This window comes from Acanthochromis polyacanthus, chromosome 3, assembly GCF_021347895.1.
Source record: "Acanthochromis polyacanthus isolate Apoly-LR-REF ecotype Palm Island chromosome 3, KAUST_Apoly_ChrSc, whole genome shotgun sequence".
Taxonomy (NCBI): Eukaryota; Metazoa; Chordata; class Actinopteri; family Pomacentridae; genus Acanthochromis; species Acanthochromis polyacanthus.
Genome location: NC_067115.1, coordinates 10188691 through 10260779, shown reverse-complemented (window position 1 = coordinate 10260779; position 72089 = coordinate 10188691).

Sequence of the window (72089 nt, the reverse complement as noted above, 5' to 3'; positions counted from 1 at the left end):
ACGTGTGTGTTTAATACAAACAGACAAACACACACACATGCGGGATGGGCAGGCAGCTCCTTCGGCTGGCGTGGATCCTGGGAAAATAACGGCATGTGAGGAAGTTACACAGGGAAGTGCCAAGCAAAACACAGCAAATACATGTTATAACAAGAGGGGAGGCTGATTTAAAGCCGCATAGTCTGAAAATGAAGGTCGGGCTGGAAGAGGAGCTGCAAATATCGACTGTTTTCCACGTCTTTTGTGCCAGTGGGTCTCAAAGTGAGGAGGCAATGGTGGTGGTTGCATGCATGAATATGATTCATGATGCAACATTAATAGTGAAGAACGATGACATTTGCATGGCTTTCTTCTGTTTTTTGGCTTCTGAACAGAAAACGTCTTTAGCTTTTTTCACATGTTTTTGTAAAAGTTGCAGCGGCAATCACACCAGGCCAGACAGAGCAACATTTTGGTATCACTAGTCCAAATTACAGGCAGTCACGTCGACAAATCAGCACATATTAGTGATGACAGTTCAAGCTGTGCTGCTTTGAGGAAGTATTTCTCCCCACTTTAGAGCACCAATATTGATGCAAAAACATCTCAGAGAGCAAATGACAAAGTCTGCGGCCAAATCTCAGCTTCACCCTTCTGTTTCACTTTGCTTGACATTTTTACATCTGTTAAACACAAAAATATCCAATAAAAAAATAAAACTTCCAGTCAGAACAGATCAGATTAATGAGATCCATCAGTAATAAATATGATTCTTATTTTGACCAAATTTTAATAGGAGCTGAAGTTTAGTTTGTTGCTTCCAGCTGCTTAGGACTATTTCCTGTGAGTTCATTAAAAACCTGTGCATCAGACAGAGGCAGGATCCATGAGTATCTTCAAAGAGTGATACTTGTATGTCTGAACAGCTGTAACTTCTTTAATTATGCATAATTATAGATTATTCCCAGGATTGATCAGAATCTAACAAAAAGTCATATTGTGAACTTGCTCATTCGGCTAAACCATGAGTTACGCAGCGGTTGCTCTCAGACTGAATCCTGAACTCCTTTGTAGACGTCAAGAAATTTTAGTTTTACTGTAGGTAGAATTGATTTTTATCACACACAGACAGAATTTTCAGCATTCAGGAAATCATGAATAGTTTAATCTATTAGTTATTTGGAGAGTTCAACAAGCTTATTCTTAGTTTACATTCAGACTTTTGTGTATTAGTACATGATTATGTTTTATGTCACTTGATGAACTGTCTAATCTCTCATGTACGACAACTATTATGTGTGTACTGTGTGTCTCTCCGTCACTGTGGTGGGATTGTCTGAACGAAGCCGAGAGAAAGATTAAAAGTGACCTCTGTCTGAATGACTCATCTCATGTCTGAAAAGGACTTTTGTAGCATGTACTGGCAGAATCTTTACACTGATGCCTTGTCTTGTATCATTAAGATTCTGTAAATCACCATATAATGGTCTTCACAGCTGCTTTAGAACCATTATTCAAATCCACATATGCTTTCAATTGTAGTTCACTGAACAGTTCAGTGAACACATTTCATTATATTTCATTTTTCTCTTGTTAGTTTTTTTTTTTTTTTTTTTTTAAGTTTGCAGCTAACAGGTGTGGTTTACTCCTGGTTTGCTTAGAATTCACACTGACATTTTTAACACTGAACCGAATAAAGACACAGAACGTGAAGTAAGCCTGATGGAGAGCATTTATGATGTATATTTTGAGACAGATTTCATCAAACTTCAAGAACAACACTTTGTCCTGGGCTAAATGTGCTCACTGGACTTCTGTATCTATGATGCTGTTTTTCTTTGCACCTGAAAATCCAATAAAATATACAAAAATAAAGCACCAGAAAATCCTCTGCCGCACATAAAAAAAAGGAGATATTGCTATAAGGAGTTAGCAATTGAGACACCTGTACTAAACTGGTAAGGCCAGTGAACAGAAAAAAAAACATAAACATACTCTTCATTATTCTGACCTGTTTTTGGTTCATTGAGATGTCTTTGATCCACACTTTGTTCATTTTTCAGTTAATTTATGACAGAGTTTGTTTGAAAACTTGTTTGTGAGTAGCAAAGTTTGGTGGCAGTATTTACATTTGCTCGACTGAACTGCACAAACAGAACCAGACAGACTTCTTTATAATTGAACCAAACCTACCAAATGTAAATACATGCTAAGTAATGTAAATACAGAGGTAATATACGGTATATATACATATATATATATATATATATATATATATTCTAAAAATTGCTAGTTTATAGACACAACAAAAATGCAGATTTGAGCTGTGTGGGTGTATTGGATCTTGTATTTTTTGAGTGTCCTGTTAAAATGAAAAAAAGGCCCTCACTTTCCATTATCCGTTAATATAATTATTCCTGCTCTGGACTGTTGTAACGCCATGAAGGACTTAACCACACAAGTGAAGCAACTGAATGTATTCAGAGGAAAAAAGCAAGAGAACAGAAATACTGAAGGCCAAACACGGCAACTTCACAAGACACGAGAGAAGGAAAAACAGATCTCCACCCTTCAGCAAAATGATCTGGCAGTTTGAACCGCAAACAGTATCAGAGTTTGAGAAGCAGCTGTAGACAAACAAAGAAGCGAATAACAGCACGGAAGAACAGTTCATCTCACTGAGTGAGGACAGCAGCCACACAGCCACAGAAGATAGATGACAGGTTTGAGGATCAGGTGAGCCGGCTTCAGGATGAGCTCAAAGTAAAGACAAATGACTTGAGCGGTCGGAAAAATGTGGATGTGAGCTCAACTCTGAACCTGAGTGAGGACACATGGAAACCTGGACTGTGCAGATTATTTTTTGAATGCAGATGAAAGACTAATGCTTAACTTTTCTGGCTTGTAGCTTCAGAAGTAGAGATGATCAACCTGTTCAGCCTAATGTGATGATTAACAGTACATAAACTGACAGACATAATACAGGCATAATAATAAATGAGCTTGTTATGCATGCTTCATACTCCCCATCTGTGACACATGCTTTCTATCAATTGTTTTTACATTCACGAAAAGAAGACATTAATTTATTTGTCGGGGCTATGCTCTGGTGTTCAGACAGCTGAGGTTTTTACTTTCTCTATGCTCCTATGTGAAATTATCACAGCAATAACGCATAACATCTGCATAATTTTCAATGTATTTGAGATAAATACTTCATTTTAGAAGCTAAAAATGCATCAGAGGGACTGTAGGTGCATTATTGATATTAAACTCAAAACTAACAGATTAGAAATTGTGAATCAATGAATGCCTTATCTGCCGCAGAATTACTAGCAGCACAATGAAACCTTTGCCCTCACTGCACTGGTGTGTTTGAAAATCAAAGATAATGACATCCTTGAACACAACAACTGCCTGAAGTCGTGAATAACGTCTAGTGCATCTGTGCTACATGGAGCTTTTCAGATGCATGTTGTTTGTGGAACAACTGGAAATGCAGGCTACTCTTGTGTTGTTTTTACTTCTGTGCAAAATTCACACTAGACAAATCTCAGTACAATTAAACCAAGTCCTGCTGCAGCACCAGCCACAAGCAGGGCTTTTAAACACTTGCATTGTTCTTCACACCAAAAGAAAATTTGCCTTTTCCAGTTCAAACCAACATTTTAACCCATCGCAGAGCATCATCGCCAAGTAGCAACTGGCTCGATGGACGGCTGGAAAGTCTACAAAGTCTCTGCGTTGGTTAAATTCTCATATCGCTTCACTCTGCATATGCACAGAGCTACAAACAAACAGACAAGAATAAAAGGCAGGAAAGTGTTGCACTAAGCCTGGGGCCATCATTGGCCCACAGCTTTAGTAACACTAACTAACCAAACAAGCCATTTCTGAGACTACACACAGAACACGCTCATGTTTGGAGGACAGAGGGCCGACTGCTAAATAATGTGACAGTCCTGATGTCCACATTTATCAAGAGTGTCAATTTCTATCCGAGGAGAAAAAAAACAGGACCCTCTGGTGATCAGGACGCTCTATGCACATGCATTGTAGGGCTTTAATAAACAGTACAGATATTCAGGAGGGTGTTATCTTTCAATTAAATTTTTGTTTTAGCAATCTGATAGATAAACACCTGTGCTTGTGAAGCAAATCCAAGTGAAGGAATCAGTTTCTCTGCTTCTGGCTTTGTCCTCAAATGAATGTAGTTCTGCACATAAACCTAATTTTTCCTGTACAAAACTGTGCAATCACATTCGATTACAGTTACACTGGAATTATCCTGTATCACACTGGTTATGTTTTACCTGCTAACAAGACAAACACTGTTAAAATAAAATGGTGAGAACCAAATAAAATCTGCTCTTCTGAGACTCTTGAAATGAATGCCAACCACTCTGTGCATTTCGATGTAGATTCGACTGAAAAGCTTGCCTGAGAGGAACCTTGAAGTCGGCCGCATGAGAAGATGCTGATACCAGAGTGGCCTCCCTCCCAGCTCCTCTGGCAGCCTTCTAGCCTTGTTGGAGCTCCTGGTGAGACAGCTGGAAGCCAGAGCTGCTACACAGAGGCTGATGAGACTCCAGCTTGGAGATAACGGCAGGACGAAGGAAGAAGAGGAGGAGGACCATCTCCCTCTGCCCTCAGGATGTAGCCACATCCCAGTGAATCCATCCAAGGTGACAGCGAGGGAAGTGGTGGGCCATGGGCAGAGGAGGAGGAGGGAGCTGGTACCTGAAGGATGGGGGGAGAAGAGGGGAGGAGGGTAGATTTTCTCACTTATTGGCTTGTGTTTATTGTGTGCGCTCTGCGATCGTGTGGTGTAAATGTTAAGAGCGGCCTGCAGCCACGCTGACAGTGCACTGCAGGGGGTGATTAGGGCTGTGCCATCCATCTCACAGGCAGAATACAGCAGTAGTGCGGCAGCAGCATCGGAGGCTGGCGGAGGGAAAGGAAGAGGCCTGTTTGGAAGATGAGACGGAAAAAAAGAGGGGGAGGATTACGAGCTAACGCTGATTAGCTGGCAGCTTAACGACATGCTGTGTTTTCCATCTCATCGTCAGCACATGACCTGGGGCTGATTGGGGGAAATGAAATGGTATTTTTGATTATTTGTAGAGAGGAAGGGAAAGTGGAGTAGGGCTGGTAGCTGGGACATGAATATTCAATTCAGGCAATTACAAGATGTCCTACTTGGACAAGGATAAGTAATGTGACACTTTACCGTCATGAATTTAGTATTTAGCATTTTTTTGGCATTTCAAACAGAACGATTGAGGTTAAATAATTTACTTTAATAATGTTTGGATGCTAATATTTAAAAATCACAATAAAAATGTTGATTTACTTTGTTATCAATGTCAAGTTGTCTTTAAAGGGAACAGTTTGGCAAAACTAGCTAATGCCATCTGTCATGTACACTGGGGCTGCATAATTTTTCATTTTACTTGAACTGTTTTATGCAATATGCACACAACTGGGATATTATTCTTCATCATAATATTGTACCCACCCATCAATATCAATAGGGACTGCGGATGTGAATTAGCGTTGTGCTATAATTCGGCATTTTTACGCCCGTTTCTGAACAAATGGGCATTCATTAATGTGCACTGTCCCTACCAAATAAAGAAATAAAAAAGCACCTTAAATTTAATGCTACAATGAAACTGTACAAAGAATTGTGGGTAACAACAGCCAGAAAAGCATGCTGTACTGCAAACTACAAAACCTGAATGGATATAGCAGGACATTCAGGTGTTTTTGACATATGTATTAGGACATACACATTCGGAAGTATGAATTGGAACGCAGCCTGGATCTTGTAAAATATCATCTTTTTGAATAAGTGATGCCAATTATTTTTACACGTGTCGGGTACTTCAACTAACAATCCTATATTTAATTAGATTTCTTATCTTTAGATTAAATCATGGTTGTAGTAAAAAAAAAAAAAAAACAGTTATAAGTCAAGCATTGGAAAGAGCGCTGCACAGATGTGGACTACCTCCACAACCTTGATTCCCTTTTCTATTATTTTTCATGAAAGTGAGTCAGTGCATTCAAACGGTCTGTTTTTATAATACGAATGTTCTGCAGTACATTTTATTAAGCTATTCTCTGGGAGATGAATGTGATTGTGGCGTGGTGGTGACTGAGTGGCATGCTTAGCAGGATGAATGGCAGCGGCGGCTCTGCGTTTTCTGGCTCATTGCTCCGAAATGACTCTCCCAGTGTCATTGTCAATGGGTGCTGGGAGAGGGAGGATCTTTATCTTTTTTTCCTTCCTTGCTCTTCGTCTTTCTTTCTGTGCTGTGTGGCGGCTTGGTTTTTTTCCCCCCTCTTACCTCGCTGCCAGGCTTTCTTTCCACGCCTCCCCTCCTCTCAGAGCAGCGAGCCCCCACGTCACCGCCACCCTGGAGCTGGTGGAGTGGGGGATGGGAGGCAGGACGGAGGATGGGAGGGAGCGGGGGAAGGAGGGAGGGTGAAGCAATAGTGTGCCATGCTCGTGAGGAGGCGGTGGAATTCTGCAGGTTGCCACGGTGCGCCAGTCGATAGCACATTGAGCCACTTTGCTGCCGCATGCATGAACCTATTCTCTGCCCTTCACCTGCTGCACAGAGGAGGCAGACAGCAGAGAGAGTTGTGTATCTGTGATGTTTACTGGGCCCTGCCTCCCTTAGTTACTGTTGCTATGCATGTCAAGCTTCCCTGTCTAGATGACACGCATGCAGCTCACAGTGATAAATTCACTGTGAAGCCGATTTATGTCTCCAAATCAACTTTTGAAACAAAGGATCCGTGATTGAAGACAAAGGGAAATTATTCATTTATAGACAAAAAAAAAATATTTTGCTGACTGAAATGTCAACTATTGTTAGCAGGTTTTATCAACTGTAGCTAGATTGCAAAAGATTGCCAGTCCATTCTGTAAAACATTATGGTCTGGGACATCACACTATCGTTCTGCTATAGGGGAAACGATACTGTGGTTGGTTTGTATTAAAAAAAAATCCCAGTTGTCGTAAAGTCAAAATATTGATGAGTGGATTTATTTTGGTGGAAAATTTGCAAACTGGGAGTCGAGCACTGTGAATAAAATGAACAATCCACTTATTGCACTATCCAAATCTTCTGCAAAAGCTGACATTTTCAGTAGGCTGCTTCTCAGAGGTTGTTGTTTTCTGTAGCACAGAAACCCGTAACACAAACAGAAGGACAAAGCTGCCTGAACTGAGGGGCCAATGGCAGGCTTTGACCCGCATCCTACATCTCTTGAGTTGGGTTAACTAATTATTCCCCAAGATATATTTTTTCTCCTGTATAACCTCATTTCAAAGACATACAAATTAGAAGTAAGATTAAATTTAAGCATCTTTGTTATTAAGAACAACCCAGTTCTTCACCACGGAGGAAAAGAAAAGCTTTCGAGGATGAAGATTACCCAGTTAATTTTAGCAAATGCCTCTTGGATGAAGAACGCAAATCCAATTACATGTTGGACTAAAGGTCAACATTCTCTTGCACTACACGCTGTATATGAAGATGGACAAACCCTCAGTTATGAGACCCGCACACTTCCTGAAGAGTGACTTTGAAGCACAATGTGGTGGTTTTGGATGCAGTCTTAATATTCCCTGACTTTGCTTTAAGGCCAGTTCATACTTTTGTGTGCAAAGACACACACAACAGAAATGAATCCACCCAAGTCTACAAGGGTCTGTATGCGACCCAAAATTTGTGACCATGTGTACTGCCTGCAACTTTGATTCATGCATGCGTTCCATAAACAAAGCCCAGATGCAGTAAGAAGTCTTAATTTCTCCATAAATCTGGCCACTATTCTTGACACGCCTCAGGAATAATCACTGACACAATGCTACAGCCCAATCTGTAACTAGCTGCTGTTTCCCTGTGTGTTTTTCAGTGGTAGATGTGACACGAAATGCAACTGTCCTTCTCGCAGATTGGTGCAATTCTACTGAAGTATGTACTGAGCCACAAAAAAGCATGAATTGGCCATTAGTCCTGGCTAACCCAAAAATTAACAAAGTGGTGGAGCTCTTGTCCTGTGATGATACCCCCGTGAAACTCAAAGCTGCAGCACTTGAACAGGAAAGTTAAACAAAAATTCACTGTCATACAGTTGGCATGAATGAAGAAATTAGATACAGACCAAAATACTTCTTTGGTCTCCGTATATTTCTGTTGTAATGATGGACATTTTAACATGGGGATCTATGAGGATCGACTTGCTTTTGGAGGCAGACTCAAGTGGCCGTTTGAAGAACTGCAGATCTTCCACAATTTTTCAGACAACTTTTCCTGCATCCATTGTTTTGCATATAAGCCCACACACTGCTAACCTCTTCGTATGAGTCATCACAGATTGACTTTATATCTGGGTATGCCATTGTTTTATTTCCCTTTGCCATCACTCATGAACATAAAAAAAGGAAGCGATTTTGCTAAATCAGTTCCCTCAAAGGCATTATGACAATTGTATCTTGTGACATCTGTTGTGTTTACAGGCATCAGGTACCACACTGAAATGATGCTCCACCATTATAAAACTGTTAAAGGTCGTATTAAAGGGGAACTTTGGTTTTTTTCAACCTGGGGTCTGTTTACATTTAATGTATTACATATTGGAAGTATCTGTAATTCAATTAGTCCTTGCCACAAAGAACATTTCACATATCCAAATCATCACTCTTCCAAAGGATAATAGCTATTAATGTGCATGGAATTTTCCTTTTCAGATTTACAGTTGCCAATTACCACAATGTGAAATGTTGATATCTGCAACTGAACTGTGACAAGCTATGAATCCGATTTTAGATATCTACAGTTTAATTCTGTGTAGTTGTGATTTTAATACAAGACATTTTTAATTCCTTTCAGTTCAAGACATTTACATTATCCCTCTTTGGATATTTTTAATTAAGTTCTAGCTTTTATAGAATGAGACTGTAGATGTCATGAACTGGAATAATGACTAGTCAAAGTGTAATTACAGATATCCTGAATTAGAGTTTTGACTCTGTGAAATGACATTGCAGATATCTGTAATTATATCAGAAACTACAGCAAGCAGGAGGCCGCTCGGTTTTCAAAACATACTATGGCACTGCAGCCATACCAGCGTATGGCAGCTGTTTCACTGCCGTGTCAGAGAAGCCTGAGGCTGAAAATCGAGTAAATTTCAATCATGAGTCTTCCATCGCAGCTCTCCAACTCCTTTCTGATGAGCTCTCCCTATTTCATAACATTTTCTAGCGATCTAATCCACCACAGCAGCTCCCATGACTTCAGCCAGCACTGTTCAAATGCTTCACTGATCAACATCCAATGGGAAGCCTCTCTAATGCACAACTACTCAGACTAATGGTAACGATGATTAGGAGATCAGTGCTTTATATTCTGCCTAATCAAAACCAAACTACAGAGTTAAATGTCTGTTGTTTTGAGTGGTCATTATGTTTCTGGAGTAAATATTCCGACTAGTCACTGTGAAACTACAACTAACCAAAATGACACTGATGGCGTCTTAATTTCAAATGGTCAAGCACAGCTATTTCAATGTGAAAACAACTTGCCACATTTCACCCCACAAACTAATTAGATTCTGCCCCTGAGTATTATAAGTCATAATCGGCTGCAACTGTCATTAACCAGCTAGTTAGCTAGACATGCTAACATGAGGCGCTTACACCGATCAGCCACAACATTTAAAACCAATCAATGACTTTGATCATCGCTTTACAGTGAAATGTTCTGATGGGAAACCTTTGATCCTGGCATTCATGTGGATGTTTCTTTGACACGTAGCACTCACTGAGCACAAACCAAGTACTACTCCTCATGGCAGCACAACACCCAGACCACTAGAGCCTCCCCTGGTAGGACGATGCTTTCTACCACACAACAACTGGCCAGGTTGTCCACAGTGTTCATCTGACCTCCAAATTCCCCTGATCCTCACCTGATCAAACATCTGTCGGATGCCACATAAGTCCGATCCACAGAGGGCCCAACCTGCAACCTGATTCACTGCCAACATCCCCATGCCAGAGGTGGTTGGTAGTTTGGCAACTAAATGATGTTAGGCAGATTATTTTAATCATGTTCATTTTCTACACACTGCTTTATCCTGTAGGGTGTCATGGCGGGTGCTGAAGCCTATCCCAGCTGACTTAGGGTGAAAGCAAGGAATCCATCACAGGGTCAGCACAACTAGACAACCACACATGCTCACATCTACTGCCAGTTTTGAACCACCAATTAACTCAAGCATAGACTGCATGAGGAAACCTTAACGTGCAAACTCCACACTGAAAGAACGCACCCAAGATTCAAATGCAGAACATGTTAGGTATGAGGTGAGCCACTGCATGCCCACTTCACAGCTTTATGTTAAAGCAAATACTGTACATTTGGACAGGTGAATGGAGTGGAACAATGACATTTTCAGCTCCCTGCTCTCGTACCTGGCCGCTGTCATTGGTTTTACAATCATAGCTCTCCAATTAGTGCATCGCTCAGCGCTCAACTTGGATTTCCTCCCAACTCCACAGAAATCGCTCACCACTTGATCCAGTAACACAAAAAAATTGCACCTGTGCTGTATTTTCATTTTAGCTGAACATTTACCCAGCACAAACGGAGAGAATCGCCGGGTTCCTTCCTAGATAATACTTTGAGTTTGTGATGTGAACAATATCACATTGAAACTGAAGCAGCATGAAGTTGGTGATGCTCTGACTTAAAAAAAAAAGGGCTTAGCTTTATCTAAAATTTGTCGCTCATCACTTGCTTAGCTCAGCTCATGTGCCCTGAAACGCAAAGTTTGTGATTTTGATTTTGGAAAGGCTAAATAAGACACTACCCTCCAAACTGTTTAAATATGAAATATTACTTTTCCCTCTTATATGCCAGAAACTCAAAAGTACGAGCGACCTGCTATGCCTTGAAAACTATGATTGGAGGGTTGCTGTACAGGGAGGGTTACAGTAACTCATGTAGCACTCATAAACAAACTGATCATTTGGAAAACACACACACGCATTAAACACACCATTCCAAGTTTCCATCTATTATCCACCCACCAGCAGCAGCAGACAGGAACCAGAGCACATCAGGGCTGTAGTAAGTTGGATTAATGCTTTGTGGAAACTCCACATCTGTGTCAACCTGCCTCTTTCTTTTTTTCTCTGCCTGTGTGCCGGCATTGTTCCTTTGAATACATTTATTTTCTGTCTGTTATGGAGGTCGATGAGTGTGTGATCATAATATGCAATTGTGTTTGTGCGTGTGTGGTGTGAGAGAGAGAGAGAGAGAGAGAGAGAGAGAGAGAGAGAGAGAGACTATCAGCTACCTTGTCCAATGTCATGCAAATTACGAGCTGCAGGCCTGTGTTGAGGGAACAAGGCCATTGATTGGAGTGCCTTGCAGTGTTGCCCTCAATGATGTCCTGTGGGGAAGCAAATTTACTGATAGTGATTGAATTTAAATTTTTTTTGAGGGTTCTATGTGGCGCAAGGAGGGAGAAAAAGAGCAAATGGTTGAGATGAAGAGGAGTGATGACACAAGGAATCTAAATAAAACAATGCAAATGGCTTTCACAATGACAGGGTTTGCAAGCCATTTTATAGATATTGTCATAGCAGATTTACAGACAGATTTTTTTATCTCAACACAAAAGGCTGAGTCACAAAATACTTATTTTTGTTACACAAAACCAATAAATGTATCCTGCTGTCTGTCTATCAAAAGTCTGTTATAGCTTATTCATTTGTGCCATTCAGCACCATTGTTGCCCAAAAACTATAAAAAAAATCAAATGATATCAGTGAATCACGCTGTTGCACCGTTTGTTAATTACAATTAGCAGTGGAACATAGCAATTTGATATATCATGCTGCTCTTAAAGCGCTCTTAAAGGGAAAATGAAGCACTCAGTCAAGTTAACATAATTTTACTCCGTGGTAAAGTTATGTGACGATGGGCGTATGTGTGTCTGTCTGTCTGTCTGTTGGTGACATTACTCAAAAATGTATTAACGGATTTGGATGAAATTTTCAAAGACGGTCAGAAATGACACAAAGACCAACTGATTACATTTCTGCAGTGATGTGGCTTACAGTCTGGATCCACGGATTTGTCAAAGATTTCTGTATCATTGCGAGATAGCGTTACGGCATCACCGTATCTATGGCAACAAGTGACAATCATGATTGCAAGCCTACTACAGATTGACTGCTGCGGACTTATCAGGACTTACCCGTTGGAAATGATACAAGGAACAACTGAATTAATTGTGGGGGTATTTCTGAGTCCCATCAATTTCCACTGCCGGCTACATATTTACGTCACGCAATTCAGTATCTGTGCATAACGTACACATGCATAACACACACCTGGTGGGGCGGCATGGCTCAGTGGGTAGAGCGGCCGTCTTGTAACTGGATGGTTGCCGGTTCGATCCTCGGCCCATCGAGCTCATGTCGAGGTGTCCCTGAGCAAGACACCGAACCCCTAATTGCTCCTGATGGGTTGTGGTTAGCACCTTGCATGGCAGCTCCCACCATCAGTGTGTGTGAATGGGTAAATGTGACATATCATCATGTAAAGTGCTTTGGATAAAAGCGCTATATAAATACTACCATTTACCTGTGCTCAGCACAAGGTCATTTTGTTTGTGGGTACATCTATATTAAATGGCTGCATTCTTTGTTGCCATCGTTTCTGCCACAATTTTTTTTCTTTTCAAGATTTCATCCATTGGAAATGATACAATGACTGAGCTGAGTGCTTTTCTTGGTTACTACATGCATGTCTACTCTGATCAGAAGGTATGTAACAAACATGTAAAATTTAAGCATATAAAAGCAAAAAGAAGATTATTTTGTCTTTTCTTCAAGGGATACGGACATCTTGCAGTAGGACAACTGGTGATGTCACAGGATTTAATAGCTTTGCAGATTCAGAAACAAGACAGTTAAAGACAGATAGTGAAAGGCAGATTGTGGACCACAGTGACGGTGAAAGCAGAGCCTGAGGAGCCACAGGTCACGAGAAAACAAAAAGGAGGTCACTGCTTCATTACTTCTGGATGCAATAAAATTTTATAGAGTCAAAGCCATGGACAAAACAATCCACCTTCATAACCTGCCGCTGAAACGGAGATCAGTACTGAAGTGCTGGCTCGCAGCACTGAAGAGAAAGAGCCTCCGATGGCTCTGACTCCAGGGTTTACAGTAAACACTTTCTGGAGGAAGATTACGTTGAGGAGAAGGCTGTGGAGTGGACCAACAAACTAAAGCCAGACTGATATATCGGGATTCAACTTCACCGGTATAATTGTTTGCTCTACTGATCATCCACCATACTCTGAAAACAGCAGTACAGCGACTGACATCTGTCAATGACACGTAGCTTTTTTAATATGAACATAATCACTGACAGTATGTAAGTTCAGCACAACAGTTCTCTGAATGTCTCCTACTGAACACATTTCCCTCTGAACACCTGTTTTCCTCCAGCATACAGATTTCCAACGTATTCTTGCAGCATCAGAGTTATCTGATAGGAGCTTGGCTATACAGCAGCCAAAATGACAGCTGGTCCTCCAAGTATTCCAAAGTCATGCCATTTCATATCATAGACTACATGTGATTCCTCTACCAGAGCTGCTCAGAGTTGATGCAAACAAAATAAAGTCTTATGCTGACTTCATGTTTTTCAAACCAGTCAATAGAGACTCCAAACTTTAGATAATCCTCGGTAGTGTCTACGGATACGGGTCCGTATCCGTAGCCCACAGGCTACGGGTACGGCACTTTCCATTTGCCAGACAGATACGGACCCGTACGCGAGTCTCGCGAGTCAAGAAGCTGCTAACCACTGCAAACTGTTGAAAGGTAAGCAAAGGTTAAGGTTAGGGTTAGTGTTAGGGTCAGGTTTAGGGTCCGTACCTGTAGTACCGATGCTACGGGTCCGTACAGCTAGCGTCTACCGGGAGTCACGGGACCAGATCTCACGTATCTGATTGGCAAATGGCAAGTGCCGTATCCGTAGTCCACAGGCTACGGGTACGGGTCCGTACCTCTAGCAACAACCTTTTCTAATTGCCTCATGTTTCTTCCCTTTGCAATGTGAAGCCTTTCAGCTCACTTTTCCTATTAAAAAAACAAAAGAAAAAAAACAAAACAATAACCCCCCCCCGAAACATCAAAAAACAAATTAAAGTTGCCATTGCACAGTTTCGCACAGTTCTGGTTTAAAATACATCCACCAGTGGGTTTAGAGTGGTCTCAACTGGTCTGCAACTTCATCTTCCTCCATTTTAACAGGAATATGTTCAGCATGGTTCAGAAACGCTTCACTGTGCTGACTTACTGACAGAAGCAACCGACAACGTTGCATACATACTGACATCACTTCATCATTTGCTAAATGGCTCAGTAGAAATAAGAAAAAAATTGTCATATCGGTGGTTCAAGGAACTTTTTAAAAATTAGACTTTAGACAAAGTGTTTAATGTATTTTAGCACTATCAATGCTAAAAAAAAAAAAAAATGCAGATTTCATTTCCTCTTTAAGCACCGTTTACATTGGGACTATGTTACCTGGTGACCTATGGTAAACTGTAATAACTGAGGAGGTCATCTCTAATTGCAACACTATACAATCTGCAGTATCTTTAATTGGAATTTAAAATTTCTATTGCACATCAGATCCTGAGGTAAAACCAGTCCCATCTGAACACAGCTACATGAACCAATTGTGCATTAAACCACACGTAAAATTCACTATTTCCTCTTGTTTGAATAAAGGTTGTTAAAAACCACACTACCCAACTGTTTTTTTTTAATTTAGGGCAACTTAAAAATAAAGAATAAAGAAAAGAAAAACTGCACATTTGTGAACTGTTTTCCAAAATTTATATCTTCTGTCGCACAAAATAGACATTGTAAGGAAATTCTAAAACACTGTTGCTTTCTGGTCTTTTCTTGTTTGTCAACAGTAAATCATATGCATACAGTTATACCTTATAATCTAGAGGTATTTATTCCTTCCATTTAGTAAAGAAATGTCTTGCTGTATCCTGATAGCATGTAGTGATCGTGATTAAAGCCACATTGAAGGCAGTCACACCTGATGCACTGATCTGCAGAACCTGGTTAAATTTCACTAAGGTTTATGCAGCATCCAAATTGCGGCTCCCAAAATTGCTCCCAAAGTTGATGCATCGATACACAATAGAAGAGCGGAATGAAAGGATATTTCAAAGAGGAAATAAAGGACAAAGCAGTTCGGGATTAGTTCCCGCTCGGACTGCCCTTTCAGCGCTGCCGCCTCTCTGCCGCTGGTATTAATCACCGTTCTTCACAGCCCTGCCCTCATCCCTCTCTCCTCACCCACTGTATTCAACTTGACCTTTTCCTTCTCTTGGCCGCTTCCACTCAGAACCCAGGAGCCTTTTGATATGTGGGAACATTTTCTCTGACCAGACATCTCGCACCCTGGTTACACTCTGGAGGAGAGGGGAGGAAAGTGTGAGATAAAGTGTGAGAGAGACGAAAAAAAGAGGGCATGAGATGGGAAACCAGGGAGGAGAGGAGGGATGTACAGAGAGGACAATTTGTTAAAAACAAAGCGGTGTAAAGAGGCTCGAATTAAAAGGATTTGGTCTTAAAAATGCTGAAATTAAACAAAATCACATTTAATATGTTCCAATAATTTTCCTTTCCTCAAGAGTATCTTTTGTCACATAGTACAGAAACGTCCTCCTTTTTCCATATGAGAGAGAGAGAGAGAGAGAGAGAGAGAGAGAGAGAGAGAGAGAGAGAGAGAGAGAGAGAGAGAGAGAGAGAGAGAGAGAGAGAGAGAGCGAGATCTCACCGGCAATAAAATAGAGCATTAGATCTTTTAAATACACATTAGCGTGAGAGACGGTGAGAGAAATTAGATTTGATTCAGTGGGAGATTTCAAAATTGCACTTGAGTTTCATTCTGGGTAAAAAGAGCTGCAGAGAGATAAGAGGAGGAGGAGATGGGACTGAAGCGTTAACGTTAAATTAGCAGGAGTGGACCGGAGAGAAATTAGATTTGATTCAGAGGCTGAGGGAGGAAAAATGGGAATTATCCCTCAGACCTGCAGAAAGTATTGGGTATGGAAGAGAGGAAAAAGAGGAGGTGGAGGCTGTGTGTAAGATTGAGAAGGATTTTCATAATGAGAGCTGGAGAAAGGCTGGCAGTGAACCATCCTCTTCATCCAGCCCTCTGCTCACCTCTCCAGCCCTCCTTCCCATCCCCTTGCTGTGTTAAAGACACCATAAATAACACTCAGTCCCATCCTCTCACACACAAAAGACAACAGGACGCTCTCCTGCTGCTGCTTCACTTCACCGTCCTCTAGTCTGTGCTGCTACACGGAGTCAGTTAAAGCTTGAAAGAAAAACATCATTAAAGGCCAATAGCTTCCTTTTGACTCCATCCTCCGCCTCCCGACATTGTTGTGTGTTAATCATGTTAAACAACACAGTGTTTGTCTGCAGCACGTTCCCCGTAGGAGCAGAACAGGTGGCCTTTAACGGGGGTCAGGCTCATTTAGGAGGATCAACAGCTTGTTAAATGTAGTGTGTGGAGCATAGAAAGGGAAATTAATGCAAGAAATAAAGATGCACAAACCAACATGTACATGGACACACAAGCCTAATCGTGGGCTTAGAAACTGTGGAGAGGCCAGGGAGGGAGTGCTGCCTGCAGATTCGTAACTGAGGCCTTGTGCAGAAAGAGACACACAAGAGGCCGATCTGGCAGCGAGAGACAGAAGCAGCACATTTTCGCTCAGGCGTGCACGGGTAAACACACACGGGAATGAACATTCAGAGGCAACCATAAATATGGACAGACACAGCAGAGCAGAGCGAGAGGGTGGCGTGGGACCAGGAGGTCTTGGCTGCGTCTGCTCCACGTGTCTGAGCTGTCCTTGGGTTTCCGGCCTTCTCGGAGAGCCTGCTGATTTATGAGACGGATCACTGAGAGTAAGAGCATGTGTATGTGTGCTTAAGGGAAAGAGTGCACGGTAGAAGTATGCTAAATAATGCAAACGTGTGAATAAACAGAATGATTTATATAAGCACCACTGTGCAGACATTTACGGTAGTTCAGAAGCATGGATTGATTGTGCAGGACCAGCGGAACAGGCGTCAAACAAGTCCCAAATTCATTCTGCAGCAGGATGACGAGTCATAAAAACAACCCTGAAGAACAAGCTGGCGAGTCTTTTGCGTTTTAACTCCTCCCAGTGACGATGTACGAGAAAGATGCAAGGAAGAAGTGCAAAGACGGAGGAGCTGAGGCTGCTCCGTAGCATCAGCCTTAAGCAACACCCGTTTCTGATGAGGTGCTGCACAGCTGTATCAAATGCCAAATCGATCGCTCGAAGGTGCAGTATTTAAGCATCACGCCAGCAGATAAAACACTTCTGCTTCCCTCAAAGCCTCCCCTTCTCTTGGAGGTGCATGCAAGCAACTGGAAGATCCTGTGTGATAGAAAATGGGGAGCAATTTCTGGGTCACAGGAGCCGAAAGAAGCATTAGTAAGCGTTAGGAAAAGCAGCTATGGTCCAGCACCCCACAGAGCCCTGATTTCAGCATCAAGGAGTCCATGTGGATTTACAACATGACACTCAAGCTACTAAATTCAAGGAAGAAGATGTTTTAAACAACCTAACTACAAACAAACGATTTGATTTCACCTTTTTCATTTTATGTTTTTAGAGAAAAACATTTGTACAGCTTTGCATAAAATAATCTGAAGATCGACAGAGAATCTTGACTTTTAGAACAGTCGGTAATTAAGTATAATCTTGCTTTCCGTCAGCCTTTAATAAACACAATTTCAGAGCTGGGTCTGCTCACTCGCTGTTCTCCAGCTTCAGACTGTATCACATAACATGCAGATGGATCCAAACTTTTCCACCAACATGGACACAAAGTATTTAAAGTGCACAGAAACACTATCTGCTCAACATCTGTGATTCAGTAACAAGTGGGCAACTCCATCTGCTCATGAGTGTGTGATACAAATCAGCTAATAATGGACAATGTGATTTTTTTTTAATGTCAGCAGCTGTTAACATGAACAGCAGTGAGTGGGATTCTTTTCTTTTCAACAGTTTTGGCCATCAGTACAAGTTATGATAATGTTGAGCACAATAAAGTAAATGGGAGGACAGGAAGAGAAATGTGCAGTCAGATGATCAAAGACAACGTAAATAATCCAACTTTTTAGGCGGATTTAGTGAACCAAGACTTCCAGCACCAAACTTTCAAAATCATTGATACCAGATACTACTTCCCTAAAGAACACAACAGTGTGACACCTGTAAAATCATTTTATAGTAATTAAACACAGTCGGGTACCAGAAAACAATCTAATGTCTATGTACACACTGTAGTAATAGCTAAATGTACAGCATGCAGGAGGAGCAGAATCTGATTTTTACAATTTCTAGCAATTATAGCTAAAATATGGTATTTGTAAGAGCTTTTAAATTGTATTTCTATTTCTGGAAATCAACGAGCAAACCTCAATTTCAGAGCCACTAATCTCAAACTGTTTGGAGGTAAAATCAAAAGTGAGCACAACCAAAATGACTAATTACGTCTCACCTGCTTGTGTGCAAACCGAAAATTTTCTCAGTTGATGTCATTCAGGGTAAGATGTAACAAATGTGATTATTAACAATTATTTTACTGTCAACAAATATTAAACTCAGACGTTTCTGAATCCCATTTAGCTGCCGCAGTTTTAGAGTAATGCTTTTGTTTGGCACTACGTCATGAATTAATGTGCTTTTTTCTGCCAACAAATCAAAATGTGTGTAGTGAATAAAACCAGCCTAATTTCAACAGTTGTTTATTGTGATCAGATGTTTAATCGTGAGATAATTATTCAGTAAGATATACTTTAAATTACACTGAGCTTTTCTATCATCGGCAGGGAATTCATTATTTAAAAATATACAATAAAAACAATTTAAACCAGCAAAGTGGCCTCTATCACAGAGTATAGAAAAACATATTCTGGTAAATCTCTTACTCTGAACCAGCTTTAGCATGAATTTTTCTGTATACTGAATTCCTCCCAGATGACCTGCATGCCTGGCGGGTTTGGGCTGACAAGGCTGTACTTTACATGCATTTTAATTTGTGTGCCTTAAATTTTCTCTTTGATATAACTCGTATTTCTCATGTGCAGCTTCTGTCGGTGGAAATCTTGCTTTAATTTGCATACAGTCATTAAAGTATATATATATATATATATATATATATATATATATATATTTTTTTTTTGCATACAGAATCATTAAAATGAGCAAGTATTTGCATATGAGCGTAATGTGCGCTTAGTGCATGTAAATACGCATGTTTGGGAATGTGTGCAAGTGTGTGTGAAGGCAGAAACCATATGTTTGTTAGCATTTTTCCACGAGGGGTTTGCATTTGTATTCAGGTCTCTAACACTCACACTGAGGCCTGCAGAGGGAGAAATGGTGGGAGACAAGAGAGGGAGAGGAGCGGTGAAGCGTGAATTATGGATTTTGAAGGATTTCCCATTGCTGCAGGAGTGTGGATACAGTGAGAGAGAAAGAGAGAGAGAGAGAGAGAGAGAGAGAGAGAGAGAGAGAGAGAGAGAGAGAGAGAGAGAGAGAGAGAGAGAGAGAGAGAGAGAGAGAGAGAGAGAGAGGTAGGTTAAGGCAGAGAATTAGTGGAGAGAGGAAAAAAAGAGGAGAGTAAGACAGTGAGGAAGTGGAAAGAAAGCAAATATCTGCACAGGTTGAACCAAAAGAGAAAAAAAAAACCCAAAAACCCTGCAATCCCATATATTTTCTTTTGGGAGCTGCAGGTCAGATAGAGCAGGGAGGTGAGGGCAGACACGCCTGACCAGTTCAACACCTCTTTTTTTTTTTCCTCCACAACTTGGACTTTCTCTCTCTGGCTTTCTCCCTCAGGCCTCTGTGTGAAACGAAGCAGAGTCAGGTGGTGAATGCTTAACCATGTGTGGCAGCGGATCAAAACATTTTTCTGGTGGAAGCGCTTTAACGCAGGCAGTAAAACTCTGGATAGCTGATAACCTCCACACACGTACACACACATGTACACACACACACACACACACACACACACACGTACGTACACACACACACACAGAGCTGCTGGCGTTCAGATGCTCTGGAGGCGTTATCGTTTGCAGATAAGATTTAGTGGCATATGTTAACTGCCAATCTAAACACATTCCACTCTCCTCTGTTGTTCCCATCTCCTTCACTTTTCTATATTATTCTCTACTTTTCTGCTACTGCACAGACACGCTCAGAGACAAGTCACTCCTCGGGGTCATGCTCTGGGCCTGGCAATACATCAGAGTGTCACTGCTGTAGGACGTCTGCTCCTATCGACTTACACATGAAGATCCTTTATGTTTTGGACAGCTGTTTGCAGGGCGACTGTGTGTTTCAGTAGCTGCTTAAGGTCACAGGCCTTGTCAGGTAGCTCTAGATTAAACATTTTGCTTTAATTGACGTAATAGCATCCGTTTCCAGGAAAATTGTGGCTGTGAGTCTGCCGTCATGGCATCCATCCCAAATATGGAGACTTTCTAAGAGTCTAAGTTGTACTCAAAGTGTGCAAACCATCATGTGGCAAAAGCACTTCTCATAAAACCTTACAAACAGGAAGTGAGAACGCAGTTTATTGGCTTTGCTTAAAGGGATGGTTCAATGGTTTAGGAAACGTGTTTATTTGCAGAATGGAGCTGGAGAATAAACAGGCAGAAAAGTGTTGCTTTCTTGCAGAAGAACAGCAGTGATGATAACAACCAGAAATAACCATCAAAATATATTCTGTGCATTCTTGAGGTCCGACAAATGGTTACAAAGTCTATTTTTAATCCTGCATTGTTTAGAAGTGAATACCAGCTACTTATCTTCTTCTTTTATGCCTTTGTTTGTACAGTATTACGTAGACATACATGCTTTTACTTAAATGTTTGAAATCTAGGACTTTGACTAATTAGTGAGAATTTTTAAATAAAATGTGGTATTGCAACTGAAGTGAAACATCTGAGCACTTCTTCCACCACTGCCTGTTGGTCAGGGAACTATCAGTAGAACTGTGACGTCTGTGGAAAATAAAATAAGGGCCACGACAAAAAAAAAAAAAAAAAAAAAAGTTCCATAGCGCTATGAAAGATTAGAAACTCCACAGAACATGCAGGTGGAAACAACTATGACTCCATCCAAAGACATAAATAGATACAGCATGCAACTCTTCTAAAAGCACAAACTAATTTTTTTGAAGTTTCTATTTGTGTGCAAATTAAAAAATATATATATAATGCTAGTTAGTATCCATATGGAAGCTCATAGGTGTAACAGCACCTTTCTTATAATCTCTCTTTAACCTAAAGAAAGAAAAACAACTATAAGTAAATAAATTAGCTAACAAAAAAGGTAAACAATCACTGGCTCACAATTCTCTTTACTCTTCTCTGTTTATATCTTTGCACACTGAGCAGAATTCTCATTGATGTACAGTTTTTTAGAGTTCAGAGCCTTTTCTGCTCTATATTGCTATAAATGGCCAATTCCTCAATCCAAGTGTCTCTGACTGAACTTTAGGTTTTGGACGGTTGGCCGGCAGCCCACTTTGGCTCGCTGATAATCCAGCTTTGCTATTCAAGTGCGTAAACATGAAAACATTCACATCCAGCAGCAGAAATGGTGCATAAATACATGAAATCTACACATATCTTTTGTTCTTCCGCAGCGGTTTTACTTTAATGTTGCCTGTTAGCAGTCATGAAATTGTAGCTGAGAGCTTGTAAAAATAAATTCCTTCATTCCCCGGTGAGGACAGAACAGTGTGTCACCATCAGCAGGTGTTGCGTAAGTTCTGCCATCCCAAACACACACAGGCAGACAGAAACACACAGTGTTTGTACTGTTAACAAAGCCGAACGGACAAAGTGTGTCACCATTTCCCACTAAAGATCTGATGTCACTAAGCACACAGACGTTACATGTGCACAAACACACCGAACATGTTCGTTCTCCTCAGTGACCACTTAAGTGAGGATGTGACTAACTGTTCCTCATCTTTCCACACAAGCAATCTTCTGCTGTGCAAATAAAAACACACATACGAACAAAACATAGGCACAAAAACAACTCCCACACAGTTGAACTTCCACACTTTCAGCTGCTTCCTGTTGTTAATCCGATGCTTTATGCTCTTCGATAATTCTCACTGCAGCCTGATGCACAAGTCAGATATTTAATCAGTTATTGAACAACGAAGTGCATTTGCTCCAATGGAAAATGATTATTTTGTTAACATAACAGTTGCAAAAGTGGCTGCAGAGAGAAACAAAAAAACTGGGTTCATGCTTATGTAGTATTTCATTGTCTACTTTATCTCTTACATGCTTTTATTTTTGTCTTTTTTTTTAGCTCTGATTATTCTTTAAATTTGTGTGCACTTTAACTTTATTGTGACCTAAATTTTGATTCCAAATTTTCTTTTATTTCATTTCGTTTTTTTTTTAATGAATCTGCATGTGAAGCACGCTGTGTAAGATCAGATACTATATAAACAAACTTGCTTGATTTTACAGTTAGCGATCTGTCTAGAAAACTCTAAACCCATGGGAGTTTGACAGTTTGTGTGATGCGTCTTTCTGCCACAGAGGAAATATATTTTTGTACGTTGGAAAAAAATGCCTTCCATCATCTTTGATACAGAAACCAGGGAGCAAATCATCTGTCAAAACACAGCATGATTCACTGGTAATACTGCTTTCAACATGATGAATTTTTGTCAAGCTTTAAGAAATTTGGCAAAATTCATGACAGTCTAATCTGTGGCTGATAAAGACAGAATGTGGATTCAAAGTGTGACTGAAAGGTTCAAAGACAGTGCCTAATAAAATCAAAAGCTGTACCCCACTACAATTTGGCTGCAATAACTGTCAAAATGATCTTCTTGTGCAGCAATACAAAATTTCAGTGTTCCTGCAAGGCTTGTAATGCTCCCTGGACATCACATTACGTAAACATCTCAAGCACCATCTGCATGGACTGCTGAAACACTTAAACTGTGTCAAAACAGGTACCCTTAAACTTGAACTTCGGGTTTGGGAACAGAAAGAAGAGAGTATCAGACATCGTGAAGATCATTCTTATGTGGCCAAAAACTTCTGTAATTTCTGTTCTGTGGCCAGACACAAAGGCATGTGATTGCCCCAGTTTAGGTCACTTGCGCCATATCTTCTATCTTAGAAACCTCAGGAAGTTGCAGTAGAAGTCTGCCTCAACAGGACAACTTTGGAAGACATTCACGGTGCACAACCATGTGAATGCTGAAGGTAACAACCAGCACCCTCCTGGTGCCGTTTTATAAACTATGACTTCTTCACTGTGAAAATTTCTTCTCTTGGTGGTGGCTGTAGACCCACCTCTCATCACCACTGATGATTCTCAACATGAAGGTAGAAATGTGAAGTTTTCTTCTCTACTCTAGTTTGTGGTGCAAGAGAAATTGGAAATGAGAACTGACCAGTAGTTACAAAAATCTGACAAATTTTGATGTGATGAATCTCTAAACTTAAGTAGGGACTTTGTGTTGGAGATAAAATGCAGATGATATCCTCTTTTTAAATTATATTTTTACTACATTTACAGTGGGCAAGGAAATTATTCAGACCCCTTGAAATGTTTCATTTTCCGTGTCATTGCAACCATTTGCCAAAATCAAAAAAGTTCATTTTATTTCTCATTAATGTACACTCAGCACCCCATCTTGACAGAAAAAAAAAAAACAAATGTAGAAATTTTTGCAAATTTATTAAAAAAGAAAGAAGGGGTCTGAATACTTTCCGTACCCACTGTACAATGTCCATGTATTGTATTGTATATGTACAAATATAAGTAATTTGTTCTTTCACAGTGTATGAGTGTAGGAATACACAGGCTTATTTATTTACACCAGCTGAACATATCAGTATTTTACAGATATTTTCCATTAGATAAAAAGTATTTTATGGCACTGTTGCTGCCTTTTTTTATTTGTGTGATTTATACCATACAGTCAATCACACACGTTTTATTGTCACATACCGGGCATTCAGAGAGAGCTTTTCCTTCTGAGTCTATTAAGGCGCTTATTTTGTGTGTGGGTGTGGCAGGTGGAAAAATCAGTGAAGCGGACAGAGAGTAAAGCACAGGTCCGGATCAAACCAACCCGAGGCAACGTCAAACCACACTGAGCAGAGTCATCGCCTGCAGCTTTCACATTGCATGAGTCCCCGACACAACTGAGGCTTTCCAGAGAAGCCTGTGTGGGTTGTGTATTTGTGTGCGTGTGCGCAGTGAAGAATAATAATCATAGCCCCTTAGATACACTTGAAACTCAGCCAAACGTGACATCTCTAAACCACAGAAAAAGTGTGTACATGCCTGTGTGTGCGTGGAGTCTGTGGGAGAAGCAGGCTGAGTTTGCAGCTGTGGAAAACATTGCACGGGTGTGTGTGAGAGTGAGTGTACGCCAGTGTGTTTGATTCACATGTGTCCTCCCTCCTTCCTTGCTGCTTTGTTTGCCTCCCTCTCTGGACCAACACATCATCCACTGAGTTGGAACCAGATGACTCTGCTGACTGGAAGCCCACAGCGAGGGACTGATACTGACCTCATGTGCGGCAAATTCTTATCTCAATCAATCCGCTGTGATAACGCTTTTATCACACAGCTGAGCCACACCTCGTCCCCATGTGTTTAGTGAATTTGCTGACATCCCTTTTGCTGGTAGGAGGTGTAAAGGTGAACGGCATGGTGGGAATCGGGAGACAGGATGAAAGGTTCTGGGGTCACGGCAACAGAGCAGTGCGTCAAGCTCAATGAAACCTTTGTGACATTTTTTATTGATCACAGTGGGGATTAATAAAAAAAGGATGTTTTTTTTTTTTAATCACAATCTTCTCCATTGGGAGGTCAGACAGTGAAGTGTCACCAAAGCTCACAGGGGGCCAATCTGCAAAAATATACTGTACAATATTCATTCTTTTAACCTTGATTTACACCGACTTCATTGACGTATGGAGACCTCATTGACAACATAATAAAATAAAAGACGTTGGCACACAAATGCAAACATGGTTAGCAATAAAAGTAAGTGTCATCAAGGGTTTCTAAATCACCAAAAGCAGCAGAAACATCCTCAGTGTGCAGGAATGTGCAAATTAATCACCTGAGAATGTGCAAGGTTACATGGTATGTACGACAACATCAATGTAAATAAAGAAAAACAATAATTAGAGCATTTAAATAAAAAAATAGTCGACTCAAAACAGGACAACTGGAAGTAAAATAAGACCAAATTAAAAACCAGAATAACGATGTAAATGAGACAAAGTTTGGATTGTTCTGCAGAAAATTCAACAGTGCAGGAGCAAAGTGAGTAAAACTAAATAGTCCAAGTTCAGTGAAAACTACTGCTGTAATGCTGTTCATGTTTGCTCATTCACTGCTATCCGTCTGTCTCATTCACTGGATGGAGATTGCAGGTATAACCCTCTCAAAGCTTTCCTCCTCCCCTTCCAATATATATATGTGTTGCCATGTTCAGCAACTTAGCACAAGAAATGAATGTTGAGTTTTTTTAATTGAATATTTTACTAAAAATAAAAATGAGACTCAACATGTAACAATTTTTTTTTTCCAAATGTTCCAAGGTGTTACCAAGCCTGGAACAAAACATGAGTGACTCTACATACTATAAATATTTACAAAAAAACGGAAGTTGTTTCTATATTCGTCTCCTCTCTGCTTTGTGTAAAGAGCCTGCAGTTCAGCCAAAAAGTCGTTGAATGTTTGTCACATTGAAGTCAGAAATGGCTTCACAGTTGCACCCAGAGTGCAGATATTTCTGCTGCTTATTGAAGTTAATTCGGACAAACTGTTTATTTCTGGCACATTTGTTTGCCTTTCAAGAACATTTCTGAGGGACTCATACTCTAAAACTACAATGTAAAGCTGGATACATTTTCTGATTGCCAAAGTGGGACAATCAAGTCGCTGCCAAATCAGACAAGATTGAGCCGATTTGTTTGACTGGATGCATTTTAAAGGTACATTCATTGATTTCAGCAGTTGAAAAACAACCTGACCTGTTAACATACAACATTCTGATATGTATGAATATGCTGTGAGTAAGAATATGAGGTGACAGTGCGTCACAGAGGGAAAAGCACAGGCACAATCTATAAAATTTTAAATTTCATGTAGTGGCAGGGACCTGATGTTTTATGCACTGACTCACTGGAAAAATAGTCCGCACACAATCATTAACGCACCTCATGGTGACGTTTCAGACATGAATCAGACAAAGGAACACGCAGAGACGTCACCTACAAATACAGACCAGATGACACTGCTAGGTGCTTAATGTAATGACCTCTGCATACTGATTTACAGTGTCTGCACGTATACACAATAAAACATCAAAGAAGCTTGATGGTACAACTAGAACATTAATCACCGCTCACAATACAAGAAAGAGCTAAAAAAAGTATCAAAGCTGAATAACACAACGAAAAACAATTATTTTGCAACTAATTTGTGGGAAATTACAATAAAAATGGTAAAAAAAACAAAAAACAGCAAACAAAACACTACAGCATAAGACAGTAAAATCTGCTCCCAGAAATCCAGATCATGTTAATCTCAGAAATATCCAACATATAATGGCCTACATCCGTATTTACAGATCTATAGTTGAAGCAGAAATGAATTTATGTCCATGTCAAAAAGTAATGACTTAATGGAATGCTTGAGCAGAACAAAGTCGTTATAAATACATGCTGTAAAACTAAAAAAGTTGGCTAATAAACTTGATATGTGGGAACAATTTGATTCTTATTCCTGGTGTCACATTTCGATTTGGACTCTGTTCTGAAATCTCAAATTATTCATAAATCCGGAATCCAACAAAGAAAAAAAGCAGTGAAAGTAACGTTAAAAATTGATTCTTGGGTCCTTTACCCACCAAGCTGCAAACATACTTCACAGCTCAGCTGATCTCAATGATAGTTGTTTTGTGACTCAAAAAAATAAAAAAATAAAAGAGAAACAGCAGAAAAAGCGTCGGGAGGACGGAGGCCTCTGCTGTGTTGCTGCTTCTTTTTTCTAGTTCTGGTGTGTGGGAAAACCCTAAACAAAGTTCTGTTGAAATGAAACAGACCGACTCGGGTCGAGGTGTGCAAAGTGCTGCAGTGTGTCTTGGTCTGCAGGCCTCAGCTGTGCCTGCTGGAATTCAGTGCTTTACTTCACTAACGCCGGTCTGTAATGGGGTACAAGGTACTCATAATATTTCAGTTTTGTATTGTAAAGATCATTTTTAAGTCAATAAATTCAGACTTGCTAAGTGTGCACGGGTACATGCAGCATTGTTCCCAACAGAGATCCTCAAAATGATTCAACAAAAATCATTTCCTGTATTGGAAATTACTTCAGAATTGTAGAAAAGATCACAAATCAAATTTTTTTTCCCCCCACCTTTAATGACTATGAGCCACGTCTAACATTCCTTGAAATCACTCAAAATAAAATGTAGATAATGAAAATACAGATTAACTTCAGCTTTCTATGCTCCAGGATATTCACCGTTTATAATCTCATCCCTCATCTTTGTTTTGTTTAATCTACCAACATTTTAAAAAAACAGCAACACTCGAACGCAGCTGATTTCTGGACGTTACACGTGAATGAAGTGACATCTGGCTGAAGGACAGTCGTCCCACTCGCTGCAGCTCCGCACAAACAAACACACTGCACACTCGCTGGGAAACCACACAAAACACACTGTAGCGCACATACACATGTGCACTCTCACACACTGGACTGTTTTCTAGAACAACACTGATGCTTTGAAGGGAGTCAACTGTGACTCCACTGTCCTGTCCTCGTCTAAACCACGTCTTCCTCAGTGTGACCCTCCATCGCTGTCAGTAATGACTCAGAGCAGCGGTGAGTCACTGCATCCTCCAGGTCTCACAAACACAACCTTTAACGCCATTTTCTTCCTTTTTTTTTTTTTTTACTGGAAGCAGGTTCCCCTTTTTCAGTCAGAGAAATATTTTTGTTTTCCTTCGCCGGTTCCCTTTGCTCCCCTGGACTCTCTGGGGTACTGTGTGGGTCTGTGTGTGCAGCTGCATGAGTGTGTGTGTGTGTTTGTAGTTAATTAAAGTTGGGAGGAGAGCTTTGGAGGAGAATGAGCTGCCAAAGGCTGTTGCATAAAGTAAACAGGCAGTCACATGCAGACAGCGCATGCACACACAGACACACTGCAAGTCTCCTCTACACTTTAACCCCCAGTAAGAACAGTTTGATTTACAGCAGCGAGACAGTAGAAATCAGTCATTTAAGCAAGAAAATGTGCATTTTCTCACATCTGTGAAAACTTTATAGGAGTAGTTTAATTCTTAACCCCCAAACACAGCCTTATAGAAAAAAATCTGCAATTTTTGCCTTCACATCTGTCCCAGCTTTCTCACTTGTACATAATTTTTTAAACTTAAACTTTTGCTAGATTTCAAAATTATCCACCTGTGATACAAAGCACTTTCCAGTTCAATGTACTTTATTGTCCCATACGTAGGTAGGTAGGTAAATATTCTATTCATGCCCTTTAATTCAAGGCATTCAGTAGCTTACACAGGTCACATTTAAAAAAAAAAAAAAAAAGGAAAGAATAAAAGAATGTGCAATAAAGCTGCAATTTGTGCTGGTCTAAGAAATAGGGTACAGAAATAGCTGGTATTTACAGTAAAGGTGCAAAATAAAAAAGTGTATTAAGTACAAGATAAAATAGAAACAATAATAAGCATATAGGGGTGTCTGGGTCCTGGTGGACTCAGGATATAACTGACATTTAAGCCATAGAGCCTAACAGATGCAATTTATGCCGAAATTCACATCCCATCATCTAAGCTGAATCGCTCTTTAAATATTTGTTGAAGCAAAGTGGAGCATAACTCTGCTTCCATCTCTGCAGCTGTTACTCTTGTTTGAATTACTCATTGCACAGGTCTAAATTACACATATAAAAAAAAAGAAAAAAAAAAAGAGAGGAACTGGAGCTGGACTTCCCACTTCACAATGTGTTTCCCAGGCTGTATTTAACTTTGTGTCTTCATCAGAATCATTCATTTTAAGCACTGAGGTACCAACAGGAATGTCTTCTTTTACTGAGAGCTGGTAATTCTGTTTCATGAAATATTGGATGATTGTTATTAGTATTAATAACAATAATAGAAACATTCATTGTGCCTGATCTCGGAGGTTTACGTCCATCAACTGCGGTAACTATTTTTGTTCTCAGTCATGATGATGCTTGTCACACTTGTACATTTGCCTGGTTTGTCACCTCTGCAAGCAGATTACAATATGTCAGCACTTCAGTGAAAAAATTAATGACATTTACTTCCATTAAGCACTCAATGCATAATTTTCCAAATTTCTAAGCCACAATTTCCCACCATGATGGCTCATTACAATTTCCTCCACACAATTATGAAAAGATATTAGATACATATAAACACATAACAGCTTTGTGGTGTATTTTCCCTTGATAAAACGACTAAATTTGCAAATATTGCTATGTGAAATGATAGAAGAACTGGATGGCCAAGACTGCTCTGAAAATCCTCATAAAGTCCTAATAAAGACCAAGACAAGAGCTTTAAAATGAAGGTACATTTTTTCTGTTTTAAAAATTGCAAAAAAAAAAAAACCCACATCGTTTATAAGAGGCAAAAACCAAAAAAAAAAGAAGAAAAAAACAGAAAGAATAGTCCTGAACTAATCATGTCTGACTTTTGGTTTAGTTTAAATCTGAATATTTCATTAAAATCGCTTTACTCTGCATATCTCAATGACAAAAGGTAAATATAAATTGTTTGCACTCTGTCAAAAGCTTAAAAATCTGCACTGTGGAACTGTGACCAACATGTGACAAAAATTCAGGAAATTTCCAGCTGATCTAGGTTGAACTGCAGGAAGTGTTTACACCGAGGAGAAAGGAGGAAAGTTTGGAAACGGAAATGTAATTAATAAAAACATCAAGCATATGTAAAGGAACCAAAGTTCAAGCCTCAGTAACATCTGTGAGAAAACAGTTCTACACGTCGATTACAGGTTTTCCTATTTTTTCTAGAATAATTACTCAAAAAAATTTCAACTTTTGTTTTGTCTTTTTATGAAGTATGGCAACGTTTCTTGTATGGCGGATATTACACACACATTCAGGATTTAAAGTAAAAGAAATTACCCTGAAAACAACCTTGGGCTCATAGGCATAACAGATTTTACCACATACCAGTGCACACATATACACACATTTTTAATTCATAATAGTGAAAACAAAACTAATTCAGCAGCGCTGACAGATTCAAGGTGTAGACTTAGACTTAATTTAATAGTTGTGTTGGTAGTCATATAAATGCAATGGTAAACCCTCAGCAACATTTTCCCCTTTTTTGACAGATTACTTTCTAGAAGCCTTTAGTCTTAAAAACTGCCATCTTGGAAACTATCTGGCTTTATGTTTTCAATAAGACAATGGAAAGAACATGATAGATAAAACAGACTGTTTGCCAGAGTTAAATCATTTCAACCGTGAGCACCACACAATCAGCCAACACTTCCTCGAGAGGCCATCGGTTTGACCACAGACCTCAAAAATGTTGGGGAGATCATAATGTGTAAACCATTTTAATCAAATGTACCACACCAAAAACCCATATATCACAGACACGCTGAGAGATGTTAACCTCAAAATAAATCTCACAGAAAGCAGTTATGTGCTGTGTGATCTCAATCTCGAATGCGGCACAAAAAAAAAGCTGCATTTGCATTTTTTTAAACTCGAGGGTTCACATGTTCGCACAGTGAAGCTTTACTTTGGTTTCAAGGTCTCAGAAGAGGCCTTTAGTTAAAGCAATGATACCATGTCACGCTGATAGATAAATCTGACACTGAATCTGTTTTTTTTTTTCTTACTTTCTGAATGCACGCTGAGGACAAATGCTTCTCATCCTGCAACAGAAAATCCCCCTACTCAAGTGTCTCCCCTCTTCTCGCACTCTTATTTCCATCTCGCCCTGCAGGCTCTCAGCCATTTGTTTCAATCTGGTGCTTCATGTACTTGGACTGCAGGCCCAAGAGTGCACGATTAAGCATTCAAGCCCTGTAAAGAGTGTTTGTGTGCGTGCACGGCGAGCCACTCTGCTTTCAGTGAGCAAAAAAAAAAAAAAAAGAGGGAGAGAAGGAGGCTTTAACATGCAAATCCCTCCTACTGCTTTATCTTCCTGCACTCAAATCGTCCATAGCAACACGGATATGGGCTGTAATAAGGAGGACACACAGGTTAACAGCGCTGAGTCAACTTGATGGGCTGCAGTTGACACGTCCTCCACATGCATGCGCACACGTGCACACATGGACAGACAGAGTTTTATCAGAGTGAAATCAAGGAGGTGTATGTGTTAGCTTAAAGCCATAAACAGACGGCAGCAGGACAGGATGATTCAGCTGATAAGCCTCGTTGGACTGTTGGCAGCCGGAGACTTTACACACTCATTTACAACACACACACACACTCTCTTTAATGTTGACACTGCCGGGCTGATTTCGATTTATGAGCGTATTAGCGCCATTACCCGAACACGTGTCGATGCGCCGCTTTACTAAGGAGGCGGAGAGTCACGTTTGACTGCACTTACACATGCATGAACACACAAGTGCACACACACACACACACACACACACACACACAATAACAGTTGGTGAATAAAAAAAATACAAGGGGAAAGTGTTTTTATTTAGATTGATTGTGGCTCAGCTGTAAAAAGGCCAACAGTGTGCTAAATGAGAATGGTTACTGTCGTATTTCTTAAAACTAATGTGTACATGCGCCTTCAGTCGGAGCTCAGGCCTAAAGAAGAGAGTCGTGTTTAAGTTTCTATAACCAAGCTTTGGCTTACATTGCACTGGTGTAAGGAAATCTAATGCATTTTTGGTTGACATCAGTCAGCATGTCCAGATTGTATAGAGAAAGATCAGCACTGTTTAACAGTAGACTTATGTCTGTTTCTTGCATTTTCAACAGTAATGTATCTACTTGAAACAATACATCAGTGTAAATGCTCATGTGCCACATTAAGCCAAAAGTCAGATTTTCACTTGCAGTTCCTGCACGAGAAGGGGAAAACATAAGTTCATTTCTGCCAGGCAAAAAAAAAAAAAAAAAATCACTCCTCTAAATTTTTAGCAATAACAAAAGTAATGAAAACCCTTATTCAAACTGATGAGATTGTGAGAAAAGTTTCATTTAAGCACTATTGCTTTCCTTTTATGTTCATGTATGACCTTGATCTCACATTCAGGTCAAGTGGAGGTGATGCTGGGCTGAGCTGGTTTACCCGGACCAGCAGAATTAGAGATCACGAAACGGTGATCAGGTGATAAGGGGACCTTGTTGGTGTGTCACAGAGCTGGTTTTCAGGTTTTGTTATCACCAACATGAGACCGAGGGTCATGCATGAAAGAAAATCACTGAAACTGACCTGGCGGTGACAAAGTATCCAGCTTGCCCTGGTGATTGAAACAACACATCAGGCTGAAGGTTAGTTTCTTTAAACTGTATTTTTATTGTGGTTTCTCTTCAGGTGTATCCCGGATTCTGGAGTGGAGAAAAGTTGGTGGGGTTATCTTGTAATGAGCCAGTGGGTTTATTTAATCTTTCCTTTTGGAAAGATTTACCCTCTGAACCCCAACACCCACCAGCTGTTTTAAGAGACATGCCATTTTTTAAAAAAATGCCAAAATCACTCCATTTAGTAGAGCGAGAAATTGTAAAAACAGAAAGAATCTTGCAATTATCAAATGTGACTTTTGGTTTTGTTGGGGGAAATGAACCAAATCTAAGCTTGTAGTTGTTATATTTCATTAAAATTACTTTATTCTAGATATCTCTTAAAAAATGTTAAATATAAACTGCTTGCAGTAACCAGATTCTGTAACAAACTAAAACTCTGTGCTCCTCTGAGCAACTGTGAAGCCATTAGTGTCTGAGCTGTAACCAAAAATTCAGGGCATTGACTCCAAGTTTGTTCAACTGTTGTAAAATAAATACATAAATCAAACTTCTTAAAAATGCTTCATGGCATTTGAACTTTGCTACACATTTGAGTTCTTTCTATTATTAGTGATGGTTGTTCTGTTTCCAAAGAGGTGTGGGTCTTCATATTGTAGTAAAAAATGAGCCCACGGCGAGGAAAAGTGTGGTAGGAGCAAAACAACGCCAAGAAACTGCATTTAGCAGCACCTAACAGAATCCCAGTGTGTGTGATTCATTCAGTGAAAACTACACTGAAATAAAAGAAACAAAGTAAAACTGACAATGATGATGAAGCAATATTGTGCTTGATAACGAAATATTGAATGAAGTTTTATCATAAATAAAATACGACAATAAATAATGTGTATAAGGGGACAGCAGTACCTAATAAAGTGGCAAAAAAATATAAATAAGTAAGCCGAAATAAAACTACAAAAAAAGAAACAACACTTTAGTGGCCTGTGGTGCTTCTCGTCTCACATTTTCTCAGAATGGAACAAGTAAAACTGTTAAGTACTTTTAAAAAAAAGCTACCATGTAGTTTATGTTGCTGATTGAAAACTAAAAAGTGTGTTCAATCCAAAGACAAAATGTTCACTTATATGATGCTGCCTTAACTCAGACATTAAACTATCACACATCCAGGCACTGACAGGTCCATGTATGTCTATGTGTGTGTGCGTTGAATATACACACACACGCAAACCACACACTCGGACATGCTGAAACAACAGTGGGGCAACTCGCGACCACCGTGCCGGTAGTAATGAGGGTGCAGAGCGGTGCCTCGGGCTGTCCCTCCAGCCCCGAGCTGGAGGTCTGACTGCGGCTCCCTCGGTGCGTGGGGATGCATCGCTGGAATCATTTAATTCATACCGTAAACGTGACAGGGTTAATGAGTGGCAAAGAGAGCCTGGGGACCGATGGGGGGAGGACGGGTAGATGGATGGGTATAATATTTGCATGTGTGTTTGTTGTCGCAGTGGCATGAACATGATAGGCTGAGGCCAGGGTTGCTGTAGCCTGCAGTCATAGCTAATGCTCTTTAATTCTGGATGCCACGGCTTAGACCCAGAAACTCCTGGAAAATGGCCGGATGGCAGCATTAGCGGTGTGTTTTGGTGGAGAGAGAGGTAGCAAGAGGGATAAAGGAGGAGACAGTGGTGGTAGTGGTTCAGCAGTGTCAGGTTCAGGGGGAGACAGATGGTGAAGCCTGGGTGTAGTTTTTGTTGTCGTCGGCTCTTATTACCAACTCAGAATCTGGATCCAAACAAACATGCTCCGTTTCATGGTTGTGCTGTTTCCACAGAGATGCAGGACTTTATATTGCAATGAAAATGTGCCTACAGTAAGTAAAAATGAAAGAGGAGCACCATTTGGAGTTCAGAGGGTTAATCCCTAAGACTCCTTTTGTTTGTTTGTGGAGAGTGAGGCATAGTCTTGTTTTTGTTTAGGTGCCCCCCCCCCCCCCCCTTTGTTTTGGTTTGTTTCTGTATGCACATGATTGAGTTGTGATAGGCCAATTATTGAATTTGTGTACACATGATTGTTGTCTACCACTGTTTAGGTGGTTGGGTCTTTTTCTCCCTTTGTTGTAAGTTTTTCTTTATTTTGCTGCTACCTCTTACGGCTTATTGTGATATTAGGAACCTGCAGATTGTGATGGAGGTCCACAGTTTCATAACATTATCTAACTGAATAAATTGTAATTCAGGGAGTTAAATTGAAAATAGGCACACCAGTCACACAAAATAATCTTCAGACATAATTGCCTAGAAGTCAAAACTCAGAATGTGGACACAACAAGCATGCTAATTTTCATGCGTATTCAAAACACCCAAACAACAGACTGAATGTATATGGACAGAAAGAAAAAAAACAAAACAGTAAAGACACATACAGAGCTGTCATTCAATTTCAAATTTTGTGACCGGAGAGGAGAAAGCCGGTGAAGAAGGGGAAAAAAGCAGCGAAAGGGGAGGTTAGGACGGAGGACAAAAGCTCTGTGGAGGAGAGAAAAATGAGTGAGGACTAAATTGGCTGGGTGGAGTGATGGAAGACGGAGGGGAGAGAGAGGTGATGGTGATGGATGAGCAAATGGTGGACGACTGAAGGGGGAGGGAGGGATGAAGGGGAGGAAGGGGGAGGGAGGTGATGTGATTTGTGGGTCAGAAGCACCAGAAACCCCACCCCCCCACCCCTCCCTGTTTCTCCATTAACACACTGTGCAGCCTGGTAACACTAGCACTTATTGTGTGCGAGGCGTGCAGTTTACACTCTCCTTTGCCCCTGACAATTAAATCCGGCATCAACATGCCGGACTGCTTTCATCGCTGAGGTGCACATGATGCTTCCCCCCCCCACACTTCTAAAGTAAGTGTGCACCTCTGTCAGAATGCCTTTGTTGGTGTTTGTGCAAAATTCTTTAACAAAAGACTGGAAGACGAAGAAAATGGACGTATTACAATCTGTACGGGCACCAAAACAAATAATTCCCAAGCTGAGGCTAATAAAATCTGTGGTTTGTGGTCACATGAAGGCCTCCACAACAAAAACAAAGCCCCCTTTAACTCTCCCACCAACCACACTATCCTCCGCCTCTCCCTCCATCCCCACCTGCCCCCTCTCTCTCTCTCTCTAGGGAAGCCATCAGGACATGGAAAGGTCAGGGGGTCTGAGAAGGGGTAACCACACAAACGCACACTGAATGTCACACACGTCTACCTGCTCACACAAAGCACCTGCAGACAAAAACAACAATCGCCAATCGTATCTGGTGATCGATTAAAAAGACCCTAATTCTAACTTTGGTGGTGCGGTATTCGACAAGGTTCATCAATAAGTCAGTCTGACCTTTAGCGGGGCAGGCTGTTTTCTTTCAGTGACAATTACAGACATGACTCGCATTTGTTTCTAGTCATTTATTTGCTTTGTAATTTTGCCCAACTTTTCATAACATCAAAGTGTAAATATGTAAGTCAAACTTAGACATTTGTATTTTCTGTCTGAGTCAAAGAGAACCAAACAGTGAGAACGTAAACCTCTAGCAGAGCTGGGGTTTTTTTTTTCATGCATTACCATTACATTTAAATCACACAACTAAGCCTTCATTTTTTTCACCCATTTGAGAAAACCCAAAGTCTTTTCAATCTCTTACAATGAAACAACTTTTTTGTTATCCAGGTAGCCATGAAGGACAGAATGTACTGCTATTGTTATTGTGTTTGGAAATGCAAAATAAAGAAAATCAATACTGAACAATCTTTAAATGTAATAGAAATGACAGACAAATTTTAATTAACTGACATTACTATGTAGAAATCAGCTTCACTTTGACAATAGAGAGTCTTTTTTGTTAATTATTCTTTTTTTTTTTAAAGTTAAATTACATTGACAATAATTCACTGTTGAAAAGCAGTTAAACAGAAATCCCAGAAGGCCATTCAACAACACGCGAAAATGCTTTTAAAATGCCATCAAAGACTGTTATAACAAACATCTTTTCTTATCCAGGTGCCCATGGAGGACAGAATATACTGTTATTATTGTGTTTGGAATTGTAAAATAAAGAAAAATCAATGTAGAAGAATCTACTGATAAAGCATAACTTTGCTGAATGAAACGTGAAAGAAAATGCAGCTTCTTAGTTTTTCTGACGAAGCAGGTAAAGAGTCTGAGATACTTGAAACAAGTTTAATAGATTGCCAGATATTTATTTTTAACAAAATGCGATGCTTAGTTCGATTTAAATTTAATTAGAACAAATGGCAAAAATTGGTGCAACTTTTTAATTAATTTACATTTTGCAGAAATCTGTGCTCACTTTGACATGAGTCCTTTTTTTCGTGGATTCTTGTAAAAAGGATAAAATTGGTCATGATTCAATGTTGAAAAGTAATAAAATGTGAAAATTCCAAGGGTGCTTCATAATTTTTATAGGCACTGTAAATCAGCAGTGTCTCTCTCCAAACAAGATGAACTCAAGGAGATCAATCACTGCAGTCACAAGGGTTCAGCTTCTCAACAAAAGCCCAGAAACATTCCTTCACGCTGAAAATCTCTACTTTGCCCTGGGCGGAAACAAGAATTAAAAGTGGACACTATGAACACTCTGTCTCCAGCAGCAGTTACATTCTCTGAGAACTTTCCAACACTAATTCCAAACCTATAACTTTCAGGAGTGTGGAGAGAAGCGTGGAAAGAGCTGCTCACCGTTTTTATAATTTACGACTTCCTTATAAAAAATGCACTGACAGGGGAAGTTAAATATTCTACGACTACCAGTCATATGCTTGTTTTTTGCATTCGTATAGCGTTTCTATAGTTCCATTGTATAAACATGACAAACTGTTAGAGAAATGTCTCTCTATAGAGCATTTCCTAGCTAGCAGGGAATGTTACCACAACGTTGGATTTAGATACTCTCCAGTTCTACCATTTTAAGAAAATATATTAATCAAATGTTCAAAGAAAGTTTCAAAGATATTTCAATTTCCAATAACGTTCATGTAGATTTAAGATCATGTTATAATGTCAGAGGATGTTGTAGGAACACAGATTATGTTCCAAGAAAACCAAGAAGGAGTTTTATTGAAAAAATGCTATCTGAATGTTTTTATAAAACGCTTTTAGAACTTAGAATTTAGTTCGAATTTACTGTAAAAAAAATTTCGGTGTATTTTCTTCCTGTTAATATGTCTGTGTGAGATTAATGATGATAAAAAGTCTTGTTCTGTTGTGTGTCGGCTGCAGAGAAACAGGTCCCCCCCCCCCCCGCCTGATACAGTATCTACTTAAATAACACATCTCATTAAGCCTGCTGACTAATGAGGTGATTAGCCCTGGCTACCAATAACTAGCGTTAGCCTAGCGTAGTGTTAGCGGCTCTCTCCAAGGGTTTAAGTGGAGTGATTCAGATGGAATGGCTAATATGGCTGGTGGTTCAGGCTTTTAATTGCCTGAAAGCTATTAGAACTAATGTGCAGATATGTGAAGGACAAATTACTTTAATTAGCCTCAGCTAATGTGTTTGCTTGCAGAAATATTAGCACATAACAGAAGCAGGAAGAAACAGCAAAGACAGGCTGGATGCCCTGCTTTGGATTAGGGTTTGGAGAGCCTCTGTCTGTGTGTGTTTGCAGCTCTTTGAGGGGCCGCAGCAGCACTGAAGTGTGCCACAGCTATTTATAGACCCCGTTGATTGCAGATTTATTCTCCTGGGAGGGAGGAACTGGGAACAGTGCATGTGTGTGGGAGGGTAGGTGCAGGTTATGAAGAAGACCCACAGTGGGAGGAACAGCTGTCTGTCAGGAGGAATCTGTCAGTTAATTTCCTTTGGGGAAGAGGCAGGAATTGAGAATTGAAGGCTGAGACAAGACGTTGGCAGCTGCAAAGTCTTATTTTAGTTAGATAAAATCAAATGTGTATTCCTTTAGGTTCGAAAATGTCAAGTCAGAGCCTCATTTTTAGACAGAAATTTTTGTAAAATTTTGTGCTCGACTTCTATGATATTTCTAAAAAAAATTTAAAAATGATAGTTAAAATGTAAGTTTGGGCAGCCACGAGAAACATTCTGCTAAATGAGCTCAATATCAAAAGGTGAAGGTCCCGTTTTGTACACTGTGTTCCTGCACAGATATGCGTTTGTCTGCGCTGCAGTCAGAGCTGCATGTGTACGAGGAAGAATAAAGCAGCAGAGTAAACAAGGAGGTGAGTGAGGCTAGATCTGCTCTGTTTTGACAGGGGGATGGGAAATACTGCGGCTGGCGCTGTGAATTAGATGAATTCCTGACTGCTGGCATTTATGATGCAGACAGCAGCAAGCAGGAGGGAGAGAACGGGAGGGAAAAGGGAAGCCGATGCTGCCGACATGAAATAAAAGCAATGCGTACGTGCTCACTTATTCGCGGTGACGTGACTGTGACTGCATGACTGTTTTCCCATCCTAACATCTTTCTTTGCTTCTCACTTATTTTCGAGAGAATTTCAGAAGGAAGTAAACAAAGTGCAAACAACAACTGTTTGGCTGCTGCGAGAGCAGCTGAATGACTTCAGCCCATCTTATCCTTGCAAACGGACGCTGCCAAAAAATGCAAACAATGCCAGTGAGCTGCTTTAAATGAACCATTCAGAGGACTGAGGCAGTTAAAATTAAAAGTCTGAGCCTTATTCACAGCGTGATCCCACACAATATGCTCTTTTATTGAATTTTTCTTCAGGGTGAAATTTACTGGTTTAGCTTTGATACATGTAAATGAAGGCTAAACAGAAATCCACGTGCATGATATGTAAGGTAGGCGAAATAAACACTAATTCTGAGTGCTGAGAAAGCTCTGTGAAAGTCACTGTAACACACAAAAATGTAGATGTGATCTGAAATCAGTGGAGGTTTAAGCTGCAGCAGTAATGACCACTTTCTGGCCTGTAAAAAACAGCGCTGTGGCTTGTGGGAGGACAAAGACAGTGCTGTTTACAGTGACAATGAGCTGACAAACAAACAGGGTTACAGAGTTACACTCGTGGTGATGGTCTCCCAGGCGAGCAGGCCTCGGCCCGGCTGCAGGATCATGTGTGCTGAGGCCCGCCTGGCAAGGATTCTGGTGATGGATAGCGTGAGGCTGGCAGAGGCTCCTCCGAGCGCAGCGATATGCCAGCCAACCAATGTGCTGCCAACAAAGGCAGCGTTACAAATACCTCACATTAGGGGAATTATGTCTTTATGCACCATCCAAACGGGTGCAAGGGCAGAACAATGGCGCGAGGGGAGCTGGTGTTTCCGTTACAATTAGCTGCATGCTAATCTGTTTTTCCCCATCTTTTTTCTTCCCTCTTTCTGCCTCGCGGGTCTCATGCACAAAAACAAGTACAATGTGGCGCAGTGAAACACAAGCACTGTCTTCAATGATGTGAAAAAAACAAACAGGCTCTGTAAAATAACTGTGTTACAGAATGACTTTAGGGGGGTGATGAGCTGATACAGAGTCTGTACACAGAGTATCTGAAACATCCCGTGACATTAAAGAGGTCTTGAGATGTTATCTTTCCTGAACTCAGCTTTTCATAACAGAACACACAAACACAGAGAATATTCCCAAACAAGCAAGTGTAGGTGAAGGTTTTTCACCCTTCACTTGTGTGCAACAAAGACCTCCTGCCCTTCTAAAATGCAATTTCCTGAAACAAGACACATGGACCAAATTGGGCCGAGTTTTTTTCCTCCGTTCTGCTGCCTATTACTGCTGGTGGAGCTCTGTGAAAGCCCCGGCCAGTCTTTCTTCAGGCACTTTGGCAAGCACCAGCATCCAGTCTATTTTTCTCGGATAAGAGGGGTGGGGTGTCGGAGGGGAGGCGGTGTTTTTTTTTTTTTTTTTGTCTGAGAGGGAAGAAAGGAAAAGAGAGGAGGGGTGGATGCAGAGAAAGAGGAAGGCAGGTTGAAAAAGAGGAAGCCAACGCTGCAATGTCATGATTGTGGGAGAAAGAAATGTAAACAGATAATCAATCAGCACAAAGATGAAGAGGACGGGACTCTTTTTTTCTGTTTCTGCTCGGCTGGTTGTGGTCAGCAGGACTCTGATCCACTGTCTCCCCCTTTAAAAGGACTTTCTGCCCACCTGTCTCTCCATGGTGGGTGATCCAGACAGACATGAGCTCAAACATCCTCTGTGTGGTCAGATCCCCCTTATTAACCTGCAATTTCAACTCCCAATGCTCCATTCCCATAACCTAAAGTTCTTTCATAAAGTCCATTCTTTTCTGTGATGTGTTCCTCCTTGTGAACTCATGTGGAAATGTGTCACAAGTGTGGATAAGTTTTAGTTTTTTTTGGGATTTAAAATGCTCACCACATACCAAATTCTATCCATCCATCCAAATTTTAACAATTTTCCATATGATCCCGTATATCACATGTATGACCTATAAAATATAAATTCCGATGCGTCATTGCCTTCCCATGGTGCATGAACTATACAGACATGAGTTCAAACATCCTCTATGTGGTCAGATTCCCCTCATATTAGCCTGCAGTTTCAACTCCCAATGCAATCTAATGCCTCATTTCCACATACAACTTAACCCAAAGTCCTTTCATTCCGCTAGTGCATTTGCAAAACTCCACCTTCTGTTTTTAACCTTGAGTATGTTGAATTTTTTTTTTTTAACGGTAAATTACGGAGAAACCGGACTGTGTTCAGCAGGAAGATGGAGAAGTGAAAGAGCTTTTTAGCTATTATGTAAATCTCTAATTACAAAAGACAATAGTATTGCCAGTTTAATGCGTTAGTTTGGTAACGCACCTAGACAGATCATAAGTCTTGTAAAAATATAAATAAATAGGGGCGGCATGGCTCAGTGGGTAGAGTGGCCGTCTTGTAACTGGAAGGTTGCCGGTTCGATCCTCGGCCCGTCGTGCTCATGTCGAGGTGTCCCTGAGCAAGACACCTAGCCCCTAATTGCTCCTGATGGGTCATGGTTAGCACCTTGCATGGCAGCTCCCGCCATCAGTGTGTGAATGGGTGAATGTGACGTATCCTGTAAAGTGCTTTGGATAAAAGCGCTATATAAATAGCAGAATTGATGTGTAATATTATGAGCCCATATTCGGTGTCTATGCTGTGTATATGCTGCATATATCTCATAGCATTAATACCGTTTTCACTACTTATACTGCTCATGTCACTATTAATCTCAACCTGTGAATTTAGATTATTTAGTTTTATATTGCATCCACATCTCTATATTCATATATTAATGTGTTCATAGTGCTTTGTCCTTAGTGTTCATTCTGTTTATACTGTAGCATACAGTAAATAATGTACTTTATTGCTGCTTTTTTACTTCTGGTTAGATGCTAACTCCATTTTATTGTCTTGTTCTCTTGTGCAGAGACAATAGATTTGAATCCAGTCTATGTACTATTGATGGTGTTTTAGTGGCAGTAACACTCCATGCACATATTCTATGAAACTACACAGTAAAAACTCAGGCTTCAGAAGTTTTCCATCCATCCCAGTGTTGAACACCAGGGGGTGCAGTTCGTAAATCTGGATTTACGGAAATTAGGTTAAATTATGGGAACGAGGCGTAAGCGTGGATACGTTTTTTGGGGGGGAGGATTTGGGATTAAAAACGCTCCTTACACTCCAAACTATCCATCCACACAAAATTTGAGAATTTCCCATGAAATCCACGATATCACATACATGACCTTTAAAAGATAAATTCCGATGTGTCTTTGTTTAAAGGTTTCCGTTCAGACAAGAACACATGACCTTTAACATGGCTACGTGCTCTCCTGACTGCTCTCTGAGAACGCACCGACTGAAAGCCCAGTGGACTCTCATAGCCTGAAGAGTTTCTATTTTTGCAAGCTAAATTAGGGAAGCCAAAAATGGCACGGGGGGCTGTATTATTGTCCCATTTTTCCTACGATAATGTCTGTACTTTGTCCTTCGAAACGTGAAAATTATCTTACGGTTGACGGAGTATCATCTGTTGCTGCATAATTTCATCAGCCAGGATGAAATGTTTTTACAACAGGGCAGGTTTCTGCTCTTACTGAGGACAGTTCTGGTCTGGACGAGGCCTCCTGCTGACTGTGAGATAAATCTGACAAAGTGTAACTGACACCTCACATGGCTGCACGTCCTGGTGACTCAGCAGGAAGTTTATTGCACTTTAAGTTTGACTTATGTAAATCAAAGCATTCGGAATGAACTCAGCTATGTGACAGAGCAGGCCCTCATGTTTGTCACAGTACACTCATGATTATGGCGACTGAACTACGTTTTATAGTCAGATAAAGTTGTACTACAAAGAAATTTGTGAAGATTTTAATCCTGAATATTTCTGGTAAATTCAAACTATAAATAATGCTGTGGGATCATAACTTTAATATTTACACTTTAATTCATAATGACAATCTTATTTCATTACTGGAAAACAGTCACTACACTTTGGTTCAATGACTGTATAATGTGCTTTTTAAATAACAGTGACTTCACTTTATTTTCCTAAATTTTTTAAGATCATATTCTCCAAATTTAGAGTTTTAATATTAATAGAAATGAGCATCAAATATATGTAAAAGCGGTGCTAGCTGCTGCAGACATTTTAAAGGAAACTGTCGAAAAATGTATGAAGTGTATTTAATATAATAAGATTTTCAAATTCCTTCAGTAATTACATTTGCAACTGCATTTTAAGAAGAGACTTACAGTAGTCTCAGTAAACACTCAAATCATTTTGAAGGTGCATTTAGATGTCAGGTTATGATACTGCGAATTATGCATGGGTGTCTAAAATCAAAAATAAAATATGTTATAATGTACTAATGTAACAGGCAATTAAGTTGGGCAAGTTCAAGACTAGATAGAAATTCCCCAAAGCAAAAGCAACCTGACTAAAAGGCGAGAAGTCAGGTGCTCTTTAAATACCGGATCTAAAAAATACAGCACTCAGATATGCATGAAAATAAAATTGAAATATCAATGCAAAGGCCTCATGTATAAAGCAATTTAATAATCCTTCCATCTCTTCATCTATAGACTTCAGTGTACTTGAGCCTGACTTCTATAGAGCTGCAGGTAAATTACTCCCTTTTACAAAAACGCCTACTTGGAAAAGCTTGAATATGCGCAAAGTCATGGACAGGAACCCTGTGCTTTGTCCAACGAATGAAGTGGGAGTTTGAGCGAGCGTGAATGGCCAAAAGCTTTGAGTGCCCAAGTCCGAATATCAAACAGACAAAGATACTGTGAATAAATTCAGCTTAGACATACTGAAATATGGCTCATTTATTCTGAGCGTGAGGTTGGAGAATGTCTGTTATTTGGTTCTTCTTCCCATTGGAGGCCTTCTGAGACCAATGCAGACTCATTGAAATAACTTCATTTCAGGTTCCAAGGACGTGGATATACATAAGCACCAAAGTATACTGAACTCCCTGTTGTCCATGCAGCTGGAGTTTTGGTTGGACGTGGCTTTAAGACTGGAGGTCACGGTTTACCCACCTCTCTATCTGCCACTGTATCGCTGCAGCCAAGCAGATTTACAACAGGCGGAGTGGCTCATCTTGGCAGGACGCCTGGTCAGGTTGACGACACGTGACAAACCGGAGCGTGTCTGCGTCTCGGTCACGTTTCAGCTTGTGCACTTGGTGAAAAACAAACATTCAGCACAGCTTCTTCACGTCTGCTCATTACTTGTTGGATGGTGTTGCTGTAATATGCGCCTATGAAAATGTGCCATTATACTTCTGCCCCGTGGCTGATATAGCCTTCTTTCTAATTCAGTAATTTACTTGTACGCCGGTGCAGAGGCCACGCTTATTTCTGTTTATTTTTCACATTTCCCCTCCAGGAGACAGTTAATGTGTATCATCTCCTAAAAGGGAAAAATAAGATGTGATTGCCGGGTGCAGTTTTACGAGTATCTCTCATCTGTCATGTGGTGAAAGGACAAAAGGGAAGCCCCTGACTGTCTGTCCCGTTGAGCTTTCTGCTCTGCCGCTATGATGGCATTTACATGTCAGCCACATAAAACAGGCTATTTACATGCGAGCGCCGCTGACATAATGCCATGTGGCATCTCTTTTTAGGCGCAGTAGGCAGGCATCATGATTAAGAGGCAGCGTTTTACGATGTTTATTTCATGTAGGGTAATCCCAACAATTTTATTTTTATCAACTGCGAGAACAAAAAACCCAAAAAAACTCCAAATTCAGCTGAATCTTTTTCATGAACAAAAATATTTCTTTTGAGGAGGAATACTGTGAAGTTAACCTCTCACCGCTGCTATTCTTTCAGATTACAATGGCTCCGTCACTCATTATAAATGAGCCTTGATCATCCTGGAGCGAAAGCGTTATAGCTCTGACTGGCTTTGGTCCCCTTTTTCTCTGAAATTTCCAGTGTGTCCACCTGAATAATGCACCTAACAAAACCAACAGGCAAGCAGCAAATAAACTGAGATCACTGGATTTTAAGGGCATTCCTGTGTTATAATAGTGAAAATATGGCCATTAAAGAACAAACACAGCAGTAAGAAAAGAATATTCCATCAGGGTATGCTATGAAAGAACGGATGCAGTTTCTAATGGATTAGCTGACAGCTTCAAAGATGACCCCCTCAGTAAATACAGACGCCGTTTGTGAGGCTGCAGTCCCTTGTGACTGTGTTTTAATGTGCGAGTTGTGTCTACAGCGGTGGCGGCAAACGTACACATCTGAAACATGGGATGCAAAGTGAGCAAGAAAATACATAAGAGATGCCGGAAAAAAAAGATGAGAGGATCGAGATGGGATGGAGAGAAAGGGAGACAGAAGAGCAGAGGGAGGGATGGTGGCTTTTCTTTTGTCTTGAGCTGCAGCCCGTTTCATTAGCACACCAGCCAGCCCACCCTCCTCCCCCTCCTCCTCCTCACTGGCTCCCCAGCCCCAGACGGAGAGCCTGGTTACTGTCCTAATGGCAGCTCTGTATTCATTATCACCTCCGCATACGCCTCCAGCCCCCAACTCTGCCCGGGATGGGGGGCTGCCGTAATTGATAATTAAAGAGCAATAACACAGCGGTCAATGCAATCTCACCACAGGAGCGCCTGAGACCCCCACCTCTCTATCACACACACACCGAACAGGAGTGTGTTGATCACTGTAGTTAACCCACCGACGACCTGCATTCACCGAAACATGTCGTCTCCTGGAACAAACGCTGGAAAAGCAGCAAATCGCATGCACAAGTTTGTATGTAAATGCAAACGCACGCCTACGCACACACATCCGCTGGTACTCATATCCATACACACACAAAGAGGAGGAACAAGAGAAACAACAGTGAAGAGCAGAGGCTGAGGAGAAAAAAACAAAGACACAAACATGCTAATTTAGCAGTGCAGGCAGATCAATCCACAGACACGGAAGCGAGGCCACAGCTCCATTGATTATGAATGGAGACTATTCTCAAGCATTGGCGGTGCGAGTGCAGAACTTAACGACAGATGCTGCTAATAGTAGCAACGCTCGTGTTCATTTAAAACTACTCTCTGTTTTTGTCAAAGTTCATAAAAGCAACACTGAGAAAACACCATGTCTGGTGTTGAGGCTGCAATTGTCAGTTTGTGTGTTTGTTTGATCAAGTCTTCACCTAAGAACCTCATTCTGTCGAAGACCCACAGTGATGGAGAGACGAGAGCGATGAGAGACAAGCAGAATTCATTACGAAGGCTGAGATCTCTCCTCAGTCTCTCCTCTTGAAACTCGTTTAGCACGGTGATGAGGATTCAATCTGCCGCTAGATGCGCTACGTGGGATGTAATTACAGAAGGAAAAGAATGAAGCAAAGCCTCCACTGATTACAGAGAGAACTAATGATTGTGTGTGTGTGTGTGTGTGTGTGTGTGTGTGTGTGTGTGTGTGTGTGTGTGTGTGTGTGTGTGTGTGTGTGTGTGTGTGTGTGTGTGTGTGTGAGAGACACAGGTGATAGTTCTCTGCAATATGAACATTTGGACGTTCTGTCTAATATAAAAATGAAGCTTATTTTGGATCAGCTTGTATATTCTGATTTTGTTTTTTTATAGGCTTGTTTTTTAGGAATCTGTCTCCCTTCTTTACAACACACTGTTTGCATTTTTGAATCAACAAATTACACAACTGCACTGTTGTTCATTAGAATTAGCAAAAATAAAGCTATCAGATTTAAGAGAAATTGCAAGGAAAAGAAAGATTGATATCTTCCAGTCCGCATGTTTGTATTGTGACAGTTGCACATTTTTCTTCTTCAGGCTCTGTGCTTCAGTACATTCAGTTTCAAACACAATAATGGATGCTGCGTTAAAGTGGCGCATCTCTGCTTTAATTCTAATATCTTTGCGTCAATATAAAAGTAACTCCGAGTGAGAACTGTTATCAAATAGTGCCCAAATTGCAAAGGTTCAAAAGTACATGGACAGATATGTATGAATGCACATTTTTATCCACTGCAATATTAAGTCCAACAAATCTATGGAAACCACACAACTGTCACTAGAAGGAGAGAGAACTCCAATGTCTCTTCTGTGCAATGTGGCAATGTTATAATGCCATAATTGATTAAAAAAGCTACTTTTAAAACGTTTTAATTCAAAAACCTCGAATTAACATTTAACATTTCTCCACAGCTGTTACTAATATTGGAAAAAAAAAAAAGGTGGCTCCACGTACTATAGATATTTTCCTATTTACTGTTTTAATTTGTCTCCATTTCCTATTTTCTTTGTGTAAACACAACCTGCAGTTCAGCCTCTATTCAGGCCCTGAATTTTGGTCACATACCTGTCAAAACTCCAACAGTCAGTTGCAAAGGAGTCACTCATGGATGTTTGCTGTTCAGAGGAGCACAGAATTTTAGTTTTTAAAGAATCGACATGTGGAATGTAGCCTAGAAATTTTGATATATTTGAATGAACCTGAAGACACAGATTTGCTTCTATGTAAATAAAGTCACAAAATGAGCCATCTCAGGCCACTTCATATAACCTTTACGTTATTATATTATGAAAGAAACCCAGCAAACACCAGCGGGAAGAAAAAAAAATTCCTTTAGATGTGAAGAAATGTCTGGCAGAATCAGGCTAAGGGAGCAGACATCTGCCTTGACCGGCTGGTTTAGGCTCTACAATCCTTATTTTAAGTCACATTGGATTTATTTCTCTTGCATGCCTGCTTTGATGAAAACATTCTGATTTTCTTTGGAGCAAAAGATCACCTTTGCTCTAAACCAGTAATGATTGAAACGTGTCGTCAGTGTGGGTTGTGTGCAGCTACATTATATCTGTACGTATGATCTGCGCCACATGCATTTCAGATTTTGTCAGACAACTCCTCTGCACAAGATGCTACACTTTTTGCTGGAAGCATTTTCCAGCCCCGACACAACACCCTACCTACAGACACGTGATTGCAAAGAATTCACACCTGCCAACTGCAACCACAGTTTCAAACTGAACAAAACTTCACAGCCTGCAGGTGAATGTTCCACTTGTCTGAAACAAAAGTGGGCAGAGGACGTGAAAGAGGCTGACAAGTCAAATCTGGAGTTGGAGACATGACATTTCACAGTGACTGACAGCTCAGGAATCACTGACTGACAGTCAGGGTAGCCAATCAAAAGGTCAGCAGAAACAACAAAAGACAGATGAAATTTCCCAGCCTCACTGAGCTTCACTCTTAATATTTTAAAGAGTTGAAAGCAGGTCCTCATTTTTTTTCCTCCCAGGGAGATTCATAATCCTCCTCACTCTTGTTTCGTTTTCATAATTAGCTCATTTAAATGCATCTGACTTGGCTTGGCGTTATTTTAATAAAGACACAGAGAGAGAGGAAGAAATTAACAGAGGAGAAGAAAAGAAAGTGAAAGAGTGGGTGTACGAGCAAACGCATATGGCAGTGCATGTGTGAACACTTGTGTGGGAGAGCCATATGCTGCAAAATGGCAGCCCAGAGGGGGTGAGAGACTGATAAAGATAGAGTGAGAACTAGGAACAGAGGGAATGACCACGAGGAGAGTGTGAGTACATGAGAGGAAAGAGAGGAAAACAAGAGGAGAGAGTATGTGAGCATGAGGAAGATCATCCGGAGACTAGATAGAGAATAGCAGAGCTGTCAGAGAGCTGTGTGTCACGCAGGGCAGATGAAACCTGACATACTCCAGCTATCACCCACTCCTCCCTCCATCCGTCAAGCTCTGTGGCGGCGAGCGTCCCTTTCAGCTCTTTTCTGGAGAGTGGTATTGACTGCGTCGGTTCGATGCTGGCTATTTCCATTTTCTGCTGCGGGGAATGAGGAGACAAAGCAATAGAGAGTGGATTTCGCTTTCACTGCGGCCGAGGCTGAAACCAGTAACACATCAGTCACTGTGACACCCGCTATCTTTCCACTCTCCCTTCTCTGGGCGAGACGCAGCTTTTTTAAACATACACACATGAAACGGCTTCAAAGAGGCCCAAAGCTCTGCAGCGCTGGATGTAGTTCAGTCCCAGGAGGAACCAGATCGGAAGAGCGCATAAAAACAAAGGCAGGTACAACAGTAGTCCATCTGCACCCCACATATGCAAAAAACACAATAAATAGATACAAGTAAATCTATACATTTACACATAGACAAACACACAAAGGTCTGCAGAGGGAGAACACACCTCTGAGCTCAGCTGTGTGGAATGAGGCCACTTTGAAGTGATTAAAATCGTCCTGCCTCCATCTCCACCACTATCCACTCCCTGAGGGATATCTACTATGGCAACAAACACCACACACACATACACACGCTTCACTTTTGGTCTTCAGACACACATGCAAGCATGAATCTAAACATGCATTACACAAAGCACGGCGTCACCGGGGTAAACCACAGAACTGGAATCACCTTGTTCTGATTGAATCACGTCTGACAAGGAAATACAAACAAACATCCAACTTCGTTTTCAGCCTCGACTACATGATGGCAAACATGCGGAGTAACGTAGTGGCAACATTACAGACTCTGGTGGAGGACAAGAAGGAAGAGAAGAAGATGAATAGCAACAACAACTAAAAGAACAACAAAAAACAAGACAAACAGGAACAATAAGAGCAAGAACAAATAGAAATAGAACAAGTAGAAAAATATGAACAATACAACAAAAACACAAAGAACAAGAGAAACCCGAAGGAAGAACTAGGAGAGAAACAAAAAGAAGCAGAACAAGAACTAGAACAAACAACTAGAAAAACAGAAAGGACAAGAGGAAAAAACAAGAACAATAATAAAAAGCAGAACGTCAAGAAAAGTCGAACAAAGATGAACAAGAGGCACCAAAATAAATAGAACAAAAAAGAAGAACAGGAAGACAAACAAGAAAAACAACGAAAACAAGTTGAGCAACAATGAGATGAACAAAAAGAAATAAAGCACAACAGGAAGAACATGAAAAACTAAAAGAACAATGGAAGGAAAAAGAACATGAACAAGAACAGAAAGTACAACAAAATAAACACAAAAAAACAACAAAAAAAGGAAGAAAAGAAAAGTACCATAAAGAAGAGAAACAAGAGAATAAACCAGAACAACAAGAAAAAAAAAGAAGAACATGAAGACTAAAAAGCAGAATGAGAACAAGAAGAAGCACGAAACAGAAAGAGCGCAGTAGATTTACATGTTCTGCTGCACATGTTGGCTTTTGCACACTGCACCGAAGGCTTGATGGAGAGTTGAGTGCTTGAGGACAAATCTTGAGTGTAGACCTGAAGAGACCTGAACAATAAGCAATTGGCAGATTGAAAAGGCTGCGATTTAAGATGCATATGGAGAGCTCGATTTTAATCCAGGATATTTCAAGGTTGCTATGCCATTGTCTAATATATAGGGCGTGGTTTGAATGCACGCTTAGTGTCACTATTGAATTGCCACACTTTATACATGTTGCAGTACATCAGGCTCAGAGTTTAAACTATTGTGTCTCTCTGGGCTTTACAAAGTCATTCGGTCCTCCCTGTGTACAACTCGATGATCTTATGTAGTAATGCTTCACTGTTAAATCTGTTACACAGCGAATATCGAACTAAAGTCTGACTTTTAACTACTTATAGCAAATCAAATCGCAGAATGTGTCAGGAGTGTTTCGCTCTACTTGGAAACACAGATTTTTGCGTTCTGTAAAGCATAGATGTTTTTATCAGCACAGATATTGCACAGCTGTTTATTTAGTTATTACAAATCCAAATAATTTCCAAATCTCGCATACTATTTGAACTCACTTTGCCACAATTTCTTCATCTTGTGGGGATTTTTCATGCGCTTTGCACTCAGTCATTGTTAGCTTTGTAATTAAAGTGTTTTCTCATTTCATGGTCCGAGCCTAAGAGTATTTGTTTAGATGAGGATTGAATACAGAACAAATACATTTATTGTAAAATACGCAGCAGCTAATCAATGATCATATTTGGTTTGCTTTATTTAAGATTGCACTTAACATGCCTGTTTCATTTGTTCATGTTCTTTTATCTGTCTCTAAAACATCATTCTGTCTGCTGCTCTAATGGATGTTTGTTCAGTCTGTTCACAATTTTTACATCTAAAAATTCTGACACTTTCTGACGCATTCTTTAGTCATACAATAGTTTCAGATAAAATTCATGAGCGTTTGCACTTTTCAAAATATTTTTCAAAGCTGTAAGCACAAAAACTTCTATGAATCCCTGATATCTCAACCAAAACAAAAAAGATGGAAACTGTCTTCTTCCTCTAAAGCTAAATGAAAATATACAATGTTCTTTTTAGGTTAATTAAACTACCACTTAAAAATATAAGAGTATGTCATGAATTTAATGTACCAAGGTGGTTTTTCATGTCAATACTGGCAAAGCTGTAATTTTTACTAAGAATGCTTTTGGTTATGATCTCAGTTATTTCCATTGCTGCCAGTTCATTTATTACACGTATTGTGAGGAAACCTGATGCAAAAAGCGGCTCAGGTTACAAGCAAATCGGTGCAGAAGAATTTTATTTTATAGCAATAAAATAGACACATCAAGCAGGATGCAATTCCACTGTAATTCTGCCCTGCTGTCAGAAATAACCACTAATTTAGCATGTTGTCTTTACGTTTTCAGCATTTCATAAAATGCTGGACTCCAGAATGTGACCAGGACTTCCTCAAGCTCCCCTGACCACCCAGTCATTTAGTGTGTCACTATAAGGATCTGACATCACACTGTGGTTTGATCTTTGGCGTTTGCACTGTGATCAACCCTCTCACCCCACGACACGCATTCCTTCCTAACAAGCAAGTGGAGGTCGATACTACATTCTCTGATTCTAAGCTTACAGGCAAACGCCACGCCCGGTCCCAAATCTAATTTTGCCCCTGGCTTCTTTTTGTGTGTGTGTGTGTGTGTGTGTGTGTGTGTGTGTGTGTGTGTGTGGGGGGGGGGGGGGGGGGGGGGGGGGGTCCACGTCTGTCAGAGCAGGCACAAGTCGCTTCTATTTCACAGGTAATCTCTCCTGTATTGACTTAATGGGTTCAGGCTCCGTAATAGAGGTCATTTAGCACCATGGTTTAGTGCTGCGGAACATTATGGGTGAAAGTGGGGCTTACCAATCCTAATGTTACATTTTAGCTGCAATTTGGGGGATATTTACGCCTTGCCTTCAATCCCCGAACCCCCCATGGTAAACCCCTCCCCAGGAAAAAAATAAAAACCCTGGAGCAGCACTCAAACAGCCCCTCGAGACCTCAGATTTACAGGATCATCTTCCTGCAAGTGTGTATGTGAGAGCGCACGGCGGTTAGTGCATGGCTGAGGGGTATAGATTGATTTGGTTTTGTTAGGCAGAGAGGATTTAGCTCCAGCTCTTTTAAAGTCTCCCTCTCTCTCTCGATTTCTCTTCCTCTTTTCAATGGGGACAGGGAAGTAATTAACAGCTACTTAAATTCCCTTGATGGATTTTGTGGACTGAGCAGAGAGGGGAAGGGGGCAGCGTGATGTGCTCTATCCTCCGAAGCTTAATGCCGCCATTTGCAGAGAGTAATTTTTTTGCTCGAATTTTTTTTTTTTTTTTTTTGTAAGAATCATTGGGGGGAAAAAAAAATCTATTTTCTGATGTAGCATTATTCAGTAATGAAGCAGAATAATACAAGAAGCTGCTAATGCATTATAAAAACCTCTTTGCATTTATGCAGCTGCCATTGATTGCATCAAAATTTCAACCCCCCTCCCTTCGCTGTCCAAACTGGAGCTGCCTCATCTTACAGTCCCCTCCCACTGTATTCTGTAAGTCAGATTCCTTTTCTTATAGTTTACTCCCTAACCTTTACCCTGTCCAATAAAGGCTAAAATGCTGTCTCTCCACTTCCTGTTGCAAAGTAAAATAAATTCTTAACACGTTTTAATGATTCACACCACAAGCGTAAATCCCCTTCCTGTTGTCTACCGGAAACCAATAAAGTCTTCATTACTGGGAACCGTTTTTCTTCTGAACAAGTCAATCATGAGCACCGGCGTGAATTCTTTTTTGCCGCCATGAAAAGTCGTCAAAGAACAACAGTTTCCAGCAGCCTTCAGTCTCCACAGGAACTCAGAAACGCAGATTTATATACCAGTTTGTACATAGTGTCCAATAATTATAACTATGATAAAGTAGCCTAATAAAATGCTTTACAGGCGGTCACTAATCTAAATTCATGGTTCCGTCTCCATTTGATGTGAATTCTCAGGTAAATTAGCATAAGATAAGTCAAACCAGATCTGTCCCACTGAAGCTCAACACAAACTGGAAATACTGATAAATCGCCAAATACAGGACATATACCAGACAAAAGCTATTATTAGTAACCTGTCAGATTTTCCGACCGTCAGGGCTAAAATATTTGTACTGACAGTATTTTAACAATGCTCACATCCCTAACTACAGCTTTGTGTTGCTAAATCAGCCCAGTGTTGAAATACAACACACTACAGCTACATATTATATACAGTTTTACAATGTGCATCCTGAATGTTTTCAGCATCTCTGACTGATAAATCTCACCATCAACCTGACATGCAGGATAAATAAATGTAATTAGGATCTCTTTAAATCAACTAAAAGTTTAGTTTTTTTATTTTAACAGCTAAAAATGATTGTGAACCAGTCCTCATTTGCAAACATTACCTGGCCAACGAATGAATCTATGAAATGAATCAATACATTGTTGAACCAATGTCCTAAATCAGGCGAGTGCATGTCACTCCAAAAGCTGCAGTCAACTGATTTCACCATGTTATCACTGCCCATGTTTGCATGACATCAGTGCAAGTTGGAACCCAGCTGGACATAAATGTAACCCGCTGCATTGTGTGGCGAATGATGACGACAGAAATGATGCAAGTATGGTTCATCTGGAACAAGCCCTGTGACTGTGCAGATTGTTAATGTGCAGATTTAGTTTCTGCTAGTAAGTTAATCACTCAAGCTTTATCTTCAGAGCGGCATCAAGTTTTAGTTTGAACTCAAACGATTCATCACAACAGCAGTTGTCTGTGCAGAAGTCATAGATACAGTAGGTTTCTCTGCTGTATTTAAGCAATCCTTTCTGTTAAGTGTAATATTCAATTTTTTGCAGTTCATATTTTGATGACTTTAATGCAAACTACTTCAGCTTTTTGTATTTATAATACTCCACTAATTCACACCCTGCTGTAAATATTACTATTTTGCACATTTCTGTAAATACCACAATAAGGCATCTCTTAGACCAGCACAATTTGCACCCCAATCACATGTTCTTTTGTACATTGTTCCTTTATCGATGCTCGATCTACGCTCCATCCATCTATAGTACGTAACATGTGTGAGCTACTGGATATCTTGAATTTCCCCAAGGGCATGAATAAAGTCCATCCATCCATCGCATTTTATACAGTGAGTCTAGCTAAAGCTAATCATGTTGTAATGTAGAATTATAATTTATCATTTAGCAGTATGTGTGGAAAACAAGAAAATCTAGATACTTCCTTAAATCCAGGTTACTCAGTCCTAGACTTTGGTTAAAAAAAAAACAAAAAAAACAAAGCAACTGGATTGCCCGTCGGCTAAAAATGTGGGAGATGCAACACTTTGGACTTTTAAAACAAATGTAAAAGTTGTGAATCAGCATCCTGCAAGTCCCATAATATGCAGGAGGAAAAGACTTCTCTCTACAACTTCCCATCATGCCAAAAATCTCCACAACGAAGGCACTTTGGCTGAGGGACAGCAGCCACTGAAGCTCAGGGCAACACAGTTTTGTGTGAGAAGAATTTTTTACCCGTATGATGCTGCTTTGTCAAATCCAAAATAAAGCTTTACAGTTGATGCTTAGACCTAATCTCATTTTACCTATCTATATATTCTTATATGGTGATTTCATTTGTCAGTGATTCTGTGCCACATTCTATCATTCATTCAACATCTAGTATTCACAGTCATTGCAATAGGCCTTATGTTTAATCTCTGATCTGTAACATTTTAACCACTTCTCGTTTTTAATTTGTCAAATGCCAGTTATGATTGCTGACACCTTTACATTTATTTTCTCATGTATCGTGTTTTTGAGTCATTTCTACATTGAACTGTAATATTTCCAAGTAAACCAAACGAGGACAGCAGGCATCCTGACAATGTGCCATCAATTATTTCACACCAGGCAGACTGAGTCATGAGCACAGAACACTGTTGCCAGATTTCTGCAGAATCCAGTTTGCACCGATTCTGCTCCCTGGAATCATTATCAAGCGCGTCAACGTAATTATAAGCCCTCAAGATAACCACAAAGAGAGAAATGCATCTACAGGAATTTGATGACAGCTTGACATTCAGTAAATGTGCTTTTGTTTTCACCTCAGTGACTTGGAGGTCAAATGACGGACATGCTTTTCATATTTATTACCTGTTGCAACAAAAGGAGGCAACAGTCATGTTTTATTGTGTTGCAATCACCTGGACTCACATTCATGTTGTCTCTTGGGGTGAAATTAACAGAACATGGTGACTCTGCTCTGTCTGACTGGAGCCCTGTAGTGGTGAATATATTATCCAGCCAGTCTTAAACAGGAACACCCTAACAAACCAGTTTCCATCAAACAGCTTTTCTCAGATGGAAACAGCAGCTCTTCCAGTAAACTCGGTTCAGTTTCCCCTCTGCTAACGGCAGTGTCATGTATGTCATGGCTGCCAGATCAGATGTCCTGTGTCCTACGTGAATATCAAACCAGACAATGGACCTCCTGCTGCAGGCCCAGAGAACACCGTCTACCCAGAAAGCATTCATTTCCCTTCTCGGGCTAATCCTCCATCCCAGGAGAGATGAGCGGGAGGCTAATGAATACAGAGGAGGACATGTGAATCTGCCATCGCACATCATAGTTATGCATACATGCGCATTGTTTAATAAATGCATCAACACATCCACACCTACACTCGCACAGCATTTTGTTTGACTCAGCTGTTGATCAGCAGAATAAATATTCAATGCAATGTAAAGGGAAACGTTCAAACACACACATGCACACAAAGTTTATTTGCTGTGTAAAGCCAATCCAAGACAGGGATCAGTGGTTACGCAAGTGTTATTATGAAAGAGGGTGATTATGGAAGCAGCATGACCCACTTTACACACAGGTGAATGTGCGTATGTGTGCAAATTACATAACCGTACTAATGAAATATACACTGTCCATTAACCACAGCTAATCTCACGCCGTTACGCAGGCAGGAGCTCAAACACACCGATTTATCCACCAACATACTCTGATTACTGTTGTCTGTTTGCAGCTACAGGAAGTCCATAAATCCACACAGCACTTCTTAACATTATGAAATTTTAAAGAGTATTGAATTACTGAACATGTGAATTTAATAAAACAATTCTGATTTGTCAAACTTGCCATTCAAGTGGAACAATGCATTTCTTACAAAAAAATAAAACCCACTAATGTATGCAACAAAAATTATGGAGCTTGAAATGACTGCAAATATGTATAAAGCTATACGTCTTTGTTATATAGTCTTGACCTTTCAGGCTTTGTGCCTCAGCCAATCTAAAATTAAATGATGGATACTTGATTAGCAATTGATTAAGTAATTGCATATGCAAATCAGCAAATGAGTTTGAGCTTGGACAGAAGAGGACAATTGGCTTAGAAAGTACAGCATTATTTAATGTCCGTTTTGTAGGTCTCACCTTGGAATCAGTTCAACCTTTTCTTTGTTTTGTCTCAGACACAGAGGACTTATTTCAAGACCAGTCCAGACAACAACTGCATGGAAATTACTAAATTACTTGGGCATTATCTGACTTACCGTATTTGTTCACACCATTACTATGACTGGATGTAGGACTGTCATGCTTCAAATGCAACCAACACACTGACTAATTACCAGTTTGAACTTCTTGTTGCACTTATTAGTTGCCACACAGGATAAGCTGTGTGGGATGAGATGCCAGGCAAATCATCTGTAATATCTTCTGCAAAACACTGTCTAAAAGAAAGTGTGTTGCCACAAAAACTGCAGAATCAGATTGAAGAAGTCCCCACTGGGACTGTTCAGACTCTTATTGACTTCTAAGAAGGAAAGGAACCCCCTTTGCCCTTTATTACTCTCATGTGGCTCCTGTGCCAGTCCCCTGAGGCCTGCTCGTCTGTGGCCACCTGGGCCTCCCTGCAGACCTACCATGGTGAAGGCTGCAGCCAGCTGGAACCACCCTTCCAGACTGAAGACACCCACAATCCTGTGTCTGTCCTCACCTCCACCATTCACTTCTGGTGGTCTGCTTGTGCAGGCTGACAAATGTAACGTTAAGGTGTGCAGAGATGGTGATGCAGAGTCCCTTTCCAGTGATTTTTTGTCTTACTTGGCTAATAAATGGTTTTCATATATTTCCCCTGATTTGGAAAGAGGCAGTTAAAAGAGCAAAAGTGTTTTTCCTTTTTGAATTTAATTTAAACAAATAATTTTAACCCCAAACAAATAATTTTATTGAAGATAAAAGACTCAGTCACCTTCTCCTATCTTTACTTTTATTGATGCCTCATGGAAGACAACAGAGAGGTTTTTAACGGAGTTCAGATTTTAACAAGCAGTTTGTACACTTTTGTTTTAAAAAAGTGAAATATAATTATGTTTCTTCTGACTACTTCCTGAGTTTCTTTTGAAGCCTGTTGATTCATGAACCTTTACTTTTCTTTTCTGTGTTGCTGCAGTGACCCAACATGACACCAATCCTGTCAGGTCGTCTGCGATTTTCCTTCTCTGCCATTAACACAGCACACTTTTCATTTATCACTCTCTTTATCCTTCACAGAAAACTACGCTCGGTCTCACTCAGGTCTGATGATATCATGGCTGTAATTCCAGGTGGCAGAAAGAGGAAAGGGCCTTGATTCTCTAAAAGTGAGGGCTGACACCTCTATAGCCTCCTGCTCAGCCACAAGCCTGCAATCTGCCTCCATCAGGTGTCTGATAGCTCTGGATATAAATACCCACCATTACTGGGAGGTTGCCAGGGGACCGATCGAACCGAGGACCTCCTTACTGCACACACACAGGAATATCACCTCTTAAACTGGTAATCACAAGCAAATGTTCTCAAAACAGAAGTGATAACTTCTACTCAAAGCCAATATATGGATCTAGTGAAGAGTAAAAGACCTTGGTGATGCTTTCAGACCCTAACTGAAGAGGAGTGTGAGTGTTTGTGCACATGTGTTTGCAGCAGGGTCATCGCCAGCTGAGGGACAGGTGCCTCCCTACTGCCTTTCCCCCGGATCGATAGCCCTCGCTCCAGGTTTTAATTAGCTAATCAGTGGAACATGGGCTTTTAAGCGTGGTGGGAGAACGTGGCTAAACCTGACATCAATACCTATTAAAATGGCTGCCATAAAACGCAGCTGCCATTGACTCAAAGGTGTTGCTTTTTATGGTATTCAAACCAGCCTATTGCTATAATGAAACTCAATGAATATCTGGGAGGGCAGTTAGAGGAAACAAAACGGCAGAGAATGGACACAAACCAGTGATGGATGTGTTATAAAAACAGCTTGTAACCGTTAAAAGCAGAATTATTTTAGTTTTGTTGGTCTGCAGCAGGCAGAGCCTGAAGACTCGGGGGTATCTGCGTCCATATCCGTGGCAGAGGTCGCCGAGGTAGTTAAAAAGCTCCTCGGTGGCAAGGCGCCAGGTGTGGACGAGATCCGCCCTGAGATGTTGAAGGCTCTGGACATTGTTGGACTGTCTTGGTTGACACGTCTATACAATGTCACGTGGGCATCGGGTACAGTACCTGGGGAGTGGCAGACCGGGGTGGTGGTCCCTATTTTTAAAAAGGGGGATCAGAGAGTGTGTGCCAACTACCGCGGTATCACACTTCTCAGCCTCCCCGGGAAAGTTTACTCTCGGATGCTGGAAGGGAGGATCCGACCGACAGTCAAACCTCGGATTCAGGAGGAGCAATGCGGATTCTGTCCCGGTCGTGGAACAGCGGACCAGCTCTTTACCCTTGCAGAGCTGCTGAGGGGGTCATGGGAGTATGACCTGCCAGTCTACATGTGTTTTGTGGATCTGGAGAAGGCCTACGACCGTGTCCCCCAAGGGGCTTTGTGGGGGGCACTATGGGAGTATGGGGTCCGAGGCTCGTTGTTACGGGCCGTTCGGTCCCTGTACAACCAAAGTGAGAGCTGTGTCCGCATACTCGGCATTAAGTCAGACACATTTCCGGTGGGTGTTGGACTCCGCCAGGGCTGCCCCTTGTCTCCAATCCTGTTTGTGGTTTTCATGGACAGGATTTCAAGGCGCAGTCGTGGTGGGGAGGGTTTTCGGTTTGGGAGCCTCAGGATCACTTCTCTGCTTTTTGCGGATGATGTGGTTTTGTTGGCATCCTCAGACCGTGACCTCCGGCACGCACTGAAGCGGTTTGCAGCAGAGTGTGAAGCGGCAGGGATGCGGATCAGCACCTCCAATTCCAAGGCCATGGTTCTCTGCCGGAAACCGGTGGAGTGCTTCCTCCGGGTTGGGGGGAGTTGCTTCCCCAAGCGAAGGAGTTTAAGTATCTCGGGATCTTGTTCACGAGTGATGGGAAAATGGAGCGAGAGATGGACAGGCGGATTGGTGTGGCGTCAGCAGTAATGCGGGCGTTGTACCGAACCGTCGTGGTGAAGAGGGAGCTGAGCCGTAAGGCGAAGCTCTCGATTTACCAGTCCATCTACGTTCCAACCCTCACCTATGGCCATGAGATTTGGGTAGTGACCGAAAGAACAAGATCGCGGATACAAGCGGCCGAAATGAGCTTCCTCCGTAGGGTGGCTGGGCTCAGCCTTAGAGATAGGATGAGGAGCTCAGACATCCGGAGGGAGCTCGGAGTAGAGCCGCTGCTCCTTCGCATCGAAAGGAGCCAGTTGAGGTGGTTTGGCCACCTGATTCGGATGCCTCCGGGGAGACTTCCTCTGGAGGTTTTCCGAGCACGTCCGTCTGGGAGGAGACCCCGGGGCAGACCCAGAACTCGCTGGAGAGATTATATATCTTGTCTGGCCTGGGAACGCCTCGGGATCCCCCAGGAAGAGCTGGAAAGCGTCGCTGGGGGGAGGGACGTCTGGAACGATCTGCTTCGCCTGCTGCCCCCGCGACCCGGCCCCGGATAAGCGGAGGAAAATGGATGGATGGATGGTCTGCAGCACTGAGAAAAAACATCTTTTAGACATGTGTAGGTAATATTCGGCTGCCATTAATGGTACTTATTGACCACTACCACACCTGCAAATTTCTTCACATAAGCAGCTCAAAATCAAAAATCATGTGGATCTGACCAGAAATTAGTCTTATAACACCTACTGAAAGAAATGTGGGAGAAACCCACGTTAAGAAGCCCTATCCAACCAGCATAACTTTCATGGAGACTACTAGAAGCGATCAGCTTTTATTTTTAATTTTTCTTGAATTAGAGGCTTTTCTGATCTTGAAATGGCATCCAGAAATTCAGAAGAAAGTTTTGCGGTGTGCCGATACATTCTGACAGTACAAAAAAAAAAAATGTGTCTTTTTATAGGAATATAGGCTACCTGTGTAAACTTTTCTTTGCAGTTTATATGAAAGTAACAGAGGGTTTTATTTTACACACACACACAAAATTATTTTTACAAAAAGTGAAAAAGAGTAGAACTTTTGAAGACAATGATTTTCAATACTCTAGCATTGATTTTAGATAAATATTACACCATCATCTGATACAGTAGATAGGCAATACAAAAGTGAACCTGTCGTTAAAAATGTATGATTGGCTGATGCAAGCTAACAGTATTAGCTTGTTATAGTACTAGCTAGCTAGCTAGCTTGAATTCTCAGCTAAGTCTCCCTGGTAATTTGGCATTATTTTCATGTCAGGACTTTAGATGTTCATGATAATATTACAGTAAAGGTATAGCTTGTTTTAGTCTCAATAGTTCTAAATTAATTGGCACTAATAAAACTATCTTAAAAAGCCAACAAATTAAAAAAATTGACAGCTATGTGGATTATCTAACATTTCTGTTGCAGCTAAAGCCAGCGTAAGAGTGAAATTTGAAAATAAATGTCATCTTATCTATAAGTAACAAGTCTGCATTAATCATAGGACTTTGAGAGAGCATAATTTTGAACATAGGCTCCATCAGTGAAGCCAAACACAGAAGTTCTAAATTGTCGAGAAATCCTGTGCTATGTAGATTGTTGTGGAGACTTAAATTTAAACCTTGCAGATGTTCTACACATCATTTTTATGAACTTGCTTTCTCCAGAAATCCGTGCTATCTAAATTGTTATGTATAATGCATAGTATAGAAACAATGTCCTATGTAAAATCATCTCTTAAAAATAATTTTCACAGACTTGCTTTTATGAGATGTTGCCTAATGTACTTTCCCTTACTCTGTGTTATGGCATTTTTGATGCTTTTATTATCATATTTATATTAACTTGTGATTATGGATTTTGTATCACAACTTCTTCACTTTATGCTTGTCTCTCTGTTTGGCCTGACTGGCTTTCTGCTGTAAGTCTTACCGAGAATATATTTTTTGTTTTTTTAAAGCTTTGTTTTTAAAAGGCACGATATAAACAAAGTTGTTTATGCACTCCTCACAAGTCATTCCATGAATCAGTTTGCATCTGCTAAACTTTGTGTTGATGTTACTTCCCATCAGGTTGACATTTATGTCGTAACACGAGGTCAGTTTACAAAAACAATGTTACACACTAAAATAAGAAATGCAACCGCATGCGAGAAGGGTGTTTGTTGGCTCAGAAAACAAAAAGAGAAACCGCACCCTGTGAATACTGGCTACGACGCTCCGTGACGGGCTGCTGCATTTACTTGTCACATGCTGTAAATACCAGAGGGATTAAGATGGAGCAACACACTGCCAAGAGACAGGCCAGGCATTCAGCGGCCACGGTAAACTGTTTGGTAAATATGCTGCTGTGTGTATGTGCTTGTCAGAGGTCAGAGTGTGTGTGGAAAGAGGCAGGGCGACATGTTTGCCTCCATATGTGTGTGTTAGTGCATGTGTGTGCTCAGAAATTCTAATTTATGAGCTTGCAGAAGCAGATCTGCTGTGTGTTGTGGCTTTGTGTATTTGTATATGCATATGGACTCTCTCTCTCTCTGTGTGTGTGTGTGTGTGTGTGTGTGTGTGTGTGTGTGTGTGTGTGTGTGTGTGTGTGTGTGTGTGTGTGTGTGTGTGTGTGTGTGTGTGTGTGTGTGTGTGTGTGTGTGTGTGTGTGTGTGTGTGTGTGTGTACGCTGGCGACACTCGTGTTTACCTTGAGCTCTCGCCTGGCGGTTGGTGTCTGACTTGGGTGACAACATACCGGCGGTTTTCCAGAGCTGAGCCTTCACCTGTGGTCACCAGTCAACTTCCAGGACAGTGCAGATAAAAACACTTGCTGCAGGGTGACAGAAAGAGACGGAGAGGTTATTAAAAGGTCCTGTAATGTTCTAACTCCGTTCTGCAGCTTTAAAGTTAAAGAAAGTTGGAACAGAATCCAGATCAGAACTTTTGCGCTCTGTTACCTGTGCAACACGTTCTGTTTCCTCCATTTCGACACTAACCACTGACTATCTCTGGGACAACTCCCTTGTAGCCACAAGTGGCCTGTAATTAGGACTTAAGTTTGATTTAGCTCCACTATGATGATACAGCACAGAGTAAGAAAAACACAACTGATGCAACCCAGAGCAACTGTTTAGTCTCTCTGTGCTCAGACAGCATTTGAATTCCCAACGCAGAAAAAAGGGCTGAGACCCGCTTTGGTTTCGCACACTTTTCTCTCTGCTTCTGGATATGCCTGTAAAATAGAGCTTGAAAGAATTTGAAATAAAGCTGAAACTAAGCTGAATACTTTGTGAAAATAATCAAAGAGTCCAAAGGAAATTGTAAAATTGAGAACAAAATTATGACTTAAGGAACAATGGGAAATGATAGAAGATAAAGAAGAAATTGCTACAATCTTTAATTCACTAATTCACTTGAGCACAGTGTTTCTGATTCTGAGGTTTGGCCATGATTTTTACTGTAACATCAAGAGTACAAATGTTGGATTCTTTATTGATACTATTGTGTGTGCTTTAAAGGTCTCAATAAAAGAAAAGTCTCAAAAAGGGTCAAGGTTTTGAGAATGAAGCAATTGTTGCTGTTTTTTTAAAAATTATAAATAGACCCAGACATTGATTTATTTAACATCAAACTTGCATTTTCTTTCTTCTTGGAAGAGTACAGTAGTGACCTGTTTTTAAATTTGATGAATCTTATTAACCCATCAAATTACAGAGCCAGTAGTGCTCTCCAGATAATTGTCTGTAATCAGGTAGTCTCCCTCATAAGGTGGTGCTGTGTTTTTTAGATTTTAAAAAGGTATTTGAAACAGTTAAACTCAACAATCTACTATTAAAGCTCTCCAGATTCAATTTGTCACATTTAAATAAGAGGGAAAATGCACAAAGAGTAGTGGAAAGTGTTCATCTGCCAGTTAGCCAACAGGGATCCTCCAAGGGTCTATTCTAGGGACAGTTTTATTTAGTATTAATAATAATGACCTTCCTCAAGTGGTATCCAAATATGTCGATATTGTCATTTTTACTCAAGCGCGATATCAAGAACCTAAGTGATAGCTGCTATAAGCAAGTTGTAAATCTTGTTTCATTGCTTACATCGTTTGCATGTGTTTTATTGTGAGAAACAAGATTTCTGTTAATCCTGACATTCTTTGACACATTTTAACCCTTTAAGCTTCAGTCAATTCCAGCCGTTTTCAGTACAAAAAAAATCGCTAATATTCTATTTTTAAATTAAAAAATTACGAAAAATACGGGAAATACTGGACGCGCATCGGGAGGTGCATTTCCTTGAAAACGACCGATTCGGGGATTTTATACCGACTTCAGGACATGTTTTGGACAAAATAGTTTACTGGCTTGTGTCATCTGATGTAAAAGGTTGGATTATGGCCGTTTTTTGTGGAATCTTTTTTTTGTGTGTAATAATAAACCCGGAAATGTGAGTCGCGCTGTGTGCTTTGAAGCCGTGTATAGACAACGGATGGATGAATATTTGTTTTTGTCGGACAAATGTGTTTTTCTCACCCGCTGTGGTAATCGCATCTGAAAGTGGTTTATACCGGCGGATTCATGAGAATCTAAGCTTTCCATCGGTGTATAGTGTTTGTATAATCGCGTTTGCACCCGTCGGACATTCCTGAAATTCCTATGCAAATTAGTAGGTGTACCGCCGGCAGTACACTGAAGCTTAAAGGGTTAAATATCTGTATTTTATTCAACTTTAACCTGTCTTTCAAGATGTCAGTAGCCTCCTCAGCAATGCTTAATGAAAAAATAAACGTATCAGATATTTGCTGTTGTCATCTGGAGCAAAAGTCTTTGTCCAGACTATGCTTTCCCCCAATCTTTAACCAATAAAATGATTTAAATGACCTGTCATGACTTCAGACGCTAACTGCTACTGTTGTACTTTTATTTTTCATATTATATCAGTTTGATTTAGTTTTATCTTTCAGTCATGGTTTCTTCTTATTAAAGGTTATTAAAGGTGTAACACTTCCGTTCAAATCCCGCTGCTTTTAAAAGTGAATAAAACAGACTTTGATTTTAAACTTAGATTTGGCTAATTTTCCCAATGGAACAGCAGATCACTAATGAGTAGTTCAAAGACCATCAGAAAGTGGAAAATTATTCAATGATGTGTTTTTATGGTATTTCAGTACAGATGAATGGTGTAATTTTGGTATTTCTTTAAAAGATGACGGCTTTTGGGGTTCAAAGGATTAAAGAGGAACTGACTTAAAATCACATGAGCCTTTTCTGTGATCTATATGAAAAAAAACTACTCCAGTCACTCTTTCTCAATGTATAAGGTAAAATATTAGAAATGATAGACAACACAATTTAATTTCTTTCACTATACTAGGAGCATATTCTTCATGCATTCTCAATATGTTATCACCTGTGCACAGAAATCGTCAGCACATTCCTGCTGCACAAATCCACAGCTGCTTTTATGAGGTGAGGCCCTGAAAACTCAACAGAATTCAATATTCCTTCAAAAAAGGTACATTGCACACTGGTATCAGGCAATAAAGGAAAAACCAACAAACAGAAACAAAAACAAAAACAAAAAATCACTGGAAAATGAGCGAAACAAGAATATGGGGGTAGTGGTCAAAGGGAGAGGAAAGGAGCATTATTTGGGGGTTGGGAAGGTGTCGTTCAGCGCTTTAATATGCTGACTCCAGGTCAGCCAAGGCCATTATCTGGCTTGTTGACTTCTCCGAACACAGACGACAGACAGAAAGAAAGCACCCCCACTTTAATAAAAGGGGCCCTTTGCTGCGGTCTGATTAGAAATATCATTTCCTGATGCCCCTCTATTAAAGTTGTGCAGGGATAGACTGTATATAATGAGCTGCAGGGGAAAGAGGACTGTAAAAAAAACTGGGATGATAGACAGGGAATCTAACACACACACACACGTAGGTGTACATATATGTACACACTCCTTGTTGTGTGCGTGCGCTTTAAAAAAAAAAAAAAAAAAAAAAAAAAATCGCCTGCCTCTGCTTTGATTTGCTTCCATGAGTTTAATCTCCTGCCTCTTCAGCCCGTCCCTCAAAGAAAACCTGAACATAAATAAAACAGCAGCTTCCACACACACACAGGTGGTTGCACACGCACACACACACACGCGCGCACACACGCGCACGCACACACACACACACACACACGCACACGCACACGCACACGCACACGCACACACACACACCAGGTGACCGACAACAGCAAACCTGATCATCATTAACTGCAGTATCATGTTAATGTGCCTCACTGTAAATCACATTATTCATGTTACTACGGCAACAGTCATGTATTCCTGTGCGACACTGAACAGTTTTTCTTTCATTGCCACGATTGTTGCTTTCAATTAATATCGCCATCATTATTCATGAGGCTAATTATCATGTCATTATTCCACGTGTGTTTGTGAGGCGGCAACTAGATAATGGTTTACTATTACTAAAGGCTCGTCTCATGTGTGTTTGCCTTTGTACTATAACATCATCGTCATGAGGAGAAATTTTGGAACGACTCCTTTCCGAGCGGAGTGAGCGAGATGGCCTGATAAGTGGGGAGGTAATAAATAGCCTGATCCTGCCGTGAACAGCATGCAGACAGACACACACACACTCACTCATCCACTCTCTCCTCTCTGCTTAGCCCCTGTGGCCAAAAAAGCATCTGCTGCTCATGCTGATGTCATCTGGAGATAATAACCGGGCCCAGCGTGTCACCAGGCCACAGCCAGCGACTCCGACCCTCTACACCCTGCGTGGGCTCACTGCGATCTGGCAGCCAAAGACCTGGACGTCCACAGATGAGGGTGGAGGAGGTGGAGGAGGCATGCAAAGCGAGGCTGCTGAGCTGGACGGGGTGGGGGGTGGGGGGGGGGCAGCAGTGAGCAGTTGACAAGTTACTCTCTGTGTGTGTGTGTGTGTGTGTGTGTGTGTGTGTGTGTGTGTGTGTGTGTGTGTGTGTGTGTGTTTGTTCAAGGTCTGCAGCCAGCAACTGAAACAAATGTACAGTGTCCTCCCTTCAGTAACCGTACAGCGGAAGGAGGAGCTGAGAAACATTTTACAAACAAACAAGTGCTTGAATGAACATAACCTGGATTATTGTTGTGTTGTGAGTTAGTCATAGGTTTTTGTGCAGCGATCCGTCTGCACAAAATGATAGTCCAGTACAACCACATTGCATTCTGCAATAATTCATTTTAATATTCAGATGCAATGTTCCATTATCATGTGTGATTTTATCTCGGTATAATTGCCCACGTTTCCTTTTACTGCCCTATACTAGCCTTATTACAGCTTACTCATTGTTTTTCCAGTATTGTACTGCTTTTCTACTTATAATTAAGTTTTTTCTGAGCAATGTCTGGCCCAAGAATTTTCTTCTTGCCTCTTATTGCATCTTTGCCATTTATTTTGCTGCGCCACTGTCACTGCTTTTCAGCCAACCCATCATATTCCAGAAAGGACTTGTCACCCTGGTAACCCAGAAAATGGAGATGTGTCTAAGATGTCGTGAAAATGTTATGTTTTAACTGTTTTTTGTAGTCCTAAAAAAAAGTAATTTTGGTGCCTACTCTTAGTCAAACTTCTAAAAGGTAAAAGCGCTGAACAAAGTGTAATTTTCCTGAAACAGAAAGCAAGAGAAAACTGAAATTAAACGAGAGAAAAACTTTGATTGTGAAACTGATCATGTCTCGCCCATTGCTCTGGTTTATAGCTTCATCCTCCTCTGCTACCCCTTATACAATTCCCAACTGGGCACCTTTCCCACCATCCAAAACTAAATTACATTCCCATCAAATCGAGACTGAAAATGCAGTTTTGTTGTAGAGAAATGCCATTTTGTGCAGACTGGATTGTGCACAGGGCTGCACAGGTAAAGTGATTCTGTGTATAATGCTTGTTGTGCAATAATTGCATCACATTTACTTCTCAAATTTCCAGGAGCTATGTGACCTTATTCCTAATAAAGAGTTAACATGGTGTCAAAATACACGCAAAAAATCAAAATACTAATATCACAATAAATACAATATTCATTGAATGGCATTTTTCTACAAGGTGCGACTCTAAAAAAATATAAGCATCTACCCATTTGTGTGCACTGTACAATAATGTAGTGCTTTCTACCACACTACCACTGATCAGCAGGGAAGGACAATTAATCCAGTATTAAATCAACACCACTGACTAAAACTGACATTTAAAATGCTCTACTCATAGAAAACTTCGCTGCACATCAAATCAAGTGCTTCATAAACTACCAAAGCAATCGGAGAGTGAAGGAGGTATTTACACTTCGCTTGATACTAAACGACAGAAAACCCACTGGAAAAAGCGCACAAAACTTAACAACCTACAGCAGCTAAAATATCGGACAATATCATTTGTAATAGTACTTTTCTCAAAAGCTTGTGCAATATCAGTCTGAGTATAATGTGTACTTTCTCTTTCATGTGCAATATGTTGCTTACATGTGTCATAGTCCACTTTATATTCCAACTCTGTCATTTTCCAGGTGCAACAAAAATGACGTGAAAATGTGTATTCTTCATTATCAATATGTGATATTACATATTGCAGTATTGGTTTGTACTTTCTAAATCTAGTTTAATATTTATTTCAGTAATGTGTCATACTTACATTGCATTGGTTTTCTACTGGGCCTTGTATTTGTTACTCTCTAGAATTTACTTCAGAATAAATAAACTCTTGTTTTGATGTCTGTGCTGTAAAGTAACACAACTGACTTGTTGAAAAACACCAAAACATGCTGCACAATGAACACATGAAGCCCAAGAAGAATAATGCTGCCAACTTTACCTCACTGAAGCCTCATCTTTGTGCAGCTTTAACTCAGACATCCATAATAATAAGATTATAAAAGGAGTTGGGCTTCAAGGTCATGCTTAAGTACCAACAGTCTCAAACATTTTCAAGTAGCTCTCAACAGCAATCAGACTCATTTCAGCTTTAAAGGACAAATGGAGCAGTAAGAAAGTGAGAGAAAGGCAGGTGACCCACTGACCCGTCACTGTACATACTACACAAAAGAAAATTAAAGATTGTCATACAAGTGTCTTGAGTTCCATGATTCCAACAAAGTGTGTCTCTGTATTGTTCAATATGAAACTGAAAACAGCTCTGATGATTTCATTTTGATGCAAAGATTTGAACAGGAATGTAGCCCAGCAACAAAACACACATATGTACCTCCAGAGGACTTCCTCTCCCAGACTGATACCACTGGATAGTTCACATAACTGCAGAAACAACCTCTACAACTCCTGACTTACAATGGAAAAGAAACGACTGCCTCCTATTAAATCCAGCAGCCATAATGCTGTCCTCTACATTTACAACCCTTAAACATCACAACAATGCAGCTATAAACATCATAGATCGAAACTGAGTGCAAACACAAAACAAACTGATATTAAATTTCTTATTGGCAATACTCTCTCCTTACAGAAAAATGTTGGAATCAAACAATTTGGATGCTACCTGATCGCTCAGTATTAAGAGCACAAAACACACGGACACAAATGCCTCATTCAGTGAGTGATCAGTTTGATGCTTGGCGGACCATGAGCTGCATGTCGACAGTCCCTTTCCCCATTTTCTGTCAAATAAGGACTAAAAATAGGAACAAAAACCTCTTTACAATCAAACATTGTGTTGAGCTCTATATGACTAGCCCCATGGCATCAAGTGTCAGTGAAAATAAATGTATTTTGCAGGTTAAACTGCATGAAGAACTCTTGAACTTCTTCCTCTTCTATGCACCTGTCTCATTAAATAGATGTGCAAAGAGTTTGTTTTTAAGTTTTAATATAATATGATATAACAACTTTTGTATTATCAATCATCACAAATGCTGATAATACAAAACCACCAAGACGGAACATTTTCAGGCCCAAAGGCACCTCGACAACAAACCCATCTTATTAGAAGAAGGGCAAAGATGGAGTCTGATCTCCAAATACTTCTTCACTGATCGACCTGAAATCGACTAAAGCCGAGTGGAGCTGCAGATAAATTAAGGTCACGTTAAAGTGACCCTCTCCCTGCAAAGCAAACCACTTCTTCTCACACTGATTACAGCAATAAATATTAGTACCATTTGAGAATTGTACTAATATAACCATTTCAAAACTTTAAGTTTGCTATTCTATTCTTCTACCATGTATATGCTTTACAACAACTGCTCTTAGTTTCTCGTGTTACTGTAATTTTCAGTGGCAATATTTGGCACAAGAATGTTCTTTGAAATCAGTCAAGTTCAGTGAGATCTTATTCACATTTCACTGCTATAAAATTAACTCCTTCAACCTAGTTATCATTAATGTTGACTGAATCATTAATTCCATAAATTCTGACAGTGTCATTAGATTCTTTATGACCGTCTTCCTCTTTTAAAGCAACACAATTTAGGAGAGCATGTGCATTTGGTTTAAGAATTAATTGAAATATTATTGAAAGTGCAAGAGCTGTATTTTAAAAAAATATATATAAATATGTGACAGCATATCAATGAAAATGAAGCTTTGTGGTGCTACAGAGATGCTCCAGCCTGCAAATCATTTTTTTGTCCTGATGAAAGGAAGTATGTAATTAATTTTCATTAAAATTGCAACTCATATGCAATATCTGACAAAATAATTGCATTACGAATTTATTCATATCATTCAGCTTTACTACAGAAAAAAAACGCACTCAAACCATCTTCACACAGCCTGAACACACGTATGTCTGAGTACCTGCCTTTAAATGGATGCAGTCTAAATACTTTGTGCATCATTACTTACAAATTTGCCCCAAAATCAGCTTGGCATACACAATCTTTGTTAAAAATTTTGTGGTTGTGGTGCTGAACAATTTTTGCTGTCGGTAAATTCCAAATTAAAGTGTATTTTTGGACCTCTTCCAGCTCGTCTCTGCATGTTCCTCTGCAGTCTAGCACAAACACACACAGAAATAAACACAACAGTCTGCAGAGTGTGTGTTGCGTCCATAATGGACATAATGTACAGTGGACCCACAGACACACAACTCACGCTGATGTTACCACAAGGTCGACCACTCTGGCCATAATTCACCTTCACCAGAGCCCTCTGTGGGTTCGTAAATCTATCTGTGGACACGATCGCGGCGAGGTAAGAGCTCACTATCTGAAACAGGAGAACAGAACCGAGGAATTGAGTTACTTTGGACAGGATGGCTCCCGTTGCTGCTGCCCACCTGAACTGTGGTCCATTATAGGAGCTATTAAAGGAGCTAAGAGGCGTCAATCTGCCCATTTGGACAGCAGCGAGTGGGTGGACTATTAAGTGGCCTCTGCTATTGTCTTCCACTGGTTCTCTGCTACCTCAACCTTTTATTTTTTTTCTTCTCTGGTTTCATTATTTCTGTTTTAGCCTGCCCTTAAATGTTCTAACCATGTCTTGACTTCGACTTTCATCTAATATCCCTTTCTGCCTTTCTTCACCTTATTTCTCCTCTGTGAGAATCAAACAGATCCAGTGTCTGTGCGAGAGAAAAGGAAGCCTCGAAGACGAAGAAATCAAATTGTCTGCTAGTGTCTAATTCCCCCCGACATCCACTTCAGCCTGGCTGTCTTTACCCGCTGGAGGGAGCAGAGGGGGGAAACAGGAGGGGAGGGATGGAGGAGGAGGATGTGGAGGCAGCAAACGAAGGGGTAAGAGAGTGAGTGCTGCACCAGGGGTGGGGGGTAGTTGGCTGGAGGCGGATTCTGACTCCCTGTGCTTCTTGTCAGATCAACCATGGATCAACCTGAGGCTCAGACCTCACCTCAGCATGAATTTACAACACACAGAAACACACACACGGTTCCTTCTGACTGGTTCTGGACAGAATTACAAACAAGCTCTCTGAGTAAAAAGTACTGCATGTTTCCTTCTACTGCAGCTGCACAAAGAGCCCTCAGATTAAATGTGTGTGAATGTTAAACACTGCTACACAGAGGGACAGTGTGACGTTTAAAGGACCAATCTGGTCGATCACAAATGCTGTCAACGTGAATTTAATGCAAAAAAGGGGTTAATTACCCATTTTTAAAATTAAATTCTCAAAAAGTTAAAGCGATTCAGCAGATTTTTCATTTTGACAAATTACAGATGATTTTACAATAAAAATTCAGTTAAATTACACTTAGAAAATTTACATTATTCAGTTTTTAACCTTTTTTGTTTGTTTTGGTGCA